Source organism: Procambarus clarkii, chromosome 3, assembly GCF_040958095.1.
Source record: "Procambarus clarkii isolate CNS0578487 chromosome 3, FALCON_Pclarkii_2.0, whole genome shotgun sequence".
NCBI lineage: Eukaryota > Metazoa > Arthropoda > Malacostraca > Decapoda > Cambaridae > Procambarus > Procambarus clarkii.
This window is the reverse complement of record NC_091152.1, coordinates 22,600,007-22,672,095: the sequence shown is the minus strand read 5'-3', so window position 1 is coordinate 22,672,095 and position 72,089 is coordinate 22,600,007. Positions and strand designations below refer to the sequence as shown.

The 72,089-nt window shown below is 39.8% G+C and overlaps 5 non-coding genes across 5 annotated transcripts; all 5 read left to right on the top strand.

The window, feature by feature from the left end:
• The first annotated feature begins 24,497 nt into the window (after positions 1 to 24,497).
• LOC138369161 (U5 spliceosomal RNA) lies at positions 24,498 to 24,614 on the top strand. Its single transcript, XR_011229771.1, has one exon. It is a non-coding gene; the product is annotated as a U5 spliceosomal RNA (small nuclear RNA).
• A 4,863-nt stretch (positions 24,615 to 29,477) lies between these two features.
• Positions 29,478 to 29,591, top strand: LOC138369255 (U5 spliceosomal RNA). The gene has a single exon (XR_011229783.1). It is a non-coding gene; the product is annotated as a U5 spliceosomal RNA (small nuclear RNA).
• A 4,880-nt stretch (positions 29,592 to 34,471) lies between these two features.
• On the top strand, positions 34,472 to 34,585 carry LOC138369248 (U5 spliceosomal RNA). Its single transcript, XR_011229782.1, has one exon. It is a non-coding gene; the product is annotated as a U5 spliceosomal RNA (small nuclear RNA).
• A 4,880-nt stretch (positions 34,586 to 39,465) lies between these two features.
• LOC138369244 (U5 spliceosomal RNA) lies at positions 39,466 to 39,579 on the top strand. The gene has a single exon (XR_011229781.1). It is a non-coding gene; the product is annotated as a U5 spliceosomal RNA (small nuclear RNA).
• Positions 39,580 to 44,469: 4,890 nt separating this feature from the next.
• On the top strand, positions 44,470 to 44,583 carry LOC138369235 (U5 spliceosomal RNA). The gene has a single exon (XR_011229780.1). It is a non-coding gene; the product is annotated as a U5 spliceosomal RNA (small nuclear RNA).
• The last annotated feature ends 27,506 nt before the right edge of the window (positions 44,584 to 72,089 follow it).

Here is a 72,089-nt window from a genome sequence, read left to right as displayed (position 1 = left end):
AAAGAATTCTGATAAAGAAAGAGATCTAGGGGTGGTTCTAGATAGAAAACTATCACCTGAGGACCACATAAAGAATATTGTGCGAGGAGCCTATGCTACGCTTTCTAACTTTAGAATTGCGTTTAAATACATGGATGGTGATATACTAAAGAAATTGTTCATGACTTTTGTTACGCCAAAGCTAGAATATGCAGCTGTTGTGTGGTGCCCAACAACAGAAGTTGGCCCATATCTTAAGAAGCACATCAACAAACTGGAAAAGGTGCAAAGACATGCTACTAAGTGGCTCCCAGAACTGAAGGGCAAGAGCTACGAGGAGACGTTAGAGGCATTAAATATGCCAAAACTAAAAGACAGAAGAGGTGATATGATCACTACATACAAAATAGTAACAGGAATTGATAAAATCGACAGGGAAGATTTCCTGAGACCTGGAACTTCAAGAACAGGAGGTCATAGATTGAAACTAGCTTAACACAGATGCTAAAGAAATATAAGAAAATTCACTTTCGCAAATAGAGTGGTAGACGGTTGGAACAAGTTAGGTGAGAAGGTGGTGGAGGCCAAGACTGTCAGTAGTTTCAAAGCGTTATATGACAAAGAGTGCTGGGAAGACGGTCTCATCCTTTAACTACACTTAGGTAATTACACACACACACACACATACATATTATATATATATATATATATATATATATATATATATATATATATATATATATATATATATATATATATGTCGTACCTAGTCGCCAGAACGCACTTTTCAGCCTACTATGCAAGGCCCGATTTGCCTAATAAGCCAAGTTTTCATGAATTAATATATTTTCTCTATTTTTTTTCTTATGAAATGATAAAGCTATCCATTTCATTATGTATGAGGTCAATTCTTTTTTTATTGGAGTTAAAATTAATAGAGATATATGACCGAACCTAACCTATCTTTATAGGTTAGGTTAGGTAGCTGAAAATGTTAGGTTAGGTAGTCGAAAAAACATTAATTCAAGAAAACTTGGCTTATTAGGCAAATCGGGCCTTGCATAGTAGGCTGAGATGTGTGTTCTGGCTACTAGGTACGACACATTATATATATATTTATATATATATATATATTTATTTAAATATATATATATATATATATATATATATATATATATATATATATATATATATATATATATATATATATATATATATATATATATGTCGTACCTAGTAGCCAGAATGCACTTCTCAGCCTATTATGCAAGGCCCGATTTGCCTAATAAGCCAAGTTTTCCTGAATTAATATATTTTCTCTAATTTTTTTCTTATGAAATGATAAAGCTACCCATTTCATTATGTATGAGGTCAATTTATTTTTATTGGAGTTAAAATTAACGTAGATATATGACCGAACCTAACCAACCCTACCTAACCTAACCTAACCTATTTTTATAGGGTAGGTTAGGTTAGGTAGCCGAAAAAGCTAGGTTAGGTTAGGTTAGGTAGGTTAGGTCGTCGAAAAACAATTAGTTCATGAAAACTTGGCTTATTAGGCAAATCGGGCCTTGCAAACTAGGCAGAGAAGTGCGTTCTGGCTACTAGGTACGACATATATATATATATATATATATATATATATATATATATATATATATATATATATATATATATATCGGACAATTAGTAAAAAAAAAAAAAATTAAATTATTTTAGCTTGTACCTAGATCCACCAGGCCTGTTTGGTGCCTGTTTCAGTACTTCAGACATCTGGAAGGTCACATCCTCCTCCTCAACTTGTGGATGTGCGTTGATAGATGATTCTGTAAAATTAAGTTATTTATATAATAATAAATTCAGTATAACAATAATATTCTGTAAAATTAAAAGTAATTTATACATCAATCAGATAAAACTCTCCAGAGATGGTGATACACAACATATAAAGGACAAGTTTCAGAACAAAATATGCATTTAGGAATAAGGTTTTGTACATGTAGGTAGCACATGAGAAAATAAGTGGAAGGTGATCAAGTTTATATTAACATGTTAATGACTTTGTTAAGGCTTTGCAAGAATGAAAAAATATTAATAATATAATATCACCTACCAATTAATTGTACATCATTTATAAGTCAATTATTTGCATTATTATTATTCAATACTAATAATATAAAAATGCATTTTGTAATCTACTATTTATGCAAGTATTAAGCACAGGATCATGAAATAAACTGCAAAATACTGTAATGGATAAACCAATTAAGTTTACATTTTCCTATAGCTAAGTCAGTCAGTTCTATTAGCAGCAGAGAACAATTATGCCCAACCTCTATTAAATGAAACAATCTTAAGAGCAAGTGATAGAAATATTATCATTTATGCTTGGGATTATGGAATGGTTCCAAATATGAAAAATATTAAGTTTTTTGGTTAAAATTTTTTAACTTAAAATTTACATTTTTAAGTGAATTTTAAACTTTAAAAAAATTATTAAATTTTTTGGTTACTTACTTAAAATAACATTATATAGTTCTTGTTTTTGTAGAAATGCCAATTTCTTCTTTTGCCCTTCCAGACTGTATAGTGACCACAGGCCGTTTGTTCATATCTTCATTATTCTTCGAACTGTGGTTGCACAATCAGACCCACGTACACTGGTTAAAAGCATCACCTAAAAGCAACAACAAAAATGTAGTACACTGACGAATTTTGAATATATATATATATATATATATATTAGTTGATTTTATACCCGCATTAGGTCAGGTGATAATACAATGAAGGTGAAAACATGGGGGGATACATAAGGGATAAACATAGGGGCTGCAGAAGGCTTATTGGCCCATACGAGGCATCTCCTATCTAAACACAAAGATTAATCCAGTGTAATTGGCCTGTTATGTTGTAACATAACATATATATATATATATATATATATATATATATATATATATATATATATATATATATATATATATATATATATATATATATATATATATATATATATATATATATATATATATATATATGTATGTGTATATATATATATATATATATATATGTATGCCATATACATATATATGCTATGTTGTATGCTACAACTTGGCTGATAATAAAGCCATTCACAACTGCAGGCCTAATAAAAAAAGGAGGTGGCATAGCAATATCTTACAAAGATACCTTCATCTGCAATAGTCTCATTAGTAATAGAGACGACTATTGTGAATATACCTTTGCCAAGTTCTCCAGTAAATCCCTTAAATCCTCCTTGACTATAAGTGCCATCTATAGATTTCCCAATACCGACATAGCTTCATTCTCAGATAACGTAAGGAATCTTATCATAAATAACAATCTCAACAAAAATCAAACCAACTTAGTGGTTTGTAATGGTGAACAAAACATGCAGATACTTATATATAACCTGTGAATAGAGTGTAATAACACCAAAACTATTTGTTTATTGTTTTATGACCATAATAATTGAATCACTAATATGATTCACTAATATATAATCCTAATAATAATCACTAATATATAATCCATTGAGCATGCTGCATCTCTTTCAGTCTCTTTGCAATTTGAACAAGAGGGCTTTTAATTGATCGAACCATATTCTTAAAGTAAAGTAAATGAGATGTATTCCATATTTTGCAAAATATACGATGAAGGCACACAAACATTCATACCAAAACTGAAGGGCAGGATTTATGAGGAGACATTAGAGGCATTAAATATTCCAAACTAGAAGACAGAAGGAAAAGAGGAGATATGATCACTACGTACAAAACAGTAACAGGAATTGATAAACTTGATAGGGAAGATTTCCCGAGACCTGGAATTTCAAGAACAAGAGGTTATAGATTTAAACGAACTAAACAAAGATGCCGAAGAAATGTAAGACAATTCACTTTTGCAAACAGAATGGTAAACGGTTGGAACATGTTAGGTGAGAAGGTGGTGGAGGCCAAATCCGTCAAAAGTTTCAAAGCATTATATGACAAAGAGTGCTGGGAAAATGGGACACCACGAGTGTAGCTCTCCATCCATCTGATTGATAACCCAAATGAATTTTTCATGGATATGATACCAACATCAAATCATAAATCAGATGTGATCCTATCCCCACTGGATTTTGAAGAAGCCATAGACAGTATGCCTATGCACTCTGCACCAGGCCCTGACTCTTGGAACTCTATATTCATCAAGAACTGTAAAAAACGTTATCGCAGGCCCTTCACATTCTTTGGAGACAAAGCCAAGATACTGGCATTGTCCCTGACATACTAAAAACAGCAGAGATAGCACCGCCCCATAAAGGAGGAAATAAGGCAGAGGCAAAAAACTACAGACCGATAGCACTAACATCGCACATCATAAAAATCTTTGAGAGAATGCTAAGAAGTAAGATCACAAAATACATGGAATCACAGCATCTCCATAACCCCAGACAACATGGTTTCAGAACAGGGCGCTCTTGCCTATCACAGTTGCTGGACCACTCTGACATGGCACTAGATGCCATGGAAGACAAACAAAACGCTTTGACAAAAAAAAGCCTTTGACAAATGTGACCATTGTGTTATTGCACATAAAATGCGTTCAAAAGGAATTACCGGAAAAATAGGCAGATGGATATACAACTTCCTGACTAATAGAACCCAATGTGTAGTAGTCAACAAAATAAAATCTGGACCATCAACCGTAAAGAGCTCAGTCCCCAAGCGTACTGTGCTTGCTCCAATACTTTTTCTCATCCTCATATCGGACATAGACAAGGACACAACCTATAGTACTTGATCATCCTTTGCAGATGACACTAGAATCTTCACGAGAGTAGGCAACATAGAGGACACGGCAAACCTCCAATCAGATGTAAATCAGGTCTTTCTATGGGCTACAGAAAATAACATGGTGATTAACGAACATAAGTTTCAGCTCATGCGCTACGGAAAAAATAAAAAATATAAAAACGGAAACCACTTACAAAACTCAGTCAAATCATAACATTGAACGGAAAAGCAACGTAAAGGATTTGGGTGTACTGATGTCAGAAGGCCTTACATTTAAAGAACACAATAAAGTAGCCGTCACAACTGCAAGAAAAATGACAGGATAGATAACAAGAACTTTTCACACTAGAGATGCTATACCGATGATGATAGTTTTCAAGACGCTAGTGCTCTCTAGAGTGGAATACTGCTGCATAATGAAAGCCCCTTTCAAAGCTGGAGAAATTACTGACCTATACTTATGCATTTATCTTCGGTTTAACACAACAGGCACCAGACACACGCTAGGCATCATACACACTAGGATAAAACAAACATTAGGCCAGAAGTCAGAAAAGAATTCAAAGAATTTTACTGGAAAGGCTTGCTGTTAGGAAAGGAAGTAATTGAGATGAATTAATGCACAGTATGTCAATTTTGTGAAATATATGATAAAGGAACAAAAACATTTATACCAAAACAAAGATGCAGAACTAGGAAACAGGATTTGTTCAACTGAAATTTCAAGACGGACAGAGACCAAAAGACACAAAAATGGAATCAATATACGAAGAGGCCAAACCCCCAAACATACCAGTAATACAAAGAGAAACAACTACACGGCAGTGAGGAGAGAGGCAGAAAGAAATTTTGAAAAAAAGGAACAAACAAATGTAAAGTAGAACAAATCATATTCTATAAATACAGCAACAACCAATTGCAGGTAAAGGATAATATTCAGAGCTTTTAAATGCATGGATGGCGAAATACTCAAGAAATTGTTCACGACTTTTGTTAGACCAAAGTTGGAATATGCAGCGGTTGTATGGTGCCCATATCTTAAGAAGCACATAAACAAACTGGAAAAGGTGCAAAGACATGCTACTAAGTGGCTCCCAGAACTGAAGGACAAGAACTATGAGGAGAGGTTAGAGGCATTAAATATACCAAATATACTACACATGCACAATAAACTACCCTACACAGGCTGAGTATGGTGTGTACAATAAATTATTAGCTAAAAGATAAGACTGAGTTTGTATAAATGGGGGTTAAGTCAGAGTGGGAAAATGTAAGTGGAGTGCCTAAAAACCCTGTCCTGGGACCTCTGTAATTCATAATATATACAAATAATTTAGACTCAGGTTTGATCAGCAATATTTGAAAATTTCCAGACGATACAAAAGGGATTTTTTTCTGGATTCAGGATTATTTTTTTATGGCTGAAAACAGGTTTTCAGCAATAAAAGAAATACAGTATTGCTGGAACAACCGTCGACATCTTCAAGAGAAAACCTGAACATCTTCAAGAAGTGAAGATGACCTTGAGAAGAAGTATAGGTTGGGAGAAGTATAGGTTAGGAATTGTCTCCAAAGAATTCTCAAAGAATTACTCGTTATTGCTATCCAAGATAATTAGACGAGCCAAAGCTAAATACTACGAAGATAAATTTACCCAAATAAAGAGTACCTTACCTAAAAATATGTATGTACCTTACGTAAATAAACATTTGATTTTGAAGTGCCGGACAAACAAGGCTGTGGTGGATATGTGGGCCTGAGGGGCCTGTCCAAGCAACAGCCTGTTGGACCAAGCTCTCACATGTCAAGCCTGGCCTTGGAAGGGCTTGGTGAGTAGAACAACTACCAGAACCCTATAATGCATGTATCAAGGTGTCCAGGCAGTGAGCACCACATAATGCAGTGCAGTCCTGTAAGAATAAGCACAGTAAGTATGGGCATGGAGGGGGTGCAGCAGTGGCTTGTGAAGGGCTGGAGAGTAAATGGACATGCTCAGGGGTAAAAAGCATTAGGGTAACAGAACATAGCCCATAAAAATAGTAATGACAATGAATGAATAATTATATGAATGCAATAATACTTCATATCTCAATAGGAATACTAAGCAGGATGCAAGACAAGGTACTGGTGGTGATAGTGGTTGGTACAAGTCCTCACATCCCCACAGACACCAGTAACAGCCCTCACCTCCCAACACAGTACCCTTGTAGCGAGTTAATCTTATACTCGCTTCATTATCTTATAGCATAACTAATTAACACTAATTACAGAAGCTACACAGGTGATACTTTGGTGTGAGTTGAGCGCACTGAGCGTCGGTATCGCTACACCCTTGTTCCTTAACAACCCTTTGGACCTTTATTACAGAAAAATAGAATCAATTAATTTAATAAAATATAAAATATAAGTGCTTACTTACGATAATACTATCGGTGGAACACAAAATCTTCTTCTTCTTGATAGTAGGTGCAGTTTGCATGAAGGGTTAGTCCTCGCCATGACTGAACTGACGACAAAATGGCCGATGTGTTGATATGGCGTCAGATGACGCTGTGACGTCACAGGTGAGGGACGCTTTGCGCATTACTCCCTCGTACTTAAAAAGTACTACAGGTACTTTTTGGTTTTATTTTTGAATATGGCAGAAGTTGGACAGCTTTTCAAATCATTATAAGGGAGTGAGTTCCATAGACTAGGTCCCTTTATTTACATAGAGTGTTTACATAGATTAAGTTTGACTCTGGGGATATCAAAGAGATATTTATGTCTGGTGGGGACGTGGCCATGTGTTCTATTACATCTGTCCAGGAAGAGTTTCAGAACAGGGTTTGCAGTTAGAAAAAGGGCTTTATAAACGTAATTTACACAGGAGAATGTATGGAGTGAATTTGTTTAGCATGTTTAAGGATTTGAACAAGGGAGCTGTGTGTTGTCTGAAGGTAGAGTTAGTTATTGTCCTGATAGCAGATTTTTACTGGATGATGATGGGCTTGAGGTAGTTTGCAGAGGTTGAACCCCAAGCACAAACGCCATAAGAATGATAGGGATAGATAAGTGCATAATAGAGTGAGAGGAGAGCAGAGTAGGGTACATAATATCTGATCTTAAACAGTATACCAACTGTTTTAGAAACCTTTTTAGTTATGTGTTGTATATGGGTGCGGAAGTTGAGTCTCTTGTCTAAGTATAGGCTAAGAAACTTTCCATCATTTTTATTGCTAATGTTTACATTATCTATCTGAAGCTGAATTGCATTTGTTGATTTGTTTCCAAATAAGATATAGTAGGTCTTTTCTATGTTTTGTGTGAGGTTTGTTGGTTGACATCCACAAGTAGACTTTTTTTAATTAATTGTTTACAACATTATTTAACAGGAGTGGGTTGGGGTCAGAGTAGATGAGTAGTATCATCAGCCAACAATATAGGTTTAAGTATGTTAGAGACATTAGGGAGATCATTGATGTATATAAGAAACAGGAGGGTCCTAGGATGCTGCTCTGTGGCACCTTTACGGTAATTAAGTGGTAGAGTGGGAGAGGTTATATCATTGATGGCTTCATATTGGTGTCTGTTACTAAGATAGGATCGGATATAGTTTAGGGCAAGGCCATGGATTCCATAATGGTGGAATTTAAGTAAGAGGTAGTTATGGTTAACAGTATCAAAGGCCTTTCTCAGGCCGATGAAGAGTTCAATTGGAAACTCACTTTTGTCAAGGGCTGAGAAGATTAAGTCAAGCAGACTAACAATAGCATCATTGGTACTCTTTTGGGAGCGGAAGCCAAACTGACAGGGACTTAGTATATTGAATTTTACAAGATTGGAGTAGAGCTGTTTGTAAAAAAAAAATAATAATTTTGATAATATAGGTAGATTCGATATGGGTCTGTAATTATTTATGTCTGCCGTGTTACCTCCTTTATGAACTGGCGTTACTCTTGCTTTTTTAAGGATATCAGGGAAGGTATGACACTCTAGGGATTTGTTGAACAGCAGTGCTATGGATGGTGCAAGGGCATGGGAGGCACGCCTGTGTACCATCGATGGTATTTCACTAATGTTCCCAGCTTTGGTTTTTAGCGAGTGAATGATGGACACAACATCTGTAGGGCTGACCGGAGAGAGGAGAAGAGAGTTTGGATAGCTGCGTGAAAGATATGTGGTAACATATGTCTGAGTCTCTGGGATTTTTCGGGCAAGGTGAGCACCAAACGATGAAAAGAAGCTATTAAATTCAGTTGCTGTTTCAAGATCTGTTGCAGGTGTATAACCATCCTTGGAGATTTTTATCTTATTATGTAAATGTTGTTTAGCTCCTAGGATGGTAGAGATGGCTCTCCATGTGCTTTTTATGTTGCCTTTTGCTTCTTTGAATCTATTCTCGTAATAGGAACGCTTTGCTCTTATTATACTGGTAAGCACTGATGAATACCTCTTAACTACTTCTTTTCCAACTAGGCCAATCCTAAGTTTTTTTTTCATATTCATGTTTCTTGTCGATTGCTTTAAGTATGCCATTAGTGAGCCAGGGATTATTTAACCTTTTTGCCAGTTACTTGCTTGGTGAGGAGAGGACAATAAGTATTGTAAAGGCTTTAAATTTTGGAAAGAGGCTAGTTAACGAATTATTATCCTGTGTATTGATAAATTTAGATTCCCAGTTTACATTGTGGAGGGCATTTGTGAGATTGCCTATTGCCGCTTCACATTGTAACCTAAAGGTAATTTTCTTGTTACCTGGTGGTGTTATGGCCATGTTCGCTACAAGGAAGGTAGGATAGTGGTCAGTTGTTCTGTCAGTGATTATACTTGATGTAAGAGGAGCTGTTATGTTGGTCCATCAGTGATCCAGGGTAGTCGCAGATGTTTGAGTGACTCGGGTGGGCCTGGTGATTGCGGGGATGAGCATACAGGAATTCATGCTGTTGAGGAAACAGTCTACTTGAGGGTTATTTTGTAGCCCTAGGTCAATATTGAAATCACCTCTGAGAACTATGTGATTTTTGTTGAGATTATTGTTTATGATAAGGTTCCTCAAGTTGTTATTGTATTTGTGTCTAGCTTCAGACACAAGCATGTTACAGTTATGTCTTAAAGAGTTGAGAGCAATTAAGGATGATAAAGAGTCACTTACAACTAATGTATCAAGTTTGGATACTTGTACACATTTCAGTGCAAGGAGCAAGGCAAATAGTTCAGTCTGAAGGGTAGAGGCCCAGTTGTTTATACGGACTCCCCACTCAAAATATAAGTCATATCCTATTGCCAGGACAACTGCACTTCCAGCTGCACCCGTTGGGCGCTGTAGGAAACCTTCAGTGTATATGATTTGAGAGAGAGAATGCTCTGTGGACAGAGCATCAATATGGCTTAAGACGTTGAGCTTTGCCTCAAGACAAAGCTGGGACTGATCTCTAATTTGCTCCTTTGATGGAAAGGGAGGGATTAAAATTGAAAAGGGTGTAATTTCCTACAGTGCAGGAAAGTGCTATTGTTGTCTCTCTTGGTACAAATTATAAATCTGATACTTTCTGAGTTCAGTTCCAATTTTATTTATCTATTTGAAACAATGTTTACATTCAATAAAGAAATTCTGGAGGGCTTCTGTGCAACGGTTAGGATGAGCTAGCCTAAGCATTTTTATACCAATTTGACAGTTATTTTCAGTAACACGATAAACAACGCTCGGAATATTAAGTTCCTTTCTCATATTAAGTATCTTTGTGGTACGAAGGCACCCAAGGATTATCCTCAAGGCTTCGTTCTGCAATTTTTCAAGCCCTCCAAGCTTTCTTTCAGGATGCCTTAAAGTTAGTTTAGTTCATTTATTATGCACCCCATACCCATCTTGTGGGCGGTAGTGGAAAGGGTTGCAGAGGCACATAATGGGCTCAGGGACTGAACCCAACAATTCATTTAGCTAAGCAAGTTACAATCTTGATGAGCTAGTTACAAAATTCAGTATAAGTCGTCACATCAACAATAGGTTCGAGATCGATCACAAGTACAGTTTCTAAATTAAGCAACTGACATATGTGGAGAGCTAGTGTCACAATTGATATGTTTGTCCTGCACACCGCTCCCCATCCAGTGGGCAGCGGTGGATAGGTTACAATCACTTAGTTACTACTTACAGTTAGCAAACTGGGGATATTTGGCTAAAATTTCTGGTACCAGATCATTTTGAATGAAATATTGACACATCGTTGGTACATTGGTTATAGAATTGTCTCTGAATTCACTATCACATAGTGACGGAGGGTGTGCAAATAATTTTGTTGACAGTTAACATTTGGTCAGGTCTACATCGGCAGATAATGAGAATTCCCAGAAATACTTGTAACCGAGTCTAAGCCGAGCAGTAGTAACATCTAGAAGTCTGCTGATTTTATTAGATGAACCATAGATGTGTGGCTCCTTTTGCATAATAGTATTGAACGAAAGTTAATCTCCCCAAACACTTTCGCGTTTTGGGCAAGTTACCCCTCCACTCTCTCCATTTTTGTTTGGACATTCCCTGGTAGTGTGCGGAAATACTGAAAAGTGTATACTCTTTTCAACTTTGTCACCTTAATTCTCGTCCTATGTCTTTCATTTTGGTATCAATGCGTTCGCAATAGAATTCCCAACAGAACTATGTGCATATAATGTCAAAGACAGCAGCGCGCTCCACCCGCCGACAAGATGAATGTAGGCCAAGGGTACCAGAAAAAGAAAGCTGAGCCACCCTCAGGCAACTCTCATTACATTAGAGAGCGTGATAATACTGAAAAGTGTATACCCTTTTCAACTTTGTTACCTCAATTCTCATCCTAGTTTTTTCAATTTGGCATCAATGTGTTCGCAATAGAATTCTCTACAGGACTAAAGGCATATAAACTCCAAAAGCCCGGCTTACCATCCGCAACAGAGTAAGCGAGAGTGTGTTACCAGGGAGCGCACAAGAGCGATAAAATGTATACACTCTTTTCATTTTGGTCACCCCAATTGTCATCCTAGGTCTTTCATTTTGGTATCAATGTGTTAGCAATAGAATTATCTACAGGTTTAAATGCATATAAACTCCAAAAGCAAGGTGTACCATCCGCACAAAACAGAGAAAGTGAGAGAAAGTAACCCGGGAGCACTCTAGTGCAATGTAATGTGAACACTCTTTTCACTTTGGTTACCTCAATTCTCGTCATATGTCTTTCATTTTGGTATCAATGTGTTCGCAATTGTATCTGCTGGCATTTTACCCTTTGCTTGGATCTGAAGGGTTTTAGGCTCACCACGATGCAATCTGATAGTACCACAGGTGTATATACCTATCTTCAAGCAGCAATTCACTCATTCAAACCGACTTATAATAGTTATCCATATATAAATGGTAATCTTTGTTCTACCTGTTAACCTGTCATATGAAGAAAGATTGTCAAAGCTTATATTACATTCTCTAGAAAAGCAAAGAATTAGGAGTGACATATGGTAGAGGTGCACAATGGGATGAATGGACATAACAAAGGGGACATTAATGGGGTATTAAAAGTAGCAACACAAGACAGAACTCGAAACAAAGTGTAAAAATTGGAAAAATTTAGATTTAGGAAAGAACTGCATGAGTAAATACACTGGGTTTGTACCTTAAGGTTCATGTATGCAATATTACAGAGTTCCAGTTAACTCCCATGCATGCAATTAATTTATGTTATGTTTATGCTTTTTATGTTAAAATGTTTTTGTTGATTTGTTTGTATATTTTCATAAGTAAAGCATGCTTACCGTCTTATTCCAAGTTTTATGATAACTTTACAAGGTTTAAAACATAAAGTTCAATATATATTCTGGTTTTCACACAGGAATTATACGTTAATATAACATCATAATAACGTAATGATGTCGTGTAAATAACGTTATACTGACGTCATATAAATGTTATATTTATGTTATAAGAACGTAAATTGGATAGCTTTACAGAAAGTAAACAAAAAAAACTAAATGTTGACTGAAAATTATTTATTCTTAAATATAAAGCATGAAAACATTATAATACCATAGCATTTACTATTATTTTTAAATTTTTACATAAATCTTAAAAAACTGTGTCTCAAGAATATATGTTTTTAGTTATATCCTTTGGTTTTAAGAACATCAGATATACGTATTTATGTCAAAAGTTACAGTATTACCTTTGTGGAACCATTTAAAAACGTCCACAAACGTTCTGTGTTTGCTGGGATGTAACATATCAAGGATCATCACCATATATTTTAGCACGTGTTGTGGGAAATTTTTACCCACCATATCTAATAATCATCTAAGAAATGTATAATATCTAAATCATATCAAAATCATATCTAATCGTATCAAAATCATTAGGATCATTAAAGATTCATTTTATAGCTTGATCCTGGATGACAATGGCACCATGAACACGTACGCAACAGGGGCCCTTTTGATGCCTACGTGACTTTGTACATGATTTCTCAAGGATCCAGAAGCTTCTAGAAGGACTTCTTAATTAAAAAACTATTGGAACATTGATTCAACATCCGGTAGGATTAAATATCGAATCCTTAATAAGAATCAGTGGTACTTACAAATACTACTTATAATCTTTAAATCTTATATCTAATTATATTATAATCACATCTTATCTTAATCATAAGTCTAGACTGTAAAAATAATCAATCAATATTCATTGAAAGTTACCTCTCAAGGGAGAGGGAGGAGCATCTCGGGGGGCGAGAAGCGCCCACGACGATGCCTCGCGGCACTCCGCGTTTGTTTACAAATGAGTGAACAAGTGACTGATCCTTAGCGAACATTACCAGCTCAAGGACACCTTATTTAACATTTTTATCGCCAGTGAATACTCTCTAGAACTGGGGGAGTACCTGGACAATATCTACAAGGAAAATCCTAGAACATTCACATAAAATAGTGTATAGTGGAGATCAGTGACACGGTTTCCTCCACCTTCATTCATAAACTTTTATCTCGAATCATTCTTCTGCAACTGCAGGATAATCACGTAGCAACGCTACCACATCATCATACAGCAACGCTGTAGCAAAATATCGTGCCTAAACTCAACAAGAGAGTTAATCAGTCTGGCAAACTTGTCAGACAGGCACCCCGACTGGCAGAGAAGTATATTGAAGGTTATTTGGTATATGATTGGCCAATTGTATGCTTGTGTAGCTTTAATATCCTATAAATCTGTCTGTTGGTTAAAAAGCGAGGCAAAGCCTCACATTTCGGTACGTTTATTAAAATTGTAGTGTAGCTGTGAATCTTATCCAAGCACTGAACCTCATGAGTGTCCATTCTGTCAGAAAAGAATTCAGCCTCAATAAGTAAAAACCTCACAAGTGTCCACAGTCTTGGAAGAGATTCAGTCAAGCTAACTGTATAAAGTGAATATGTCTGCATATATATTTGAATATATAAATTAAGTTATCAATTGCTTGCTTAGTTATTTTTAAGTTATCATATAAGTTCATTTAATTGAATATAATTTCTAGTACTAAGTTAATAGTATTAAGACTACATTTAAGGTCATTTATTTATACTTTTACAATTTAATTTGTTGTTTATAGTATAAGTACATATTGGCTGTTAAGTTATGGTACTAGGTTAGACTATGTATGTTTAAATCTCTGATTTAAACAGAGCCAGTGTTCAGTCAGATAACTGAATTTATTAAATCTTATCCTTGTATAAAATACAAGCTGATGTGAGATCCCTGTCTACAGGTGGATTGGAACTTCTATCAACAAGTCATTCACTCCACCTGTCCCTTACAGCCCACAATCTGTCATTAGGAAAAGAGGAATTAGGATTTACAACCCTAGCTAGAGATTTTAGTTGAATTAATTTGCAGACAGTTAATTTTTAATTTAGTTCAGTACAAGTCCCTGGTAGTCTCCTCTTATATCAATCCCAGCAGGTTTTTCCCACATTAATGGTCCTTCGAACCTAGATAATAATGGTCCTTTATACCTAGATATTTATGATCATTCGTTTACCGAATATTTCAATGCCAAATACATAAGAAACTTCTTGATTTTGCATTGGAATAATTCTTACATATTCTAGCCTAACCTAGCTATCAGCCAATATTTATCATAGCTATATATCTAAGTAAACAAATAGTTTGCAGTGGCTTAAGCCACCATATCCATTAACTAGTAAGCATTCATAACAAACTGATACTGTTTTGTGTTAAGAAACCACAGTACTTAAGTATATCAGTGTCAAAGACACAACTGCATCTTAATCATAAATATCAATTACCTACCTCATTGTGGTAACATTACATGTATATTTAAGTGTATTATCTAGCATTATCTCTAATCTACTGATTTTCAGAGCTGCTCATTACATAATAATCTTTAAAAAAGTGTTAGTGTTATCATCACTGTAAGAGCATCATTACAATCTAACTATAATCAACTGTATCAAACCCTATTCCAGGTAAAACCAGTAGACATTCTACTGTATTTTATCTAACAATTATTATGGTAACAGATTTTGTAATAACTTTGCAAAAATAGTGCCATTTACTATTTTTAAAAAATTATTACAGGATTTACCAACTTGGTGCATTCGTGCATTCGGGTCACAAATCAAATTATTACAGTACTTTTGATAATTGAACACCTGCTACAACCAGATTCCAGGGAGGAAATGAAGGACGATCTTTGGAATCATTACCTAAGTAGACAGGAAAGCTCATTTATCAAAATACATTAACATCATACATATTTATCAGAAAAAAGAGAAAAATCTCGGAATCTCCAAAACTCGGAAAAGGTCAAAATGGCTGACAGCGTTCCACCAGCAGCTGAAACAGGAAATAGGAGGACACTTAATGGTCTGCAAAATCACCTAACTCAACTGATTGACAAATGTCAAAAGTTGGCTAGGCAACCATCTCCTGATTTAATAATTCTGAATACCAGAGTAAAAGCAGCTGTGGATAAGTATGAACAAATCAAACGCCATGCAGAGATTTATCTAACAGAAATGGCTAATGCAGATTTAACCCGAAGGGAACTTCAGGAAATTGTCGCTGAAATGACAATGTATGAAGATAAAATCCAAGATCAACTTGATCCTTTAATCAAACAAATATCTCAAGCAGGAACCCAATCCAATGTGAGCTCATCCACTCAACAGAGCAATGCAACTATCACACATATAGCCGCAGAGCTCCCAAAGGTACAATTACCATATTTTGAGGGCAAGGATGAAGACGATTGGGATACCTTCTGGAGACACTTTGATTCTATAATAAACTCCAAGCCCTCTCTCAAAAAGGCGACAAAGTTTCAATATTTGCAAGGCCAGTTACGGGGAGAGGCAAGGCAGGTCATTGCTAATTTGTCATTAACAGATGATGATTACGACCATGCCTTACAGTTGTTACAAGATAACTACAGTGATAAGGAGACTGCAATTGCACGTCTCTCATACAAATTATTGGATTTACCCTCTCCAAATAAAAGTTATGAGTCACTACAATCATTTCGATTGTCTATAGAATCAATCATCAAAGCCCTCAGTACAAAAGTACCTGTAGGTGATGCAGAGTGGCTTATAAAGTTAATCATTCAAAGGAAACTTCCAAATGAGGTCATAGACAGCCTATGCACTCATTATAACACCAACATCTTATCACAAAGCCAAATCATTGATGGACTTCGAGCTTACGTACAAAGATTACGAAGCCGAGGAAAACTTAGATCTCAAGAAAAAATCCCCAAAGGTGAATCCACGGACAAAAGCAAAAATGTCCAGAATGGCAGTCAAAAATCAAGGCAACAAAACTCCTCTTCTGCAAAGTGGAAACAGAATAATGTTGGCTCTTATGCTATATCCCCCACAGTTAACCGAACTGTAGGAAACCAAGCTCCTAAGACAGATAAGACAAAAGGAGCTACAAGTACCCCAAAATGTTTATTCTGTCAAGAAGCACATACCATTTATCAATGCACAGTTTATGTAGGCCGTGCCAGTCGAATCGATCGACTGAAATCTCTGAACAGGTGCATCCGTTGTCTACGGAAGCACGATACTAGTGAGTGTATCACTCAATTGCAGAACTGCCAATATTGTCATAAAAGTGTACATCACACAGCACTCTGTGGTGATATTAACACTCAATCCAGATCACAGACTTCCAATAATCAACATGCATCTCAGGCAAAGCCCAAAGATGATAATACCACAACAGCCGTACAATTCTGTACAGTAATGAGCAATGTCAACGACTTGGATACAGAAATTGTTACAGCAGCCATATTGCCTACTGCACAGCTAGAACTATGCAATCAAGGAATTTGTATTCCAACTAGAGGCTTTTTTGATCAAGGGTCACAGAAAACCTTTATCAGTAAAAAGATGGCAGAAGATTTACAACTTAAATCTTCAAAGCAAGTATCTACCTCCATATCAGGGTTTTTTACTAATTCTGGTCGTAGAACCTTTCCAGTAGTAAAACTCAATGTCTGTCTAGGTACATCCCAAAGGACAGTAGAAGCCATAGTAGTTGATAAAATTCCTACTGAAATGGAAGTGACTGGTCTGACAGCAACAATTAAATTCCTAAAAGAAAAAGGAATCCAATTAGCAGATCCTCTACTTGATTCTGACTACATAGGGGATATCGGAATCCTGATTGGAGCTGACTACTATCATCGATTCATTCTGGGATCAGAAGAATCTATGGGTATGAATATACTCAAATCAGCAGGAGGCATATTGATGACAGGACCTATACTAGATCTTGAACCTTCAACTCCTGAAAAATCACATCATACAGAAACTGTAATAGTGGCATGACTAGGCAAAGAACAGTCACCACTTAAAATCCCCCACATGATTGATGATGGATTAGAATCTGTACCTCAATTGTGGGAACTTGATGCTATAGGAATAATTCCTGAACAACCAAGTCCTGATGATGTCTGTGCATATAATCAATACTTAGAAACTGTACAGTACTATGATGGACAGTACTGGGTAAGGCTACCATGGAAAATCAACCATAAAACCTTACCTACCAATTATCACATGGCTTATAGTCAATTTAAATCGCAACTAGCAAAGCTAAGAAAAAGGCCTGAGCATTTAAAACTCTATCATGAGATTATTGCGCAACAATTAAAGAATAAATTCATCGAAGTCGTGAAACATGACAATACGCAAACAGGCCATTTTTTACCTCACATGGCTGTAATGAGAGAATCAAAAACGACTCCTTTACGGATAGTTTTTAATTGTAGCTCTAAATCTGGACCCCAAGGAACCAGTCTAAATGATTGTTTGCAAACAGGTCCAAGTCTAACTCAGAAATTGTATGACATACTGTTGAAGTTTAGACTTAACAAATATGCGTATTCAGCAGATATAAGTAAGGCCTTTCTAAGAGTTGGCTTACAGGAAGAAGATAGAGACTTCACTAAGTTTCTATGGGTAGAGAACCCAGAAGATGTCAATAGTCCTGTAGTGACTTTCAGATTCTCATCAGTTCTTTTTGGCGCGACAAGCAGTCCATTTCTATTGCAAGCAACTCTAGATACTCATCTGAAGAAATCATCAAGTCCCTGTAAAACTGAAATCAGTCAAAATCTATATGTAGATAATTTTCAAGGGACAGTTAACAGTACTACTGAACTGTTACAATTATATCAAGAGGCCAACAAGGAGCTACAAGGTGCCAACATGCCACTACAATCTTGGGCCTCTAATAATGCAACATTGAATAATCAAATAGCAAGAGATTACCCTGAATATCACGTACCAGAATCACAAAAGGTGTTAGGCATGGATTGGGATTTAATCTCGGACACAATATCGATCAAATCTGTGCCAGTAAATTACAACATCACTACAAAAAGGGATTTGCTTTCACAAGTTAGCAAAGTATTTGACCCACTTGGTCTACTAAATCCTTTGACTATCAAGTGGCGTTTATTGGTGCAAGAAGCATGGAAGGCTAAGGTTGGTTGGGATGATCCACTACCAATCCAGTTACAAAAAGCTTGGATGGAAGTGGCTCAAGAACAAACGATGCACTTATTAGTATGATTAACGTAATTCACGCAGCTCTTGATAAAAAGGAGTTTCCTGTTGGGTTATTTGTGGACCTGCGTAAGGCTTTTGACACTGTCAACCATCAAAACCTTCTTCTTAAATTACATCATTATGGAGTCAGAGGACACTCCCTGCAATACCTCAAATCTTATCTTACTGAAAGGCTCCAGTATGTTTCTGTGAATAATACAATTTCTCCCACCCTACCCATCAACATTGGTGTTCCTCAGGGCAGCATACTTGGCCCACTCCTCTTTCTCATCTACATTAATGACCTTCCAAATGCCTCCCAACACCTCAAACCAATTCTATTTGCTGACGACACAACCTTCATTTACTCCAGTCCTGACCCCCTTGCTCTAAATGCCACAGTAAATACTGAGCTAGAGAAAGTCCATCTTTGGCTAACTGCCAACAAACTCACCCTTAACATTGACAAAACTTTCTATATTCTGTTTGGCAATAAATCCTCTAATCAGATAAATCTCAAAATAAACAATACCCAAATTTGTAACAAATTAGATGGCAAATTCCTTGGCGTTCTCATCGACCACAAGCTGAATTTCCAGGGTCACATTCTAAATATATCAAAAAAAGTTTCAAAAACTGTTGGCATTCTTTCTAAGATCAGATATTATGTACCCCGCCCTGCCCTGGTTACTCTCTATTACTCCCTCATCTATCCATACCTCAACTATGGTATTTGTGCTTGGGGTTCTACTACCCAAAATCATTTACGTCCTCTCATTACCCAACACAAAGCTGCTATTAGGACAATAACCAACTCTGGCCCCAGACATCACTCGGTACCCTTACTCAAATCTCTGAATATGTTAGATATTAAGTCACTGCACATTCTCTCTTGTGTATTATACATATATAAAACGCTGAACTGTAATGCCAATCCTGACCTCAAAAGCTTCATTGAAGGTTGTAACAGAACCCATGAGCACCACACCAGGAATAAATACAGTTTTGATATTCCTAGAGTACGACTTAATCAAACTAGAAATGCTCTACAAATCAAGGGACCCAGAATGTGGAATGACCTTCCCAACCATGTTAAAGACTGTACCTCTCTCAACCAGTTTAAGATAAAAACTAAACACTACCTAATAAATTCCCTGTAACCCACCTCACTCCTTTATTGTCAACCCATGTCTGTTATTTTATTTTATTATTATTATTTTTTTTTTTTTTAATCAACACTGTTTGTCAACCTATTGTATTTGTGCTGCTTTTTCAGTCATGTTTCCCCTTTTTTTTATCTTTATTTGTATTTGTTTTCAACACTTTTTATTCTTTATGCTCAATTAGTATTAAGTTCTAGATATTAATGTTTTTCTTGCCCGAAACGCATTGCGTAATAGTGGCTTTAGGCATTGTATGTACTAGCTCTATCTTTATATCAATCCATTAATGTAACATCACTTGTATGTATGTACCTTACCTGAATAAACATATTTATTTATTTATTTATTTAGTTGAAAAGATAATCTTTCCGAGACACATAGTCGAGGAAAATGAAGAAGTATCACTACATGTATTCGCAGACTCGTCAGCCAAAGCTTTTGGAGCTTGTGCTTACTTAGTGACTTCTAATCAATCATATCTTATCACCTCTAAGGCCAGAGTCGCTCCATTAAAAAAGAGGACTTTGCCTCAGATGGAACTAACAGCACTGCTAACTGGCACACGCTTAGCAGTGCATATCAAACAAGTCTTGTCTACCATGAACATCAAAGATGTCATTATATGGTCTGACAATGAAGCTGTCTTACAATGGGTACGAAACGACAACTGTCCAACTCCATATGTAAAAAATCGCGTCTCGGAAATTAAAGAAATTTCCGCAGGCTTTCAATTGTTGCATGTACCAACAAAGGATAATCCTGCTGATCTCTTATCAAGAGGTATGACATTTAAACAGTTTGCAAAGGCAGATATTTGGTTTCATGGGCCTCGATGGTTAGTGAATGGTAGTTGGCCTGAACAAAAGCCACACGTCATTACGACACAAACCATAACTACCACCAGGCAGCAAGCTCAAATATCAGTCTTGGATTGTACTCGTTACTCCTCGCTCATCAAATTAATCAATGTAACACAGAACGTGTTTCATTATCTCAGGAAAAAAGGTATAAAATACACTTTTCCTGATGCACTTATCTATTGGGTAAGACAAGCCCAGAGAGAAACTTATGGGAATAACTATGAAAATCTTCCTCATAAGTTAAAACACAATCTCGGTCTGTGGATAGACCAAGAAAATCACAACATTCTGCGTTGTGGAGGGAGACTTAAACACGCAGATATCAATCTAGATACGGTGCATCCATGGCTTTTACCAAAAAATCATTGGATCACAAGGTTGATTGTGTTGCATACACATCAACAAATCATCAAACATGGAGGAGTGTTAGACACACTCACACAAATCAGACAGCAGTACTGGATTCCTCAGGGAAGACAGTCAGTCAAATCAATCTTGAAGAATTGCATGATATGCCGAAGGTACGATGCAAGAACTTGCTCTTATCCAGGGCCACCACCCCTACCAAAGGAACGAGTGGTCCATCTACAACCTTTCGAAACGACAGGAGTAGATTATACAGGAGCAATATATCTAACAGGGACTGCAGATAAGCAACCTATCAAGGCATACATCTGTCTGTTCACCTGTGCTACCACCAGGGCAGTACATCTAGAGGTAACACCCGATATGACTGCTCAATCATTTATTCAAGCTTTCCGCAGATTCGCAGCACGCCGATCATGCCCTAAGCTGATGATTTCAGATAACGGAGCAAACTTGGTAGCTGGAGAAGCATGTCTACGGGAAATCTGTTCCCATCCTGCAGTTACTTCCACACTGGAACAGCGTCATTGCAGATGGAAATTTATCCCTCCGAGAGCCCCATGGCACGGAGGATTTTATGAACGGTTAATAGGAACTGTAAAAAGATCCTTGAGAAAATCTCTACACCGTCAGAAAATCAATCTTCAAGAGCTCCAGACAGTAATCACGGAAATAGAATCAAGGGTGAATAACCGGCCGTTGACTTACTTGTCTGAGGATCCTACTCAACATGAGCCATTAAGTCCTGCCCACCTAATGTATGGAAGACTTCTGACTCCAGTACCATCTCTAGTGGATGATGAGATCAGAGATCCCTCATATGTGGGTCAGAGCGAGTTGGTTCAGGGGTATAAGCATCTGTCCAGCATAATCCAAAAATGGAATGATGTTTGGACAAAAGAATATCTTACATCTCTACGAGAACATCACTATGGGGCCAATGTCCCCCATAATATATCTAATCTCCAACCTGGCGATATTGTCTTGGTAGACAGTGATGGCCCTAGGGCTGAATGGCCATTAGGTAAAGTTGTCTCAGTCCATCCAGATAGTCAGGGGATTTTGAGAATAGTCAAAATCCTGTCTAAAGGAACAACTTCCCTGAAGACATTGGACAAACTCATCCACATGGAATCAGTGAGCCAGCTGCAGTTAGATCCTGAGAGACCTCAAGACACTCTAACTCCACAAGACCCACAGACTCCTAACAGACACAATCGTCCACAACGGACAGCAGCACAAAAGTGCAAGCAAAATTTGCACTTGTATTATCAATCCAATGGAGAGTAAATAAATACATATGGTTACTATTGTCCTAAGTATTGGACTCTGTGCCAGTTCTCTCCCTCTGGAAGATGTGGGAAATTTTTACCCACCATATCTAATAATCATCTAAGAAATGTATAATATCTAAATCATATCAAAATCATATCTAATCGTATCAAAATCATTAGGATCATTAAAGATTCATTTTATAGCTTGATCCTGGATGACAATGGCACCATGAACACGTACGCAACAGGGGCCCTTTTGATGCCTACGTGACTTTGTACATGATTTCTCAAGGATCCAGAAGCTTCTAGAAGGACTTCTTAATTAAAAAACTATTGGAACATTGATTCAACATCCGGTAGGATTAAATATCGAATCCTTAATAAGAATCAGTGGTACTTACAAATACTACTTATAATCTTTAAATCTTATATCTAATTATATTATAATCACATCTTATCTTAATCATAAGTCTAGACTGTAAAAATAATCAATCAATATTCATTGAAAGTTACCTCTCAAGGGAGAGGGAGGAGCATCTCGGGGGGCGAGAAGCGCCCACGACGATGCCTCGCGGCACTCCGCGTTTGTTTACAAATGAGTGAACAAGTGACTGATCCTTAGCGAACATTACCAGCTCAAGGACACCTTATTTAACATTTTTATCGCCAGTGAATACTCTCTAGAACTGGGGGAGTACCTGGACAATATCTACAAGGAAAATCCTAGAACATTCACATAAAATAGTGTATAGTGGAGATCAGTGACACGGTTTCCTCCACCTTCATTCATAAACTTTTATCTCGAATCATTCTTCTGCAACTGCAGGATAATCACGTAGCAACGCTACCACATCATCATACAGCAACGCTGTAGCAAAATATCGTGCCTAAACTCAACAAGAGAGTTAATCAGTCTGGCAAACTTGTCAGACAGGCACCCCGACTGGCAGAGAAGTATATTGAAGGTTATTTGGTATATGATTGGCCAATTGTATGCTTGTGTAGCTTTAATATCCTATAAATCTGTCTGTTGGTTAAAAAGCGAGGCAAAGCCTCACATTTCGGTACGTTTATTAAAATTGTAGTGTAGCTGTGAATCTTATCCAAGCACTGAACCTCATGAGTGTCCATTCTGTCAGAAAAGAATTCAGCCTCAATAAGTAAAAACCTCACAAGTGTCCACAGTCTTGGAAGAGATTCAGTCAAGCTAACTGTATAAAGTGAATATGTCTGCATATATATTTGAATATATAAATTAAGTTATCAATTGCTTGCTTAGTTATTTTTAAGTTATCATATAAGTTCATTTAATTGAATATAATTTCTAGTACTAAGTTAATAGTATTAAGACTACATTTAAGGTCATTTATTTATACTTTTACAATTTAATTTGTTGTTTATAGTATAAGTACATATTGGCTGTTAAGTTATGGTACTAGGTTAGACTATGTATGTTTAAATCTCTGATTTAAACAGAGCCAGTGTTCAGTCAGATAACTGAATTTATTAAATCTTATCCTTGTATAAAATACAAGCTGATGTGAGATCCCTGTCTACAGGTGGATTGGAACTTCTATCAACAAGTCATTCACTCCACCTGTCCCTTACAGCCCACAATCTGTCATTAGGAAAAGAGGAATTAGGATTTACAACCCTAGCTAGAGATTTTAGTTGAATTAATTTGCAGACAGTTAATTTTTAATTTAGTTCAGTACAAGTCCCTGGTAGTCTCCTCTTATATCAATCCCAGCAGGTTTTTCCCACACGTGTCAAACAGATAACACAAATTATGTTATGAAAACAATGCACACTTATAAATATATCCAAACAGTAAAGATACAGAATGAAACTGATGATAGCACAACAATAGAGAAATATTGCAAAGAATAAAACAATTACTGTTTATTAGAGTTACCGGTCCATGCCTTTCTAGTCCCGAAATAAGTTTACGTTTTTCGCCTCAGCGCTCTGTCGGCGGTATCGCTAAATTTCTCGCATATTTAACTCTGGTTTCCCTTCAAAACGCATAAATCTTTCGCCTTTTACTAAAGATTTCCGTGGAGGGGAACAACTCAATGAGTCTTAAATAATTTTTTCTTGGCCCATTAAATTGGGCCTTATTATCCTTAATATTAGTAGTTTAAAGTAATAATACTGGGGCTACTTCGTGGCTTGGACGCCAATAGAGAATCCTGTTTGCAGGAGACTTAAGCGGACTCTCCCAAATATTACCCTAAAGCACAAACTGTAAATTATATAAATCTCCTACCTGCCAAATAAGCAGTCAAATTAGAAGATTAGATAACATAAATAAAAACCCATCCGAAATATCAGTTTCCTGGGAGCGAAAGAAAACCATTGGACCAACCAAGAGATCCTCCTGGTCTAAATAATTCACACTAAGTAACCTCATTCATCTTTACCAACAAGGTTTAAAAAGAAAACGCCGAGAAGGTGGAGAAGAAAACGCCTCCCACGCCGAAGTTCCAGCTGAAGCCTTCCAGCCGAAGTGTCTTTTTTTTTCACTCCTTTTCGTTAATGTATTTGGTTGTATTTACCTCTGCTCAAAGTGTTAATCCCGTTTCTCTAAGGAGTTATAGTCCAGCTTTATTTTGAGCATACTTTGTTTTGCAATTTAATTATTTATAATTAGTTATAATTGGTTTATAATTTTATTATTTACACCATTTATTTACGATTATTCATATAATAATTTATTACATTGTTAGGCTTTTCCAACGACGTCGTCCCAGCCGGTGTTGTTCCTGCAGAGGATGGGCCAGCTGGTGGCTCGGCCGTAGCTGTTGCAGCGGGCGCCCTCACAGATTCAGCTAGTTTCAGCAGACGATGTTACAGCTGCTAACGCCCCAGTTCCATCTTAGGCTTCCCGGCAGCCGATGCTTCAGTCATGAACCTCCAGCTGAAGCGTTCCACCCGACGTTGCGCCCATCAATTTAACACTCTTTTCAGTTTTGTAATTCTCGCTTTCCCAGCTTCATGAATTGTTCCCGTTATTTCTAGGACAGTTATATTCCAGTCTTAAGCCTAAATTGTCTTGCAGCTGGCCCTCTACTTACCACTAAGGTCTTCCCTGGTGGCCAGTTGCCGCTATTTTCCTCCCTTTATCAGATGTTGATGCTCCAGCTGTCGATGTCCAGCTGCAGGTGCCCAGCCCCGATGTTCCAGCCGCTGATGGCAGGATTTTGCAGTTCAACATTCGGCAACGGTCGTTAAGTTGATCCATTATTTTGCACAATTTTGACTATTGGTGTTTGTGTTATACACGCTACGTTAATGTGGGTTTAAGGTCCAGGTACTACCCACGTGCATAATTCTTTAACATATAAAAAATCCCGTGCTTATTGTATTTGAGTTATTAACTAAGCCAGCTAGGTTGTGCTAGTTGCCGTGTCGCAGGCCTCTTGCCTCTTGCTTCAGTTTCCCTGGCTTCGCATTTTCCACTAGCCTACTCACTTTATTCCCGCTCAGGATGCTTTGTTTTATTGCACGTGTCTTTTACTGTGTTTACAGTATGTTTGTTTAACTTTTGCTTTGCCTTAAGTTATTAAGTAAAGTCAGTTAGGACGTGCTAGTCGCGGTGTTACGGGCCCTTGTCTCCTGCTTTAAGTTTCAGGCCCTGCATTTATGTTTAGTTTCCTCTGTAAATTATTACTGTTATTACGGGTAGCCTTGCGGCATATTTGTTGTTTCTCCTGGTTACGTTATGTGGTTTATCATTTACGGCCTAAATGTTTACATTTACCCTATCACAGTTTAATTCAATTGATGCCCTCCCAACACCAGCTACAGGTTTTACTTCCCGGTGGAATTTTATGCTTGTTCGCTCGACTTTGTTTAAGTTGTTAGGTAAGGCCAGTTAGGCCGAGCGAGTGGCTACTCGCCGTCTCGGTTATCTCTACCTTAAGCTTTGACGCCCTGGCGTCGTGCGGTACGCCGTTTTGGTGATTTATAATTTATATTATTTGTGAACAATTTTAAAATATATCTTATGACTGCTAGACTTTCAGTTATGAGTTGTATTACTTCCGCAATTTATAGCATTGCTTTTGCCTCATGCCTAAAAATTCATGCCTAAAAAAAAAAAAAAAGAAAAAAAAAGCTACTGCGGCGAGGAAGAGAACGCGAGCCGGATATTCCTCTTATCACCATTACAACACACGCAGCGGTGCCGGGTTGCAGCCGTCCAGGGCCTACGTTAATACTATTATCTTCCCTTATTTGCTGGGCTATATGATAGTATTAATATTATTCCGTATCGTTACTGTCATTCCAGTATTATTTTATTAAAAATATAAATTGTTATTATGGTTTGGCGTTGCTTTCTTAATTTCTTCCATTCTGCGGCACTTGCCGTCATCGGTTATTTACGATATTACATTGTATTCTTACATTGTACGATTATTTACGACATTGTATTCTTAATATTATTCCTTATTACAGTTACTGGATGACGGTTCCCTGCCGTCGATTTCACTTTGCCCCTGTTCTAAAAGATGTAGCCGAAGTTCACGGCGTACTAGCTGCGGCTTGCAGACGCTCATTGACAACACAAGACTACACTCAGCGGCCACTTAAGGCAGACTCCTTGGCTTCTATCCAGCCCTATCACCCGTCTGGAAGCAGAGATGGGATGGAGACGAAGGGTAATGTTCCCCGCTCACATTCTACATCCGCTTAGGACACAAGCATGTTATAGATTTGGCTTTAAGAATTGGTTCTTATTCCATTTTATTGTTTATGTATATATTGCTTTGTTGTATATACCCGTTCTTGGTATATGTATTGTTTATATTCAAGATTTATAGTGTTTCGTATTATCCCTGTTTATAGTTGCTTTGTGCTTCTTTGCTGCTCTCCTACTGGCTTTCTCCCACCTTTGCTCTTAGCAAAGGTACTTCCCCCTTCCGTTTGCTGGAAGATTCTTAGAATTGTTAGCCCCCTTCATTGCTACAGTATAATTATTCGGAAAACTCTTTATTCATCCAGGATTGTTAATTAAGGAATCTCTTAATTCCTGTGCCGGGCTCCCTCCCCCCGTTTTTCGTCTCCGTATTGATTCAGCTAGGGTTTCCCTCTCGTCTGTGCCCTTGCCTGTCACGATAACACTGCATGCCGCTTCTGCCCACCCTTACTGCCTTATATCTTTCAGCCCGGGGGGAGGTGATCTACGCGACAAAAAATCGACGCACGCTCCGACTGGACCAGGTATCGCTTACATGGTCAGGAATCAACACTCTTAGGATCCTGCAAGCGCAGTGCAGGACGCACGCATACCCTAGCCCAGCGAGCGCCCCCCAGCAAGTTCTACCCGGCCCGTGCCCAGTGAACAGGCAACACTTCTTCAGGGCGATTAATTCGCGCCGCCCTCGCAGAGCTAGGCTCGCCTTCAGCCGACCACGCCCTCTTACCTTTAGAATTGACAGGGCCACTCGGCTCTCTTGACGGGCTAGCCATCGGAGTTAACGGCAGGTCCAGCAACCAGCCGGAACACCCAGCTGACTACGTCCGGGACGTTGTTGCACTGCCACTCTGAGGCCTCCTTGCGACCAGCGGGCCTCGCCCTTCGAGGGGGGGGGGGGGGGTCCGGCCAGCTGGCCGGCGGTGGGGGTGCAGCGCCGGTCCCCAAGTGTCCCGCTGTCCGCAGCTAATCCTTTGCCCAGTCTACATGCTAGTAAGAGTAAGGAACCCCTTCTCCTTAATCCTTCTCCCGCTGGCCCTCGCGGGATTGGGGGTGCTCCGCCGGAACCCCCAAAGTGATAAGCCTGCAGATAGCTAAGAAATATTCCCATGAATTGTAATTAGTCTAATTAATGCAACTTTCATTTACTACCTATGGATGTAGTTATTAATTGTAATTGATCTCTACTTTATCATTAAGGATTATTCATTATAATTATTCCTTAATACTTTATTGTTATGCACTAGTCAATAATTATTTATCATTCATCCTAATTAGCTATTTGATTCACTAAAAATAATTGCTTATCATTATACTATTTATTATTATTATTTATTATATAATAATAATTTTATTATTTATTAATTTATATAATAAATTAATTTATTATATATTAATTTATTATATATTAATTTATTATATATTAATTTATAATATATTAATTTATTATTTACCATTATAAAATAAACAAGTCCCCAATCTGAGCACGTTTTCTTCCAACCTCAGAAAGAACTTTTTCAGTGTCAGGGTAGTTAACAGGTGGAATGCATTAGGCAGTGATGTGGTGGAGGCTGACGCCATACACAATTTCAAATGTAGATATGACAGGGCTCGGGAATCTGTACAACAGTTGATTGACAGTTGAGAGGCGGGACCAAAGAGCCAGAGTTCAATCCCCGAAAACACAACTAAGTGAGTACAACTAGGACAGCAGTACATATTCAAAGATTTAAATAAGGTTACCGAGAGCTGTCTGGGGCCAAAGTTTGTTATTGTTCTATAGAAGATTTGTGTTGAGTAATTAGAAGATGTAGATGATTTTGGGTAGTAGAACCCCAAGCACCATAATTGAAATAAGGATAGATGAGAGAGTAATAGAGCGTTATTATTAAGTTAACGAGTACTACATTATTTAGATACTATCGATAACATATATCGACGCTTTTGCTGCTTATTTTCACGAGTATGAAATAAAAGTACGGTTAAGGTTTTAACTTTCAGATGGCGTATGTAACATATCAAGGATCATCACCATATATTTTAGCACGTGTCAAACAGATAACACAAATTATGTTATGAAAACAATGCACACTTATAAATACATCCAAACAGTAAAGATACAGAATGAAACTGATGATAGCACAACAATAGAGAAATATTGCAAAGAATAAAACAATTACTGTTTATTAGAGTTACCGGTCCATGCCCTTCTAGTCCCGAAATAAGTTTACGTTTTTCGCCTCAGCGCTCTGTCGGCGGTATCGCTAACTTTCTCGCATATTTAACTCTGGTTTCCCTTCAAAACGCATAAATCTTTCGCCTTTTACTAAAGATTTCCGTGGAGGGGAACAACTCAATGAGTCTTAAATAATTTTTTTTAAATAATTTTTTCTTGGCCCATTGAATTGGGCCTTATTATCCTTAATATTAGTAGTTTAAAGTAATATTACTGGGGCTACTTCGTGGCTTGGACGCCAATAGAGAATCCTGTTTGCAGGAGACTTAAGCGGACTCTCCCAAATATTACCCTAAAGCACAAACTGTAAATTATATAAATCTCCTACCTGCCAAATAAGCAGTCAAATTAGAAGATTAGATAACATAAATAAAAACCCATCCGAAATATCAGTTTCCTGGGAGCGAAAGAAAACCATTGGACCAACCAAGAGATCCTCCTGGTCTAAATAATTCACACTAAGTAACCTCATTCATCTTTACCAACAAGGTTTAAAAAGAAAACGCCGAGAAGGTGGAGAAGAAAACGCCTCCCACGCCGAAGTTCCAGCTGAAGCCTTCCAGCCGAAGTGTCTTTTTTTTTCACTCCTTTTCGTTAATGTATTTGGTTGTATTTACCTCTGCTCAAAGTGTTAATCCCGTTTCTCTAAGGAGTTATAGTCCAGCTTTATTTTGAGCATACTTTGTTTTGCAATTTAATTATTTATAATTAGTTATAATTGGTTTATAATTTTATTATTTACACCATTTATTTACGATTATTCATATAATAATTTATTACATTGTTAGGCTTTTCCAACGACGTCGTCCCAGCCGGTGTTGTTCCTGCAGAGGATGGGCCAGCTGGTGGCTCGGCCGTAGCTGTTGCAGCGGGCGCCCTCACAGATTCAGCTAGTTTCAGCAGACGATGTTACAGCTGCTAACGCCCCAGTTCCATCTTAGGCTTCCCGGCAGCCGATGCTTCAGTCATGAACCTCCAGCTGAAGCGTTCCACCCGACGTTGCGCCCATCAATTTAACACTCTTTTCAGTTTTGTAATTCTCGCTTTCCCAGCTTCATGAATTGTTCCCGTTATTTCTAGGACAGTTATATTCCAGTCTTAAGCCTAAATTGTCTTGCAGCTGGCCCTCTACTTACCACTAAGGTCTTCCCTGGTGGCCAGTTGCCGCTATTTTCCTCCCTTTATCAGATGTTGATGCTCCAGCTGTCGATGTCCAGCTGCAGGTGCCCAGCCCCGATGTTCCAGCCGCTGATGGCAGGATTTTGCAGTTCAACATTCGGCAACGGTCGTTAAGTTGATCCATTATTTTGCACAATTTTGACTATTGGTGTTTGTGTTATACACGCTACGTTAATGTGGGTTTAAGGTCCAGGTACTACCCACGTGCATAATTCTTTAACATATAAAAAATCCCGTGCTTATTGTATTTGAGTTATTAACTAAGCCAGCTAGGTTGTGCTAGTTGCCGTGTCGCAGGCCTCTTGCCTCTTGCTTCAGTTTCCCTGGCTTCGCATTTTCCACTAGCCTACTCACTTTATTCCCGCTCAGGATGCTTTGTTTTATTGCACGTGTCTTTTACTGTGTTTACAGTATGTTTGTTTAACTTTTGCTTTGCCTTAAGTTATTAAGTAAAGTCAGTTAGGACGTGCTAGTCGCGGTGTTACGGGCCCTTGTCTCCTGCTTTAAGTTTCAGGCCCTGCATTTATGTTTAGTTTCCTCTGTAAATTATTACTGTTATTACGGGTAGCCTTGCGGCATATTTGTTGTTTCTCCTGGTTACGTTATGTGGTTTATCATTTACGGCCTAAATGTTTACATTTACCCTATCACAGTTTAATTCAATTGATGCCCTCCCAACACCAGCTACAGGTTTTACTTCCCGGTGGAATTTTATGCTTGTTCGCTCGACTTTGTTTAAGTTGTTAGGTAAGGCCAGTTAGGCCGAGCGAGTGGCTTCTCGCCGTCTCGGTTATCTCTACCTTAAGCTTTGACGCCCTGGCGTCGTGCGGTACGCCGTTTTGGTGATTTATAATTTATATTATTTGTGAACAATTTTAAAATATATCTTATGACTGCTAGACTTTCAGTTATGAGTTGTATTACTTCCGCAATTTATAGCATTGCTTTTGCCTCATGCCTAAAAATTCATGCCTAAAAAAAAAAAAAAAGAAAAAAAAAGCTACTGCGGCGAGGAAGAGAACGCGAGCCGGATATTCCTCTTATCACCATTACAACACACGCAGCGGTGCCGGGTTGCAGCCGTCCAGGGCCTACGTTAATACTATTATCTTCCCTTATTTGCTGGGCTATATGATAGTATTAATATTATTCCGTATCGTTACTGTCATTCCAGTATTATTTTATTAAAAATATAAATTGTTATTATGGTTTGGCGTTGCTTTCTTAATTTCTTCCATTCTGCGGCACTTGCCGTCATCGGTTATTTACGATATTACATTGTATTCTTACATTGTACGATTATTTACGACATTGTATTCTTAATATTATTCCTTATTACAGTTACTGGATGACGGTTCCCTGCCGTCGATTTCACTTTGCCCCTGTTCTAAAAGATGTAGCCGAAGTTCACGGCGTACTAGCTGCGGCTTGCAGACGCTCATTGACAACACAAGACTACACTCAGCGGCCACTTAAGGCAGACTCCTTGGCTTCTATCCAGCCCTATCACCCGTCTGGAAGCAGAGATGGGATGGAGACGAAGGGTAATGTTCCCCGCTCACATTCTACATCCGCTTAGGACACAAGCATGTTATAGATTTGGCTTTAAGAATTGGTTCTTATTCCATTTTATTGTTTATGTATATATTGCTTTGTTGTATATACCCGTTCTTGGTATATGTATTGTTTATATTCAAGATTTATAGTGTTTCGTATTATCCCTGTTTATAGTTGCTTTGTGCTTCTTTGCTGCTCTCCTACTGGCTTTCTCCCACCTTTGCTCTTAGCAAAGGTACTTCCCCCTTCCGTTTGCTGGAAGATTCTTAGAATTGTTAGCCCCCTTCATTGCTACAGTATAATTATTCGGAAAACTCTTTATTCATCCAGGATTGTTAATTAAGGAATCTCTTAATTCCTGTGCCGGGCTCCCTCCCCCCGTTTTTCGTCTCCGTATTGATTCAGCTAGGGTTTCCCTCTCGTCTGTGCCCTTGCCTGTCACGATAACACTGCATGCCGCTTCTGCCCACCCTTACTGCCTTATATCTTTCAGCCCGGGGGGAGGTGATCTACGCGACAAAAAATCGACGCACGCTCCGACTGGACCAGGTATCGCTTACATGGTCAGGAATCAACACTCTTAGGATCCTGCAAGCGCAGTACAGGACGCACGCATACCCTAGCCCAGCGAGCGCCCCCCGGCAAGTTCTACCCGGCCCGTGCCCAGTGAACAGGCAACACTTCTTCAGGGCGATTAATTCGCGCCGCCCTCGCAGAGCTAGGCTCGCCTTCAGCCGACCACGCCCTCTTACCTTTAGAATTGACAGGGCCACTCGGCTCTCTTGACGGGCTAGCCATCGGAGTTAACGGCAGGTCCAGCAACCAGCCGGAACACCCAGCTGACTACGTCCGGGACGTTGTTGCACTGCCACTCTGAGGCCTCCTTGCGACCAGCGGGCCTCGCCCTTCGGGGGGGGGGGGGGGGTTCCGGCCAGCTGGCCTGCGGTGGGGGTGCAGCGCCGGTCCCCAAGTGTCCCGCTGTCCGCAGCTAATCCTTTGCCCAGTCTACATGCTAGTAAGAGTAAGGAACCCCTTCTCCTTAATCCTTCTCCCGCTGGCCCTCGCGGGATTGGGGGTGCTCCGCCGGAACCCCCAAAGTGATAAGCCTGCAGATAGCTAAGAAATATTCCCATGAATTGTAATTAGTCTAATTAATGCAACTTTCATTTACTACCTATGGATGTAGTTATTAATTGTAATTGATCTCTACTTTATCATTAAGGATTATTCATTATAATTATTCCTTAATACTTTATTGTTATGCACTAGTCAATAATTATTTATCATTCATCCTAATTAGCTATTTGATTCACTAAAAATAATTGCTTATCATTATACTATTTATTATTATTATTTATTATATAATAATAATTTTATTATTTATTAATTTATATAATAAATTAATTTATTATATATTAATTTATTATATATTAATTTATTATATATTAATTTATAATATATTAATTTATTATTTACCATTATAAAATAAACAAGTCCCCAATCTGAGCACGTTTTCTTCCAACCTCAGAAAGAACTTTTTCAGTGTCAGGGTAGTTAACAGGTGGAATGCATTAGGCAGTGATGTGGTGGAGGCTGACGCCATACACAATTTCAAATGTAGATATGACAGGGCTCGGGAATCTGTACAACAGTTGATTGACAGTTGAGAGGCGGGACCAAAGAGCCAGAGTTCAATCCCCGAAAACACAACTAAGTGAGTACAACTAGGACAGCAGTACATATTCAAAGATTTAAATAAGGTTACCGAGAGCTGTCTGGGGCCAAAGTTTGTTATTGTTCTATAGAAGATTTGTGTTGAGTAATTAGAAGATGTAGATGATTTTGGGTAGTAGAACCCCAAGCACCATAATTGAAATAAGGATAGATGAGAGAGTAATAGAGCGTTATTATTAAGTTAACGAGTACTACATTATTTAGATACTATCGATAACATATATCGACGCTTTTGCTGCTTATTTTCACGAGTATGAAATAAAAGTACGGTTAAGGTTTTAACTTTCAGATGGCGTATGTAACATATCAAGGATCATCACCATATATTTTAGCACGTGTCAAACAGATAACACAAATTATGTTATGAAAACAATGCACACTTATAAATACATCCAAACAGTAAAGATACAGAATGAAACTGATGATAGCACAACAATAGAGAAATATTGCAAAGAATAAAACAATTACTGTTTATTAGAGTTACCGGTCCATGCCCTTCTAGTCCCGAAATAAGTTTACGTTTTTCGCCTCAGCGCTCTGTCGGCGGTATCGCTAACTTTCTCGCATATTTAACTCTGGTTTCCCTTCAAAACGCATAAATCTTTCGCCTTTTACTAAAGATTTCCGTGGAGGGGAACAACTCAATGAGTCTTAAATAATTTTTTTTAAATAATTTTTTCTTGGCCCATTGAATTGGGCCTTATTATCCTTAATATTAGTAGTTTAAAGTAATATTACTGGGGCTACTTCGTGGCTTGGACGCCAATAGAGAATCCTGTTTGCAGGAGACTTAAGCGGACTCTCCCAAATATTACCCTAAAGCACAAACTGTAAATTATATAAATCTCCTACCTGCCAAATAAGCAGTCAAATTAGAAGATTAGATAACATAAATAAAAACCCATCCGAAATATCAGTTTCCTGGGAGCGAAAGAAAACCATTGGACCAACCAAGAGATCCTCCTGGTCTAAATAATTCACACTAAGTAACCTCATTCATCTTTACCAACAAGGTTTAAAAAGAAAACGCCGAGAAGGTGGAGAAGAAAACGCCTCCCACGCCGAAGTTCCAGCTGAAGCCTTCCAGCCGAAGTGTCTTTTTTTTTCACTCCTTTTCGTTAATGTATTTGGTTGTATTTACCTCTGCTCAAAGTGTTAATCCCGTTTCTCTAAGGAGTTATAGTCCAGCTTTATTTTGAGCATACTTTGTTTTGCAATTTAATTATTTATAATTAGTTATAATTGGTTTATAATTTTATTATTTACACCATTTATTTACGATTATTCATATAATAATTTATTACATTGTTAGGCTTTTCCAACGACGTCGTCCCAGCCGGTGTTGTTCCTGCAGAGGATGGGCCAGCTGGTGGCTCGGCCGTAGCTGTTGCAGCGGGCGCCCTCACAGATTCAGCTAGTTTCAGCAGACGATGTTACAGCTGCTAACGCCCCAGTTCCATCTTAGGCTTCCCGGCAGCCGATGCTTCAGTCATGAACCTCCAGCTGAAGCGTTCCACCCGACGTTGCGCCCATCAATTTAACACTCTTTTCAGTTTTGTAATTCTCGCTTTCCCAGCTTCATGAATTGTTCCCGTTATTTCTAGGACAGTTATATTCCAGTCTTAAGCCTAAATTGTCTTGCAGCTGGCCCTCTACTTACCACTAAGGTCTTCCCTGGTGGCCAGTTGCCGCTATTTTCCTCCCTTTATCAGATGTTGATGCTCCAGCTGTCGATGTCCAGCTGCAGGTGCCCAGCCCCGATGTTCCAGCCGCTGATGGCAGGATTTTGCAGTTCAACATTCGGCAACGGTCGTTAAGTTGATCCATTATTTTGCACAATTTTGACTATTGGTGTTTGTGTTATACACGCTACGTTAATGTGGGTTTAAGGTCCAGGTACTACCCACGTGCATAATTCTTTAACATATAAAAAATCCCGTGCTTATTGTATTTGAGTTATTAACTAAGCCAGCTAGGTTGTGCTAGTTGCCGTGTCGCAGGCCTCTTGCCTCTTGCTTCAGTTTCCCTGGCTTCGCATTTTCCACTAGCCTACTCACTTTATTCCCGCTCAGGATGCTTTGTTTTATTGCACGTGTCTTTTACTGTGTTTACAGTATGTTTGTTTAACTTTTGCTTTGCCTTAAGTTATTAAGTAAAGTCAGTTAGGACGTGCTAGTCGCGGTGTTACGGGCCCTTGTCTCCTGCTTTAAGTTTCAGGCCCTGCATTTATGTTTAGTTTCCTCTGTAAATTATTACTGTTATTACGGGTAGCCTTGCGGCATATTTGTTGTTTCTCCTGGTTACGTTATGTGGTTTATCATTTACGGCCTAAATGTTTACATTTACCCTATCACAGTTTAATTCAATTGATGCCCTCCCAACACCAGCTACAGGTTTTACTTCCCGGTGGAATTTTATGCTTGTTCGCTCGACTTTGTTTAAGTTGTTAGGTAAGGCCAGTTAGGCCGAGCGAGTGGCTACTCGCCGTCTCGGTTATCTCTACCTTAAGCTTTGACGCCCTGGCGTCGTGCGGTACGCCGTTTTGGTGATTTATAATTTATATTATTTGTGAACAATTTTAAAATATATCTTATGACTGCTAGACTTTCAGTTATGAGTTGTATTACTTCCGCAATTTATAGCATTGCTTTTGCCTCATGCCTAAAAATTCATGCCTAAAAAAAAAAAAAAAAAAAAAAAAAAGCTACTGCGGCGAGGAAGAGAACGCGAGCCGGATATTCCTCTTATCACCATTACAACACACGCAGCGGTGCCGGGTTGCAGCCGCCCAGGGCCTACGTTAATACTATTATCTTCCCTTATTTGCTGGGCTATATGATAGTATTAATATTATTCCGTATCGTTACTGTCATTCCAGTATTATTTTATTAAAAATATAAATTGTTATTATGGTTTGGCGTTGCTTTCTTAATTTCTTCCATTCTGCGGCACTTGCCGTCATCGGTTATTTACGATATTACATTGTATTCTTACATTGTACGATTATTTACGACATTGTATTCTTAATATTATTCCTTATTACAGTTACTGGATGACGGTTCCCTGCCGTCGATTTCACTTTGCCCCTGTTCTAAAAGATGTAGCCGAAGTTCACGGCGTACTAGCTGCGGCTTGCAGACGCTCATTGACAACACAAGACTACACTCAGCGGCCACTTAAGGCAGACTCCTTGGCTTCTATCCAGCCCTATCACCCGTCTGGAAGCAGAGATGGGATGGAGACGAAGGGTAATGTTCCCCGCTCACATTCTACATCCGCTTAGGACACAAGCATGTTATAGATTTGGCTTTAAGAATTGGTTCTTATTCCATTTTATTGTTTATGTATATATTGCTTTGTTGTATATACCCGTTCTTGGTATATGTATTGTTTATATTCAAGATTTATAGTGTTTCGTATTATCCCTGTTTATAGTTGCTTTGTGCTTCTTTGCTGCTCTCCTACTGGCTTTCTCCCACCTTTGCTCTTAGCAAAGGTACTTCCCCCTTCCGTTTGCTGGAAGATTCTTAGAATTGTTAGCCCCCTTCATTGCTACAGTATAATTATTCGGAAAACTCTTTATTCATCCAGGATTGTTAATTAAGGAATCTCTTAATTCCTGTGCCGGGCTCCCTCCCCCCGTTTTTCGTCTCCGTATTGATTCAGCTAGGGTTTCCCTCTCGTCTGTGCCCTTGCCTGTCACGATAACACTGCATGCCGCTTCTGCCCACCCTTACTGCCTTATATCTTTCAGCCCGGGGGGAGGTGATCTACGCGACAAAAAATCGACGCACGCTCCGACTGGACCAGGTATCGCTTACATGGTCAGGAATCAACACTCTTAGGATCCTGCAAGCGCAGTGCAGGACGCACGCATACCCTAGCCCAGCGAGCGCCCCCCAGCAAGTTCTACCCGGCCCGTGCCCAGTGAACAGGCAACACTTCTTCAGGGCGATTAATTCGCGCCGCCCTCGCAGAGCTAGGCTCGCCTTCAGCCGACCACGCCCTCTTACCTTTAGAATTGACAGGGCCACTCGGCTCTCTTGACGGGCTAGCCATCGGAGTTAACGGCAGGTCCAGCAACCAGCCGGAACACCCAGCTGACTACGTCCGGGACGTTGTTGCACTGCCACTCTGAGGCCTCCTTGCGACCAGCGGGCCTCGCCCTTCGAGGGGGGGGGGGGGGTCCGGCCAGCTGGCCGGCGGTGGGGGTGCAGCGCCGGTCCCCAAGTGTCCCGCTGTCCGCAGCTAATCCTTTGCCCAGTCTACATGCTAGTAAGAGTAAGGAACCCCTTCTCCTTAATCCTTCTCCCGCTGGCCCTCGCGGGATTGGGGGTGCTCCGCCGGAACCCCCAAAGTGATAAGCCTGCAGATAGCTAAGAAATATTCCCATGAATTGTAATTAGTCTAATTAATGCAACTTTCATTTACTACCTATGGATGTAGTTATTAATTGTAATTGATCTCTACTTTATCATTAAGGATTATTCATTATAATTATTCCTTAATACTTTATTGTTATGCACTAGTCAATAATTATTTATCATTCATCCTAATTAGCTATTTGATTCACTAAAAATAATTGCTTATCATTATACTATTTATTATTATTATTTATTATATAATAATAATTTTATTATTTATTAATTTATATAATAAATTAATTTATTATATATTAATTTATTATATATTAATTTATTATATATTAATTTATAATATATTAATTTATTATTTACCATTATAAAATAAACAAGTCCCCAATCTGAGCACGTTTTCTTCCAACCTCAGAAAGAACTTTTTCAGTGTCAGGGTAGTTAACAGGTGGAATGCATTAGGCAGTGATGTGGTGGAGGCTGACGCCATACACAATTTCAAATGTAGATATGACAGGGCTCGGGAATCTGTACAACAGTTGATTGACAGTTGAGAGGCGGGACCAAAGAGCCAGAGTTCAATCCCCGAAAACACAACTAAGTGAGTACAACTAGGACAGCAGTACATATTCAAAGATTTAAATAAGGTTACCGAGAGCTGTCTGGGGCCAAAGTTTGTTATTGTTCTATAGAAGATTTGTGTTGAGTAATTAGAAGATGTAGATGATTTTGGGTAGTAGAACCCCAAGCACCATAATTGAAATAAGGATAGATGAGAGAGTAATAGAGCGTTATTATTAAGTTAACGAGTACTACATTATTTAGATACTATCGATAACATATATCGACGCTTTTGCTGCTTATTTTCACGAGTATGAAATAAAAGTACGGTTAAGGTTTTAACTTTCAGATGGCGTATGTAACATATCAAGGATCATCACCATATATTTTAGCACGTGTCAAACAGATAACACAAATTATGTTATGAAAACAATGCACACTTATAAATACATCCAAACAGTAAAGATACAGAATGAAACTGATGATAGCACAACAATAGAGAAATATTGCAAAGAATAAAACAATTACTGTTTATTAGAGTTACCGGTCCATGCCCTTCTAGTCCCGAAATAAGTTTACGTTTTTCGCCTCAGCGCTCTGTCGGCGGTATCGCTAACTTTCTCGCATATTTAACTCTGGTTTCCCTTCAAAACGCATAAATCTTTCGCCTTTTACTAAAGATTTCCGTGGAGGGGAACAACTCAATGAGTCTTAAATAATTTTTTTTAAATAATTTTTTCTTGGCCCATTGAATTGGGCCTTATTATCCTTAATATTAGTAGTTTAAAGTAATATTACTGGGGCTACTTCGTGGCTTGGACGCCAATAGAGAATCCTGTTTGCAGGAGACTTAAGCGGACTCTCCCAAATATTACCCTAAAGCACAAACTGTAAATTATATAAATCTCCTACCTGCCAAATAAGCAGTCAAATTAGAAGATTAGATAACATAAATAAAAACCCATCCGAAATATCAGTTTCCTGGGAGCGAAAGAAAACCATTGGACCAACCAAGAGATCCTCCTGGTCTAAATAATTCACACTAAGTAACCTCATTCATCTTTACCAACAAGGTTTAAAAAGAAAACGCCGAGAAGGTGGAGAAGAAAACGCCTCCCACGCCGAAGTTCCAGCTGAAGCCTTCCAGCCGAAGTGTCTTTTTTTTTCACTCCTTTTCGTTAATGTATTTGGTTGTATTTACCTCTGCTCAAAGTGTTAATCCCGTTTCTCTAAGGAGTTATAGTCCAGCTTTATTTTGAGCATACTTTGTTTTGCAATTTAATTATTTATAATTAGTTATAATTGGTTTATAATTTTATTATTTACACCATTTATTTACGATTATTCATATAATAATTTATTACATTGTTAGGCTTTTCCAACGACGTCGTCCCAGCCGGTGTTGTTCCTGCAGAGGATGGGCCAGCTGGTGGCTCGGCCGTAGCTGTTGCAGCGGGCGCCCTCACAGATTCAGCTAGTTTCAGCAGACGATGTTACAGCTGCTAACGCCCCAGTTCCATCTTAGGCTTCCCGGCAGCCGATGCTTCAGTCATGAACCTCCAGCTGAAGCGTTCCACCCGACGTTGCGCCCATCAATTTAACACTCTTTTCAGTTTTGTAATTCTCGCTTTCCCAGCTTCATGAATTGTTCCCGTTATTTCTAGGACAGTTATATTCCAGTCTTAAGCCTAAATTGTCTTGCAGCTGGCCCTCTACTTACCACTAAGGTCTTCCCTGGTGGCCAGTTGCCGCTATTTTCCTCCCTTTATCAGATGTTGATGCTCCAGCTGTCGATGTCCAGCTGCAGGTGCCCAGCCCCGATGTTCCAGCCGCTGATGGCAGGATTTTGCAGTTCAACATTCGGCAACGGTCGTTAAGTTGATCCATTATTTTGCACAATTTTGACTATTGGTGTTTGTGTTATACACGCTACGTTAATGTGGGTTTAAGGTCCAGGTACTACCCACGTGCATAATTCTTTAACATATAAAAAATCCCGTGCATATTGTATTTGAGTTATTAACTAAGCCAGCTAGGTTGTGCTAGTTGCCGTGTCGCAGGCCTCTTGCCTCTTGCTTCAGTTTCCCTGGCTTCGCATTTTCCACTAGCCTACTCACTTTATTCCCGCTCAGGATGCTTTGTTTTATTGCACGTGTCTTTTACTGTGTTTACAGTATGTTTGTTTAACTTTTGCTTTGCCTTAAGTTATTAAGTAAAGTCAGTTAGGACGTGCTAGTCGCGGTGTTACGGGCCCTTGTCTCCTGCTTTAAGTTTCAGGCCCTGCATTTATGTTTAGTTTCCTCTGTAAATTATTACTGTTATTACGGGTAGCCTTGCGGCATATTTGTTGTTTCTCCTGGTTACGTTATGTGGTTTATCATTTACGGCCTAAATGTTTACATTTACCCTATCACAGTTTAATTCAATTGATGCCCTCCCAACACCAGCTACAGGTTTTACTTCCCGGTGGAATTTTATGCTTGTTCGCTCGACTTTGTTTAAGTTGTTAGGTAAGGCCAGTTAGGCCGAGCGAGTGGCTACTCGCCGTCTCGGTTATCTCTACCTTAAGCTTTGACGCCCTGGCGTCGTGCGGTACGCCGTTTTGGTGATTTATAATTTATATTATTTGTGAACAATTTTAAAATATATCTTATGACTGCTAGACTTTCAGTTATGAGTTGTATTACTTCCGCAATTTATAGCATTGCTTTTGCCTCATGCCTAAAAATTCATGCCTAAAAAAAAAAAAAAAAAAAAAAAATAAGCTACTGCGGCGAGGAAGAGAACGCGAGCCGGATATTCCTCTTATCACCATTACAACACACGCAGCGGTGCCGGGTTGCAGCCGCCCAGGGCCTACGTTAATACTATTATCTTCCCTTATTTGCTGGGCTATATGATAGTATTAATATTATTCCGTATCGTTACTGTCATTCCAGTATTATTTTATTAAAAATATAAATTGTTATTATGGTTTGGCGTTGCTTTCTTAATTTCTTCCATTCTGCGGCACTTGCCGTCATCGGTTATTTACGATATTACATTGTATTCTTACATTGTACGATTATTTACGACATTGTATTCTTAATATTATTCCTTATTACAGTTACTGGATGACGGTTCCCTGCCGTCGATTTCACTTTGCCCCTGTTCTAAAAGATGTAGCCGAAGTTCACGGCGTACTAGCTGCGGCTTGCAGACGCTCATTGACAACACAAGACTACACTCAGCGGCCACTTAAGGCAGACTCCTTGGCTTCTATCCAGCCCTATCACCCGTCTGGAAGCAGAGATGGGATGGAGACGAAGGGTAATGTTCCCCGCTCACATTCTACATCCGCTTAGGACACAAGCATGTTATAGATTTGGCTTTAAGAATTGGTTCTTATTCCATTTTATTGTTTATGTATATATTGCTTTGTTGTATATACCCGTTCTTGGTATATGTATTGTTTATATTCAAGATTTATAGTGTTTCGTATTATCCCTGTTTATAGTTGCTTTGTGCTTCTTTGCTGCTCTCCTACTGGCTTTCTCCCACCTTTGCTCTTAGCAAAGGTACTTCCCCCTTCCGTTTGCTGGAAGATTCTTAGAATTGTTAGCCCCCTTCATTGCTACAGTATAATTATTCGGAAAACTCTTTATTCATCCAGGATTGTTAATTAAGGAATCTCTTAATTCCTGTGCCGGGCTCCCTCCCCCCGTTTTTCGTCTCCGTATTGATTCAGCTAGGGTTTCCCTCTCGTCTGTGCCCTTGCCTGTCACGATAACACTGCATGCCGCTTCTGCCCACCCTTACTGCCTTATATCTTTCAGCCCGGGGGGAGGTGATCTACGCGACAAAAAATCGACGCACGCTCCGACTGGACCAGGTATCGCTTACATGGTCAGGAATCAACACTCTTAGGATCCTGCAAGCGCAGTGCAGGACGCACGCATACCCTAGCCCAGCGAGCGCCCCCCGGCAAGTTCTACCCGGCCCGTGCCCAGTGAACAGGCAACACTTCTTCAGGGCGATTAATTCGCGCCGCCCTCGCAGAGCTAGGCTCGCCTTCAGCCGACCACGCCCTCTTACCTTTAGAATTGACAGGGCCACTCGGCTCTCTTGACGGGCTAGCCATCGGAGTTAACGGCAGGTCCAGCAACCAGCCGGAACACCCAGCTGACTACGTCCGGGACGTTGTTGCACTGCCACTCTGAGGCCTCCTTGCGACCAGCGGGCCTCGCCCTTCGGGGGGGGGGTCCGGCCAGCTGGCCTGCGGTGGGGGTGCAGCGCCGGTCCCCAAGTGTCCCGCTGTCCGCAGCTAATCTTTTGCCCAGTCTACATGCTAGTAAGAGTAAGGAACCCCTTCTCCTTAATCCTTCTCCCGCTGGCCCTCGCGGGATTGGGGGTGCTCCGCCGGAACCCCCAAAGTGATAAGCCTGCAGATAGCTAAGAAATATTCCCATGAATTGTAATTAGTCTAATTAATGCAACTTTCATTTACTACCTATGGATGTAGTTATTAATTGTAATTGATCTCTACTTTATCATTAAGGATTATTCATTATAATTATTCCTTAATACTTTATTGTTATGCACTAGTCAATAATTATTTATCATTCATCCTAATTAGCTATTTGATTCATTAAAAATAATTGCTTATCATTATACTATTTATTATTATTATTTATTATATAATAATAATTTTATTATTTATTAATTTATTATTTATTAATTTATATAATAAATTAATTTATTATATATTAATTTATTATATATTAATTTATTATATATTAATTTATTATATATTAATTTATTATTTACCATTATAAAATAAACAAGTCCCCAATCTGAGCACGTTTTCTTCCAACCTCAGAAAGAACTTTTTCAGTGTCAGGGTAGTTAACAGGTGGAATGCATTAGGCAGTGATGTGGTGGAGGCTGACGCCATACACAATTTCAAATGTAGATATGACAGGGCTCGGGAATCTGTACAACAGTTGATTGACAGTTGAGAGGCGGGACCAAAGAGCCAGAGTTCAATCCCAGAAAACACAACTAAGTGAGTACAACTAGGACAGCAGTACATATTCAAAGATTTAAATAAGGTTACCGAGAGCTGTCTGGGGCCAAAGTTTGTTATTGTTCTATAGAAGATTTGTGTTGAGTAATTAGAAGATGTAGATGATTTTGGGTAGTAGAACCCCAAGCACCATAATTGAAATAAGGATAGATGAGAGAGTAATAGAGCGTTATTATTAAGTTAACGAGTACTACATTATTTAGATACTATCGATAACATATATCGACGCTTTTGCTGCTTATTTTCACGAGTATGAAATAAAAGTACGGTTAAGGTTTTAACTTTCAGATGGCGTATGTAACATATCAAGGATCATCACCATATATTTTAGCACGTGTCAAACAGATAACACAAATTATGTTATGAAAACAATGCACACTTATAAATATATCCAAACAGTAAAGATACAGAATGAAACTGATGATAGCACAACAATAGAGAAATATTGCAAAGAATAAAACAATTACTGTTTATTAGAGTTACCGGTCCATGCCCTTCTAGTCCCGAAATAAGTTTACGTTTTTCGCCTCAGCGCTCTGTCGGCGGTATCGCTAAATTTCTCGCATATTTAACTCTGGTTTCCCTTCAAAACGCATAAATCTTTCGCCTTTTACTAAAGATTTCCGTGGAGGGGAACAACTCAATGAGTCTTAAATAATTTTTTTTAAATAATTTTTTCTTGGCCCATTGAATTGGGCCTTATTATCCTTAATATTAGTAGTTTAAAGTAATATTACTGGGGCTACTTCGTGGCTTGGACGCCAATAGAGAATCCTGTTTGCAGGAGACTTAAGCGGACTCTCCCAAATATTACCCTAAAGCACAAACTGTAAATTATATAAATCTCCTACCTGCCAAATAAGCAGTCAAATTAGAAGATTAGATAACATAAATAAAAACCCATCCGAAATATCAGTTTCCTGGGAGCGAAAGAAAACCATTGGACCAACCAAGAGATCCTCCTGGTCTAAATAATTCACACTAAGTAACCTCATTCATCTTTACCAACAAGGTTTAAAAAGAAAACGCCGAGAAGGTGGAGAAGAAAACGCCTCCCACGCCGAAGTTCCAGCTGAAGCCTTCCAGCCGAAGTGTCTTTTTTTTTCACTCCTTTTCGTTAATGTATTTGGTTGTATTTACCTCTGCTCAAAGTGTTAATCCCGTTTCTCTAAGGAGTTATAGTCCAGCTTTATTTTGAGCATACTTTGTTTTGCAATTTAATTATTTATAATTAGTTATAATTGGTTTATAATTTTATTATTTACACCATTTATTTACGATTATTCATATAATAATTTATTACATTGTTAGGCTTTTCCAACGACGTCGTCCCAGCCGGTGTTGTTCCTGCAGAGGATGGGCCAGCTGGTGGCTCGGCCGTAGCTGTTGCAGCGGGCGCCCTCACAGATTCAGCTAGTTTCAGCAGAAGATGTTACAGCTGCTAACGCCCCAGTTCCATCTTAGGCTTCCCGGCAGCCGATGCTTCAGTCATGAACCTCCAGCTGAAGCGTTCCACCCGACGTTGCGCCCATCAATTTAACACTCTTTTCAGTTTTGTAATTCTCGCTTTCCCAGCTTCATGAATTGTTCCCGTTATTTCTAGGACAGTTATATTCCAGTCTTAAGCCTAAATTGTCTTGCAGCTGGCCCTCTACTTACCACTAAGGTCTTCCCTGGTGGCCAGTTGCCGCTATTTTCCTCCCTTTATCAGATGTTGATGCTCCAGCTGTCGATGTCCAGCTGCAGGTGCCCAGCCCCGATGTTCCAGCCGCTGATGGCAGGATTTTGCAGTTCAACATTCGGCAACGGTCGTTAAGTTGATCCATTATTTTGCACAATTTTGACTATTGGTGTTTGTGTTATACACGCTACGTTAATGTGGGTTTAAGGTCCAGGTACTACCCACGTGCATAATTCTTTAACATATAAAAAATCCCGTGCTTATTGTATTTGAGTTATTAACTAAGCCAGCTAGGTTGTGCTAGTTGCCGTGTCGCAGGCCTCTTGCCTCTTGCTTCAGTTTCCCTGGCTTCGCATTTTCCACTAGCCTACTCACTTTATTCCCGCTCAGGATGCTTTGTTTTATTGCACGTGTCTTTTACTGTGTTTACAGTATGTTTGTTTAACTTTTGCTTTGCCTTAAGTTATTAAGTAAAGTCAGTTAGGACGTGCTAGTCGCGGTGTTACGGGCCCTTGTCTCCTGCTTTAAGTTTCAGGCCCTGCATTTATGTTTAGTTTCCTCTGTAAATTATTACTGTTATTACGGGTAGCCTTGCGGCATATTTGTTGTTTCTCCTGGTTACGTTATGTGGTTTATCATTTACGGCCTAAATGTTTACATTTACCCTATCACAGTTTAATTCAATTGATGCCCTCCCAACACCAGCTACAGGTTTTACTTCCCGGTGGAATTTTATGCTTGTTCGCTCGACTTTGTTTAAGTTGTTAGGTAAGGCCAGTTAGGCCGAGCGAGTGGCTACTCGCCGTCTCGGTTATCTCTACCTTAAGCTTTGACGCCCTGGCGTCGTGCGGTACGCCGTTTTGGTGATTTATAATTTATATTATTTGTGAACAATTTTAAAATATATCTTATGACTGCTAGACTTTCAGTTATGAGTTGTATTACTTCCGCAATTTATAGCATTGCTTTTGCCTCATGCCTAAAAATTCATGCCTAAAAAAAAAAAAAAAAAAAAAAATAAGCTACTGCGGCGAGGAAGAGAACGCGAGCCGGATATTCCTCTTATCACCATTACAACACACGCAGCGGTGCCGGGTTGCAGCCGCCCAGGGCCTACGTTAATACTATTATCTTCCCTTATTTGCTGGGCTATATGATAGTATTAATATTATTCCGTATCGTTACTGTCATTCCAGTATTATTTTATTAAAAATATAAATTGTTATTATGGTTTGGCGTTGCTTTCTTAATTTCTTCCATTCTGCGGCACTTGCCGTCATCGGTTATTTACGATATTACATTGTATTCTTACATTGTACGATTATTTACGACATTGTATTCTTAATATTATTCCTTATTACAGTTACTGGATGACGGTTCCCTGCCGTCGATTTCACTTTGCCCCTGTTCTAAAAGATGTAGCCGAAGTTCACGGCGTACTAGCTGCGGCTTGCAGACGCTCATTGACAACACAAGACTACACTCAGCGGCCACTTAAGGCAGACTCCTTGGCTTCTATCCAGCCCTATCACCCGTCTGGAAGCAGAGATGGGATGGAGACGAAGGGTAATGTTCCCCGCTCACATTCTACATCCGCTTAGGACACAAGCATGTTATAGATTTGGCTTTAAGAATTGGTTCTTATTCCATTTTATTGTTTATGTATATATTGCTTTGTTGTATATACCCGTTCTTGGTATATGTATTGTTTATATTCAAGATTTATAGTGTTCCGTATTATCCCTGTTTATAGTTGCTTTGTGCTTCTTTGCTGCTCTCCTACTGGCTTTCTCCCACCTTTGCTCTTAGCAAAGGTACTTCCCCCTTCCGTTTGCTGGAAGATTCTTAGAATTGTTAGCCCCCTTCATTGCTACAGTATAATTATTCGGAAAACTCTTTATTCATCCAGGATTGTTAATTAAGGAATCTCTTAATTCCTGTGCCGGGCTCCCTCCCCCCGTTTTTCGTCTCCGTATTGATTCAGCTAGGGTTTCCCTCTCGTCTGTGCCCTTGCCTGTCACGATAACACTGCATGCCGCTTCTGCCCACCCTTACTGCCTTATATCTTTCAGCCCGGGGGGAGGTGATCTACGCGACAAAAAATCGACGCACGCTCCGACTGGACCAGGTATCGCTTACATGGTCAGGAATCAACACTCTTAGGATCCTGCAAGCGCAGTGCAGGACGCACGCATACCCTAGCCCAGCGAGCGCCCCCCGGCAAGTTCTACCCGGCCCGTGCCCAGTGAACAGGCAACACTTCTTCAGGGCGATTAATTCGCGCCGCCCTCGCAGAGCTAGGCTCGCCTTCAGCCGACCACGCCCTCTTACCTTTAGAATTGACAGGGCCACTCGGCTCTCTTGACGGGCTAGCCATCGGAGTTAACGGCAGGTCCAGCAACCAGCCGGAACACCCAGCTGACTACGTCCGGGACGTTGTTGCACTGCCACTCTGAGGCCTCCTTGCGACCAGCGGGCCTCGCCCTTCGGGGGGGGGGGGGGGGGGGTCCGGCCAGCTGGCCTGCGGTGGGGGTGCAGCGCCGGTCCCCAAGTGTCCCGCTGTCCGCAGCTAATCTTTTGCCCAGTCTACATGCTAGTAAGAGTAAGGAACCCCTTCTCCTTAATCCTTCTCCCGCTGGCCCTCGCGGGATTGGGGGTGCTCCGCCGGAACCCCCAAAGTGATAAGCCTGCAGATAGCTAAGAAATATTCCCATGAATTGTAATTAGTCTAATTAATGCAACTTTCATTTACTACCTATGGATGTAGTTATTAATTGTAATTGATCTCTACTTTATCATTAAGGATTATTCATTATAATTATTCCTTAATACTTTATTGTTATGCACTAGTCAATAATTATTTATCATTCATCCTAATTAGCTATTTGATTCATTAAAAATAATTGCTTATCATTATACTATTTATTATTATTATTTATTATATAATAATAATTTTATTATTTATTAATTTATTATTTATTAATTTATATAATAAATTAATTTATTATATATTAATTTATTATATATTAATTTATTATATATTAATTTATTATATATTAATTTATTATTTACCATTATAAAATAAACAAGTCCCCAATCTGAGCACGTTTTCTTCCAACCTCAGAAAGAACTTTTTCAGTGTCAGGGTAGTTAACAGGTGGAATGCATTAGGCAGTGATGTGGTGGAGGCTGACGCCATACACAATTTCAAATGTAGATATGACAGGGCTCGGGAATCTGTACAACAGTTGATTGACAGTTGAGAGGCGGGACCAAAGAGCCAGAGTTCAATCCCCGAAAACACAACTAAGTGAGTACAACTAGGACAGCAGTACATATTCAAAGATTTAAATAAGGTTACCGAGAGCTGTCTGGGGCCAAAGTTTGTTATTGTTCTATAGAAGATTTGTGTTGAGTAATTAGAAGATGTAGATGATTTTGGGTAGTAGAACCCCAAGCACCATAATTGAAATAAGGATAGATGAGAGAGTAATAGAGCGTTATTATTAAGTTAACGAGTACTACATTATTTAGATACTATCGATAACATATATCGACGCTTTTGCTGCTTATTTTCACGAGTATGAAATAAAAGTACGGTTAAGGTTTTAACTTTCAGATGGCGTATGTAACATATCAAGGATCATCACCATATATTTTAGCACGTGTCAAACAGATAACACAAATTATGTTATGAAAACAATGCACACTTATAAATATATCCAAACAGTAAAGATACAGAATGAAACTGATGATAGCACAACAATAGAGAAATATTGCAAAGAATAAAACAATTACTGTTTATTAGAGTTAAGGTTTAAAAAGAAAACGCCGAGAAGGTGGAGAAGAAAACGCCTCCCACGCCGAAGTTCCAGCTGAAGCCTTCCAGCCGAAGTGTCTTTTTTTTTCACTCCTTTTCGTTAATGTATTTGGTTGTATTTACCTCTGCTCAAAGTGTTAATCCCGTTTCTCTAAGGAGTTATAGTCCAGCTTTATTTTGAGCATACTTTGTTTTGCAATTTAATTATTTATAATTAGTTATAATTGGTTTATAATTTTATTATTTACACCATTTATTTACGATTATTCATATAATAATTTATTACATTGTTAGGCTTTTCCAACGACGTCGTCCCAGCCGGTGTTGTTCCTGCAGAGGATGGGCCAGCTGGTGGCTCGGCCGTAGCTGTTGCAGCGGGCGCCCTCGCAGATTCAGCTAGTTTCAGCAGACGATGTTACAGCTGCTAACGCCCCAGTTCCATCTTAGGCTTCCCGGCAGCCGATGCTTCAGTCATGAACCTCCAGCTGAAGCGTTCCACCCGACGTTGCGCCCATCAATTTAACACTCTTTTCAGTTTTGTAATTCTCGCTTTCCCAGCTTCATGAATTGTTCCCGTTATTTCTAGGACAGTTATATTCCAGTCTTAAGCCTAAATTGTCTTGCAGCTGGCCCTCTACTTACCACTAAGGTCTTCCCTGGTGGCCAGTTGCCGCTATTTTCCTCCCTTTATCAGATGTTGATGCTCCAGCTGTCGATGTCCAGCTGCAGGTGCCCAGCCCCGATGTTCCAGCCGCTGATGGCAGGATTTTGCAGTTCAACATTCGGCAACGGTCGTTAAGTTGATCCATTATTTTGCACAATTTTGACTATTGGTGTTTGTGTTATACACGCTACGTTAATGTGGGTTTAAGGTCCAGGTACTACCCACGTGCATAATTCTTTAACATATAAAAAATCCCGTGCTTATTGTATTTGAGTTATTAACTAAGCCAGCTAGGTTGTGCTAGTTGCCGTGTCGCAGGCCTCTTGCCTCTTGCTTCAGTTTCCCTGGCTTCGCATTTTCCACTAGCCTACTCACTTTATTCCCGCTCAGGATGCTTTGTTTTATTGCACGTGTCTTTTACTGTGTTTACAGTATGTTTGTTTAACTTTTGCTTTGCCTTAAGTTATTAAGTAAAGTCAGTTAGGACGTGCTAGTCGCGGTGTTACGGGCCCTTGTCTCCTGCTTTAAGTTTCAGGCCCTGCATTTATGTTTAGTTTCCTCTGTAAATTATTACTGTTATTACGGGTAGCCTTGCGGCATATTTGTTGTTTCTCCTGGTTACGTTATGTGGTTTATCATTTACGGCCTAAATGTTTACATTTACCCTATCACAGTTTAATTCAATTGATGCCCTCCCAACACCAGCTACAGGTTTTACTTCCCGGTGGAATTTTATGCTTGTTCGCTCGACTTTGTTTAAGTTGTTAGGTAAGGCCAGTTAGGCCGAGCGAGTGGCTACTCGCCGTCTCGGTTATCTCTACCTTAAGCTTTGACGCCCTGGCGTCCTGCGGTACGCCGTTTTGGTGATTTATAATTTATATTATTTGTGAACAATTTTAAAATATATCTTATGACTGCTAGACTTTCAGTTATGAGTTGTATTACTTCCGCAATTTATAGCATTGCTTTTGCCTCATGCCTAAAAATTCATGCCTAAAAAAAAAAAAAAAAAAAAAAAAGCTACTGCGGCGAGGAAGAGAACGCGAGCCGGATATTCCTCTTATCACCATTACAACACACGCAGCGGTGCCGGGTTGCAGCCGCCCAGGGCCTACGTTAATACTATTATCTTCCCTTATTTGCTGGGCTATATGATAGTATTAATATTATTCCGTATCGTTACTGTCATTCCAGTATTATTTTATTAAAAATATAAATTGTTATTATGGTTTGGCGTTGCTTTCTTAATTTCTTCCATTCTGCGGCACTTGCCGTCATCGGTTATTTACGATATTACATTGTATTCTTACATTGTACGATTATTTACGACATTGTATTCTTAATATTATTCCTTATTACAGTTACTGGATGACGGTTCTCTGCCGTCGATTTCACTTTGCCCCTGTTCTAAAAGATGTAGCCGAAGTTCACGGCGTACTAGCTGCGGCTTGCAGACGCTCATTGACAACACAAGACTACACTCAGCGGCCACTTAAGGCAGACTCCTTGGCTTCTATCCAGCCCTATCACCCGTCTGGAAGCAGAGATGGGATGGAGACGAAGGGTAATGTTCCCCGCTCACATTCTACATCCGCTTAGGACACAAGCATGTTATAGATTTGGCTTTAAGAATTGGTTCTTATTCCATTTTATTGTTTATGTATATATTGCTTTGTTGTATATACCCGTTCTTGGTATATGTATTGTTTATATTCAAGATTTATAGTGTTTCGTATTATCCCTGTTTATAGTTGCTTTGTGCTTCTTTGCTGCTCTCCTACTGGCTTTCTCCCACCTTTGCTCTTAGCAAAGGTACTTCCCCCTTCCGTTTGCTGGAAGATTCTTAGAATTGTTAGCCCCCTTCATTGCTACAGTATAATTATTCGGAAAACTCTTTATTCATCCAGGATTGTTAATTAAGGAATCTCTTAATTCCTGTGCCGGGCTCCCTCCCCCCGTTTTTCGTCTCCGTATTGATTCAGCTAGGGTTTCCCTCTCGTCTGTGCCCTTGCCTGTCACGATAACACTGCATGCCGCTTCTGCCCACCCTTACTGCCTTATATCTTTCAGCCCGGGGGGAGGTGATCTACGCGACAAAAAATCGACGCACGCTCCGACTGGACCAGGTATCGCTTACATGGTCAGGAATCAACACTCTTAGGATCCTGCAAGCGCAGTGCAGGACGCACGCATACCCTAGCCCAGCGAGCGCCCCCCGGCAAGTTCTACCCGGCCCGTGCCCAGTGAACAGGCAACACTTCTTCAGGGCGATTAATTCGCGCCGCCCTCGCAGAGCTAGGCTCGCCTTCAGCCGACCACGCCCTCTTACCTTTAGAATTGACAGGGCCACTCGGCTCTCTTGACGGGCTAGCCATCGGAGTTAACGGCAGGTCCAGCAACCAGCCGGAACACCCAGCTGACTACGTCCGGGACGTTGTTGCACTGCCACTCTGAGGCCTCCTTGCGACCAGCGGGCCTCGCCCTTCGGGGGGGGGGGGGGGGGCCGGCCAGCTGGCCTGCGGTGGGGGTGCAGCGCCGGTCCCCAAGTGTCCCGCTGTCCGCAGCTAATCCTTTGCCCAGTCTACATGCTAGTAAGAGTAAGGAACCCCTTCTCCCGCTGGCCCTCGCGGGATTGGGGGTGCTCCGCCGGAACCCCCAAAGTGATAAGCCTGCAGATAGCTAAGAAATATTCCCATGAATTGTAATTAGTCTAATTAATGCAACTTTCATTTACTACCTATGGATGTAGTTATTAATTGTAATTGATCTCTACTTTATCATTAAGGATTATTCATTATAATTATTCCTTAATACTTTATTGTTATGCACTAGTCAATAATTATTTATCATTCATCCTAATTAGCTATTTGATTCATTAAAAATAATTGCTTATCATTATACTATTTATTATTATTATTTATTATATAATAATAATTTTATTATTTATTAATTTATTATTTATTAATTTATATAATAAATTAATTTATTATATATTAATTTATTATATATTAATTTATTATATATTAATTTATTATATATTAATTTATTATTTACCATTATAAAATAAACAAGTCCCCAATCTGAGCACGTTTTCTTCCAACCTCAGAAAGAACTTTTTCAGTGTCAGGGTAGTTAACAGGTGGAATGCATTAGGCAGTGATGTGGTGGAGGCTGACGCCATACACAATTTCAAATGTAGATATGACAGGGCTCGGGAATCTGTACAACAGTTGATTGACAGTTGAGAGGCGGGACCAAAGAGCCAGAGTTCAATCCCCGAAAACACAACTAAGTGAGTACAACTAGGACAGCAGTACATATTCAAAGATTTAAATAAGGTTACCGAGAGCTGTCTGGGGCCAAAGTTTGTTATTGTTCTATAGAAGATTTGTGTTGAGTAATTAGAAGATGTAGATGATTTTGGGTAGTAGAACCCCAAGCACCATAATTGAAATAAGGATAGATGAGAGAGTAATAGAGCGTTATTATTAAGTTAACGAGTACTACATTATTTAGATACTATCGATAACATATATCGACGCTTTTGCTGCTTATTTTCACGAGTATGAAATAAAAGTACGGTTAAGGTTTTAACTTTCAGATGGCGTATGTAACATATCAAGGATCATCACCATATATTTTAGCACGTGTCAAACAGATAACACAAATTATGTTATGAAAACAATGCACACTTATAAATATATCCAAACAGTAAAGATACAGAATGAAACTGATGATAGCACAACAATAGAGAAATATTGCAAAGAATAAAACAATTACTGTTTATTAGAGTTAAGGTTTAAAAAGAAAACGCCGAGAAGGTGGAGAAGAAAACGCCTCCCACGCCGAAGTTCCAGCTGAAGCCTTCCAGCCGAAGTGTCTTTTTTTCACTCCTTTTCGTTAATGTATTTGGTTGTATTTACCTCTGCTCAAAGTGTTAATCCCGTTTCTCTAAGGAGTTATAGTCCAGCTTTATTTTGAGCATACTTTGTTTTGCAATTTAATTATTTATAATTAGTTATAATTGGTTTATAATTTTATTATTTACACCATTTATTTACGATTATTCATATAATAATTTATTACATTGTTAGGCTTTTCCAACGACGTCGTCCCAGCCGGTGTTGTTCCTGCAGAGGATGGGCCAGCTGGTGGCTCGGCCGTAGCTGTTGCAGCGGGCGCCCTCGCAGATTCAGCTAGTTTCAGCAGACGATGTTACAGCTGCTAACGCCCCAGTTCCATCTTAGGCTTCCCGGCAGCCGATGCTTCAGTCATGAACCTCCAGCTGAAGCGTTCCACCCGACGTTGCGCCCATCAATTTAACACTCTTTTCAGTTTTGTAATTCTCGCTTTCCCAGCTTCATGAATTGTTCCCGTTATTTCTAGGACAGTTATATTCCAGTCTTAAGCCTAAATTGTCTTGCAGCTGGCCCTCTACTTACCACTAAGGTCTTCCCTGGTGGCCAGTTGCCGCTATTTTCCTCCCTTTATCAGATGTTGATGCTCCAGCTGTCGATGTCCAGCTGCAGGTGCCCAGCCCCGATGTTCCAGCCGCTGATGGCAGGATTTTGCAGTTCAACATTCGGCAACGGTCGTTAAGTTGATCCATTATTTTGCACAATTTTGACTATTGGTGTTTGTGTTATACACGCTACGTTAATGTGGGTTTAAGGTCCAGGTACTACCCACGTGCATAATTCTTTAACATATAAAAAATCCCGTGCTTATTGTATTTGAGTTATTAACTAAGCCAGCTAGGTTGTGCTAGTTGCCGTGTCGCAGGCCTCTTGCCTCTTGCTTCAGTTTCCCTGGCTTCGCATTTTCCACTAGCCTACTCACTTTATTCCCGCTCAGGATGCTTTGTTTTATTGCACGTGTCTTTTACTGTGTTTACAGTATGTTTGTTTAACTTTTGCTTTGCCTTAAGTTATTAAGTAAAGTCAGTTAGGACGTGCTAGTCGCGGTGTTACGGGCCCTTGTCTCCTGCTTTAAGTTTCAGGCCCTGCATTTATGTTTAGTTTCCTCTGTAAATTATTACTGTTATTACGGGTAGCCTTGCGGCATATTTGTTGTTTCTCCTGGTTACGTTATGTGGTTTATCATTTACGGCCTAAATGTTTACATTTACCCTATCACAGTTTAATTCAATTGATGCCCTCCCAACACCAGCTACAGGTTTTACTTCCCGGTGGAATTTTATGCTTGTTCGCTCGACTTTGTTTAAGTTGTTAGGTAAGGCCAGTTAGGCCAAGCGAGTGGCTACTCGCCGTCTCGGTTATCTCTACCTTAAGCTTTGACGCCCTGGCGTCGTGCGGTACGCCGTTTTGGTGATTTATAATTTATATTATTTGTGAACAATTTTAAAATATATCTTATGACTGCTAGACTTTCAGTTATGAGTTGTATTACTTCCGCAATTTATAGCATTGCTTTTGCCTCATGCCTAAAAATTCATGCCTAAAAAAAAAAAAAAAAAAAAAAAAAAGCTACTGCGGCGAGGAAGAGAACGCGAGCCGGATATTCCTCTTATCACCATTACAACACACGCAGCGGTGCCGGGTTGCAGCCGCCCAGGGCCTACGTTAATACTATTATCTTCCCTTATTTGCTGGGCTATATGATAGTATTAATATTATTCCGTATCGTTACTGTCATTCCAGTATTATTTTATTAAAAATATAAATTGTTATTATGGTTTGGCGTTGCTTTCTTAATTTCTTCCATTCTGCGGCACTTGCCGTCATCGGTTATTTACGATATTACATTGTATTCTTACATTGTACGATTATTTACGACATTGTATTCTTAATATTATTCCTTATTACAGTTACTGGATGACGGTTCCCTGCCGTCGATTTCACTTTGCCCCTGTTCTAAAAGATGTAGCCGAAGTTCACGGCGTACTAGCTGCGGCTTGCAGACGCTCATTGACAACACAAGACTACACTCAGCGGCCACTTAAGGCAGACTCCTTGGCTTCTATCCAGCCCTATCACCCGTCTGGAAGCAGAGATGGGATGGAGACGAAGGGTAATGTTCCCCGCTCACATTCTACATCCGCTTAGGACACAAGCATGTTATAGATTTGGCTTTAAGAATTGGTTCTTATTCCATTTTATTGTTTATGTATATATTGCTTTGTTGTATATACCCGTTCTTGGTATATGTATTGTTTATATTCAAGATTTATAGTGTTTCGTATTATCCCTGTTTATAGTTGCTTTGTGCTTCTTTGCTGCTCTCCTACTGGCTTTCTCCCACCTTTGCTCTTAGCAAAGGTACTTCCCCCTTCCGTTTGCTGGAAGATTCTTAGAATTGTTAGCCCCCTTCATTGCTACAGTATAATTATTCGGAAAACTCTTTATTCATCCAGGATTGTTAATTAAGGAATCTCTTAATTCCTGTGCCGGGCTCCCTCCCCCCGTTTTTCGTCTCCGTATTGATTCAGCTAGGGTTTCCCTCTCGTCTGTGCCCTTGCCTGTCACGATAACACTGCATGCCGCTTCTGCCCACCCTTACTGCCTTATATCTTTCAGCCCGGGGGGAGGTGATCTACGCGACAAAAAATCGACGCACGCTCCGACTGGACCAGGTATCGCTTACATGGTCAGGAATCAACACTCTTAGGATCCTGCAAGCGCAGTGCAGGACGCACGCATACCCTAGCCCAGCGAGCGCCCCCCGGCAAGTTCTACCCGGCCCGTGCCCAGTGAACAGGCAACACTTCTTCAGGGCGATTAATTCGCGCCGCCCTCGCAGAGCTAGGCTCGCCTTCAGCCGACCACGCCCTCTTACCTTTAGAATTGACAGGGCCACTCGGCTCTCTTGACGGGCTAGCCATCGGAGTTAACGGCAGGTCCAGCAACCAGCCGGAACACCCAGCTGACTACGTCCGGGACGTTGTTGCACTGCCACTCTGAGGCCTCCTTGCGACCAGCGGGCCTCGCCCTTCGGGGGGGGGGGGGGGGGTCCGGCCAGCTGGCCTGCGGTGGGGGTGCAGCGCCGGTCCCCAAGTGTCCCGCTGTCCGCAGCTAATCCTTTGCCCAGTCTACATGCTAGTAAGAGTAAGGAACCCCTTCTCCTTAATCCTTCTCCCGCTGGCCCTCGCGGGATTGGGGGTGCTCCGCCGGAACCCCCAAAGTGATAAGCCTGCAGATAGCTAAGAAATATTCCCATGAATTGTAATTAGTCTAATTAATGCAACTTTCATTTACTACCTATGGATGTAGTTATTAATTGTAATTGATCTCTACTTTATCATTAAGGATTATTCATTATAATTATTCCTTAATACTTTATTGTTATGCACTAGTCAATAATTATTTATCATTCATCCTAATTAGCTATTTGATTCATTAAAAATAATTGCTTATCATTATACTATTTATTATTATTATTTATTATATAATAATAATTTTATTATTTATTAATTTATTATTTATTAATTTATATAATAAATTAATTTATTATATATTAATTTATTATATATTAATTTATTATATATTAATTTATTATATATTAATTTATTATTTACCATTATAAAATAAACAAGTCCCCAATCTGAGCACGTTTTCTTCCAACCTCAGAAAGAACTTTTTCAGTGTCAGGGTAGTTAACAGGTGGAATGCATTAGGCAGTGATGTGGTGGAGGCTGACGCCATACACAATTTCAAATGTAGATATGACAGGGCTCGGGAATCTGTACAACAGTTGATTGACAGTTGAGAGGCGGGACCAAAGAGCCAGAGTTCAATCCCCGAAAACACAACTAAGTGAGTACAACTAGGACAGCAGTACATATTCAAAGATTTAAATAAGGTTACCGAGAGCTGTCTGGGGCCAAAGTTTGTTATTGTTCTATAGAAGATTTGTGTTGAGTAATTAGAAGATGTAGATGATTTTGGGTAGTAGAACCCCAAGCACCATAATTGAAATAAGGATAGATGAGAGAGTAATAGAGCGTTATTATTAAGTTAACGAGTACTACATTATTTAGATACTATCGATAACATATATCGACGCTTTTGCTGCTTATTTTCACGAGTATGAAATAAAAGTACGGTTAAGGTTTTAACTTTCAGATGGCGTATGTAACATATCAAGGATCATCACCATATATTTTAGCTCGTGTCAAACAGATAACACAAATTATGTTATGAAAACAATGCACACTTATAAATATATCCAAACAGTAAAGATACAGAATGAAACTGATGATAGCACAACAATAGAGAAATATTGCAAAGAATAAAACAATTACTGTTTATTAGAGTTAAGGTTTAAAAAGAAAACGCCGAGAAGGTGGAGAAGAAAACGCCTCCCACGCCGAAGTTCCAGCTGAAGCCTTCCAGCCGAAGTGTCTTTTTTTCACTCCTTTTCGTTAATGTATTTGGTTGTATTTACCTCTGCTCAAAGTGTTAATCCCGTTTCTCTAAGGAGTTATAGTCCAGCTTTATTTTGAGCATACTTTGTTTTGCAATTTAATTATTTATAATTAGTTATAATTGGTTTATAATTTTATTATTTACACCATTTATTTACGATTATTCATATAATAATTTATTACATTGTTAGGCTTTTCCAACGACGTCGTCCCAGCCGGTGTTGTTCCTGCAGAGGATGGGCCAGCTGGTGGCTCGGCCGTAGCTGTTGCAGCGGGCGCCCTCGCAGATTCAGCTAGTTTCAGCAGACGATGTTACAGCTGCTAACGCCCCAGTTCCATCTTAGGCTTCCCGGCAGCCGATGCTTCAGTCATGAACCTCCAGCTGAAGCGTTCCACCCGACGTTGCGCCCATCAATTTAACACTCTTTTCAGTTTTGTAATTCTCGCTTTCCCAGCTTCATGAATTGTTCCCGTTATTTCTAGGACAGTTATATTCCAGTCTTAAGCCTAAATTGTCTTGCAGCTGGCCCTCTACTTACCACTAAGGTCTTCCCTGGTGGCCAGTTGCCGCTATTTTCCTCCCTTTATCAGATGTTGATGCTCCAGCTGTCGATGTCCAGCTGCAGGTGCCCAGCCCCGATGTTCCAGCCGCTGATGGCAGGATTTTGCAGTTCAACATTCGGCAACGGTCGTTAAGTTGATCCATTATTTTGCACAATTTTGACTATTGGTGTTTGTGTTATACACGCTACGTTAATGTGGGTTTAAGGTCCAGGTACTACCCACGTGCATAATTCTTTAACATATAAAAAATCCCGTGCTTATTGTATTTGAGTTATTAACTAAGCCAGCTAGGTTGTGCTAGTTGCCGTGTCGCAGGCCTCTTGCCTCTTGCTTCAGTTTCCCTGGCTTCGCATTTTCCACTAGCCTACTCACTTTATTCCCGCTCAGGATGCTTTGTTTTATTGCACGTGTCTTTTACTGTGTTTACAGTATGTTTGTTTAACTTTTGCTTTGCCTTAAGTTATTAAGTAAAGTCAGTTAGGACGTGCTAGTCGCGGTGTTACGGGCCCTTGTCTCCTGCTTTAAGTTTCAGGCCCTGCATTTATGTTTAGTTTCCTCTGTAAATTATTACTGTTATTACGGGTAGCCTTGCGGCATATTTGTTGTTTCTCCTGGTTACGTTATGTGGTTTATCATTTACGGCCTAAATGTTTACATTTACCCTATCACAGTTTAATTCAATTGATGCCCTCCCAACACCAGCTACAGGTTTTACTTCCCGGTGGAATTTTATGCTTGTTCGCTCGACTTTGTTTAAGTTGTTAGGTAAGGCCAGTTAGGCCAAGCGAGTGGCTACTCGCCGTCTCGGTTATCTCTACCTTAAGCTTTGACGCCCTGGCGTCGTGCGGTACGCCGTTTTGGTGATTTATAATTTATATTATTTGTGAACAATTTTAAAATATATCTTATGACTGCTAGACTTTCAGTTATGAGTTGTATTACTTCCGCAATTTATAGCATTGCTTTTGCCTCATGCCTAAAAATTCATGCCTAAAAAAAAAAAAAAAAAAAAAAAAAAAGCTACTGCGGCGAGGAAGAGAACGCGAGCCGGATTTTCCTCTTATCACCATTACAACACACGCAGCGGTGCCGGGTTGCAGCCGCCCAGGGCCTACGTTAATACTATTATCTTCCCTTATTTGCTGGGCTATATGATAGTATTAATATTATTCCGTATCGTTACTGTCATTCCAGTATTATTTTATTAAAAATATAAATTGTTATTATGGTTTGGCGTTGCTTTCTTAATTTCTTCCATTCTGCGGCACTTGCCGTCATCGGTTATTTACGATATTACATTGTATTCTTACATTGTACGATTATTTACGACATTGTATTCTTAATATTATTCCTTATTACAGTTACTGGATGACGGTTCCCTGCCGTCGATTTCACTTTGCCCCTGTTCTAAAAGATGTAGCCGAAGTTCACGGCGTACTAGCTGCGGCTTGCAGACGCTCATTGACAACACAAGACTACACTCAGCGGCCACTTAAGGCAGACTCCTTGGCTTCTATCCAGCCCTATCACCCGTCTGGAAGCAGAGATGGGATGGAGACGAAGGGTAATGTTCCCCGCTCACATTCTACATCCGCTTAGGACACAAGCATGTTATAGATTTGGCTTTAAGAATTGGTTCTTATTCCATTTTATTGTTTATGTATATATTGCTTTGTTGTATATACCCGTTCTTGGTATATGTATTGTTTATATTCAAGATTTATAGTGTTTCGTATTATCCCTGTTTATAGTTGCTTTGTGCTTCTTTGCTGCTCTCCTACTGGCTTTCTCCCACCTTTGCTCTTAGCAAAGGTACTTCCCCCTTCCGTTTGCTGGAAGATTCTTAGAATTGTTAGCCCCCTTCATTGCTACAGTATAATTATTCGGAAAACTCTTTATTCATCCAGGATTGTTAATTAAGGAATCTCTTAATTCCTGTGCCGGGCTCCCTCCCCCCGTTTTTCGTCTCCGTATTGATTCAGCTAGGGTTTCCCTCTCGTCTGTGCCCTTGCCTGTCACGATAACACTGCATGCCGCTTCTGCCCACCCTTACTGCCTTATATCTTTCAGCCCGGGGGGAGGTGATCTACGCGACAAAAAATCGACGCACGCTCCGACTGGACCAGGTATCGCTTACATGGTCAGGAATCAACACTCTTAGGATCCTGCAAGCGCAGTGCAGGACGCACGCATACCCTAGCCCAGCGAGCGCCCCCCGGCAAGTTCTACCCGGCCCGTGCCCAGTGAACAGGCAACACTTCTTCAGGGCGATTAATTCGCGCCGCCCTCGCAGAGCTAGGCTCGCCTTCAGCCGACCACGCCCTCTTACCTTTAGAATTGACAGGGCCACTCGGCTCTCTTGACGGGCTAGCCATCGGAGTTAACGGCAGGTCCAGCAACCAGCCGGAACACCCAGCTGACTACGTCCGGGACGTTGTTGCACTGCCACTCTGAGGCCTCCTTGCGACCAGCGGGCCTCGCCCTTCGGGGGGGGGGGGGGGGGGTCCGGCCAGCTGGCCTGCGGTGGGGGTGCAGCGCCGGTCCCCAAGTGTCCCGCTGTCCGCAGCTAATCCTTTGCCCAGTCTACATGCTAGTAAGAGTAAGGAACCCCTTCTCCTTAATCCTTCTCCCGCTGGCCCTCGCGGGATTGGGGGTGCTCCGCCGGAACCCCCAAAGTGATAAGCCTGCAGATAGCTAAGAAATATTCCCATGAATTGTAATTAGTCTAATTAATGCAACTTTCATTTACTACCTATGGATGTAGTTATTAATTGTAATTGATCTCTACTTTATCATTAAGGATTATTCATTATAATTATTCCTTAATACTTTATTGTTATGCACTAGTCAATAATTATTTATCATTCATCCTAATTAGCTATTTGATTCATTAAAAATAATTGCTTATCATTATACTATTTATTATTATTATTTATTATATAATAATAATTTTATTATTTATTAATTTATTATTTATTAATTTATATAATAAATTAATTTATTATATATTAATTTATTATATATTAATTTATTATATATTAATTTATTATATATTAATTTATTATTTACCATTATAAAATAAACAAGTCCCCAATCTGAGCACGTTTTCTTCCAACCTCAGAAAGAACTTTTTCAGTGTCAGGGTAGTTAACAGGTGGAATGCATTAGGCAGTGATGTGGTGGAGGCTGACGCCATACACAATTTCAAATGTAGATATGACAGGGCTCGGGAATCTGTACAACAGTTGATTGACAGTTGAGAGGCGGGACCAAAGAGCCAGAGTTCAATCCCCGAAAACACAACTAAGTGAGTACAACTAGGACAGCAGTACATATTCAAAGATTTAAATAAGGTTACCGAGAGCTGTCTGGGGCCAAAGTTTGTTATTGTTCTATAGAAGATTTGTGTTGAGTAATTAGAAGATGTAGATGATTTTGGGTAGTAGAACCCCAAGCACCATAATTGAAATAAGGATAGATGAGAGAGTAATAGAGCGTTATTATTAAGTTAACGAGTACTACATTATTTAGATACTATCGATAACATATATCGACGCTTTTGCTGCTTATTTTCACGAGTATGAAATAAAAGTACGGTTAAGGTTTTAACTTTCAGATGGCGTATGTAACATATCAAGGATCATCACCATATATTTTAGCACGTGTCAAACAGATAACACAAATTATGTTATGAAAACAATGCACACTTATAAATATATCCAAACAGTAAAGATACAGAATGAAACTGATGATAGCACAACAATAGAGAAATATTGCAAAGAATAAAACAATTACTGTTTATTAGAGTTAAGGTTTAAAAAGAAAACGCCGAGAAGGTGGAGAAGAAAACGCCTCCCACGCCGAAGTTCCAGCTGAAGCCTTCCAGCCGAAGTGTCTTTTTTTTTCACTCCTTTTCGTTAATGTATTTGGTTGTATTTACCTCTGCTCAAAGTGTTAATCCCGTTTCTCTAAGGAGTTATAGTCCAGCTTTATTTTGAGCATACTTTGTTTTGCAATTTAATTATTTATAATTAGTTATAATTGGTTTATAATTTTATTATTTACACCATTTATTTACGATTATTCATATAATAATTTATTACATTGTTAGGCTTTTCCAACGACGTCGTCCCAGCCGGTGTTGTTCCTGCAGAGGATGGGCCAGCTGGTGGCTCGGCCGTAGCTGTTGCAGCGGGCGCCCTCGCAGATTCAGCTAGTTTCAGCAGACGATGTTACAGCTGCTAACGCCCCAGTTCCATCTTAGGCTTCCCGGCAGCCGATGCTTCAGTCATGAACCTCCAGCTGAAGCGTTCCACCCGACGTTGCGCCCATCAATTTAACACTCTTTTCAGTTTTGTAATTCTCGCTTTCCCAGCTTCATGAATTGTTCCCGTTATTTCTAGGACAGTTATATTCCAGTCTTAAGCCTAAATTGTCTTGCAGCTGGCCCTCTACTTACCACTAAGGTCTTCCCTGGTGGCCAGTTGCCGCTATTTTCCTCCCTTTATCAGATGTTGATGCTCCAGCTGTCGATGTCCAGCTGCAGGTGCCCAGCCCCGATGTTCCAGCCGCTGATGGCAGGATTTTGCAGTTCAACATTCGGCAACGGTCGTTAAGTTGATCCATTATTTTGCACAATTTTGACTATTGGTGTTTGTGTTATACACGCTACGTTAATGTGGGTTTAAGGTCCAGGTACTACCCACGTGCATAATTCTTTAACATATAAAAAATCCCGTGCTTATTGTATTTGAGTTATTAACTAAGCCAGCTAGGTTGTGCTAGTTGCCGTGTCGCAGGCCTCTTGCCTCTTGCTTCAGTTTCCCTGGCTTCGCATTTTCCACTAGCCTACTCACTTTATTCCCGCTCAGGATGCTTTGTTTTATTGCACGTGTCTTTTACTGTGTTTACAGTATGTTTGTTTAACTTTTGCTTTGCCTTAAGTTATTAAGTAAAGTCAGTTAGGACGTGCTAGTCGCGGTGTTACGGGCCCTTGTCTCCTGCTTTAAGTTTCAGGCCCTGCATTTATGTTTAGTTTCCTCTGTAAATTATTACTGTTATTACGGGTAGCCTTGCGGCATATTTGTTGTTTCTCCTGGTTACGTTATGTGGTTTATCATTTACGGCCTAAATGTTTACATTTACCCTATCACAGTTTAATTCAATTGATGCCCTCCCAACACCAGCTACAGGTTTTACTTCCCGGTGGAATTTTATGCTTGTTCGCTCGACTTTGTTTAAGTTGTTAGGTAAGGCCAGTTAGGCCGAGCGAGTGGCTACTCGCCGTCTCGGTTATCTCTACCTTAAGCTTTGACGCCCTGGCGTCGTGCGGTACGCCGTTTTGGTGATTTATAATTTATATTATTTGTGAACAATTTTAAAATATATCTTATGACTGCTAGACTTTCAGTTATGAGTTGTATTACTTCCGCAATTTATAGCATTGCTTTTGCCTCATGCCTAAAAATTCATGCCTAAAAAAAAAAAAAAAAAAAAAAAAAGCTACTGCGGCGAGGAAGAGAACGCGAGCCGGATATTCCTCTTATCACCATTACAACACACGCAGCGGTGCCGGGTTGCAGCCGCCCAGGGCCTACGTTAATACTATTATCTTCCCTTATTTGCTGGGCTATATGATAGTATTAATATTATTCCGTATCGTTACTGTCATTCCAGTATTATTTTATTAAAAATATAAATTGTTATTATGGTTTGGCGTTGCTTTCTTAATTTCTTCCATTCTGCGGCACTTGCCGTCATCGGTTATTTACGATATTACATTGTATTCTTACATTGTACGATTATTTACGACATTGTATTCTTAATATTATTCCTTATTACAGTTACTGGATGACGGTTCCCTGCCGTCGATTTCACTTTGCCCCTGTTCTAAAAGATGTAGCCGAAGTTTTTTTTTTTTTTTTTGGAGATATATACAAGAGTTGTTACATTCTTGTACAGCCACTAGTACGCGTAGCGTTTCGGGCAAGTCCTTAATCCTATGGTCCCTGGAATACGATCCCCTGCCGCGAAGAATCGTTTTTTCATCCAAGTACACATTTTACTGTTGCGTTAAACAGAGGCTACAGTTAAGGAATTGCGCCCAGTAAATCCTCCCCGGCCAGGATACGAACCCATGACATAGCGCTCGCGGAACGCCAGGCGAGTGTCTTACCACTACACCACGGAGACTGCTAAAGTTCACGGCGTACTAGCTGCGGCTTGCAGACGCTCATTGACAACACAAGACTACACTCAGCGGCCACTTAAGGCAGACTCCTTGGCTTCTATCCAGCCCTATCACCCGTCTGGAAGCAGAGATGGGATGGAGACGAAGGGTAATGTTCCCCGCTCACATTCTACATCCGCTTAGGACACAAGCATGTTATAGATTTGGCTTTAAGAATTGGTTCTTATTCCATTTTATTGTTTATGTATATATTGCTTTGTTGTATATACCCGTTCTTGGTATATGTATTGTTTATATTCAAGATTTATAGTGTTTCGTATTATCCCTGTTTATAGTTGCTTTGTGCTTCTTTGCTGCTCTCCTACTGGCTTTCTCCCACCTTTGCTCTTAGCAAAGGTACTTCCCCCTTCCGTTTGCTGGAAGATTCTTAGAATTGTTAGCCCCCTTCATTGCTACAGTATAATTATTCGGAAAACTCTTTATTCATCCAGGATTGTTAATTAAGGAATCTCTTAATTCCTGTGCCGGGCTCCCTCCCCCCGTTTTTCGTCTCCGTATTGATTCAGCTAGGGTTTCCCTCTCGTCTGTGCCCTTGCCTGTCACGATAACACTGCATGCCGCTTCTGCCCACCCTTACTGCCTTATATCTTTCAGCCCGGGGGGAGGTGATCTACGCGACAAAAAATCGACGCACGCTCCGACTGGACCAGGTATCGCTTACATGGTCAGGAATCAACACTCTTAGGATCCTGCAAGCGCAGTGCAGGACGCATGCATACCCTAGCCCAGCGAGCGCCCCCCGGCAAGTTCTACCCGGCCCGTGCCCAGTGAACAGGCAACACTTCTTCAGGGCGATTAATTCGCGCCGCCCTCGCAGAGCTAGGCTCGCCTTCAGCCGACCACGCCCTCTTACCTTTAGAATTGACAGGGCCACTCGGCTCTCTTGACGGGCTAGCCATCGGAGTTAACGGCAGGTCCAGCAACCAGCCGGAACACCCAGCTGACTACGTCCGGGACGTTGTTGCACTGCCACTCTGAGGCCTCCTTGCGACCAGCGGGCCTCGCCCTTCGGGGGGGGGGGGGTCCGGCCAGCTGGCCTGCGGTGGGGGTGCAGCGCCGGTCCCCAAGTGTCCCGCTGTCCGCAGCTAATCCTTTGCCCAGTCTACATGCTAGTAAGAGTAAGGAACCCCTTCTCCTTAATCCTTCTCCCGCTGGCCCTCGCGGGATTGGGGGTGCTCCGCCGGAACCCCCAAAGTGATAAGCCTGCAGATAGCTAAGAAATATTCCCATGAATTGTAATTAGTCTAATTAATGCAACTTTCATTTACTACCTATGGATGTAGTTATTAATTGTAATTGATCTCTACTTTATCATTAAGGATTATTCATTATAATTATTCCTTAATACTTTATTGTTATGCACTAGTCAATAATTATTTATCATTCATCCTAATTAGCTATTTGATTCATTAAAAATAATTGCTTATCATTATACTATTTATTATTATTATTTATTATATAATAATAATTTTATTATTTATTAATTTATTATTTATTAATTTATATAATAAATTAATTTATTATATATTAATTTATTATATATTAATTTATTATATATTAATTTATTATATATTAATTTATTATTTACCATTATAAAATAAACAAGTCCCCAATCTGAGCACGTTTTCTTCCAACCTCAGAAAGAACTTTTTCAGTGTCAGGGTAGTTAACAGGTGGAATGCATTAGGCAGTGATGTGGTGGAGGCTGACGCCATACACAATTTCAAATGTAGATATGACAGGGCTCGGGAATCTGTACAACAGTTGATTGACAGTTGAGAGGCGGGACCAAAGAGCCAGAGTTCAATCCCCGAAAACACAACTAAGTGAGTACAACTAGGACAGCAGTACATATTCAAAGATTTAAATAAGGTTACCGAGAGCTGTCTGGGGCCAAAGTTTGTTATTGTTCTATAGAAGATTTGTGTTGAGTAATTAGAAGATGTAGATGATTTTGGGTAGTAGAACCCCAAGCACCATAATTGAAATAAGGATAGATGAGAGAGTAATAGAGCGTTATTATTAAGTTAACGAGTACTACATTATTTAGATACTATCGATAACATATATCGACGCTTTTGCTGCTTATTTTCACGAGTATGAAATAAAAATACGGTTAAGGTTTTAACTTTCAGATGGCGTATGTAACATATCAAGGATCATCACCATATATTTTAGCACGTGTCAAACAGATAACACAAATTATGTTATGAAAACAATGCACACTTATAAATATATCCAAACAGTAAAGATACAGAATGAAACTGATGATAGCACAACAATAGAGAAATATTGCAAAGAATAAAACAATTACTGTTTATTAGAGTTAAGGTTTAAAAAGAAAACGCCGAGAAGGTGGAGAAGAAAACGCCTCCCACGCCGAAGTTCCAGCTGAAGCCTTCCAGCCGAAGTGTCTTTTTTTTTCACTCCTTTTCGTTAATGTATTTGGTTGTATTTACCTCTGCTCAAAGTGCTAATCCCGTTTCTCTAAGGAGTTATAGTCCAGCTTTATTTTGAGCATACTTTGTTTTGCAATTTAATTATTTATAATTAGTTATAATTGGTTTATAATTTTATTATTTACACCATTTATTTACGATTATTCATATAATAATTTATTACATTGTTAGGCTTTTCCAACGACGTCGTCCCAGCCGGTGTTGTTCCTGCAGAGGATGGGCCAGCTGGTGGCTCGGCCGTAGCTGTTGCAGCGGGCGCCCTCGCAGATTCAGCTAGTTTCAGCAGACGATGTTACAGCTGCTAACGCCCCAGTTCCATCTTAGGCTTCCCGGCAGCCGATGCTTCAGTCATGAACCTCCAGCTGAAGCGTTCCACCCGACGTTGCGCCCATCAATTTAACACTCTTTTCAGTTTTGTAATTCTCGCTTTCCCAGCTTCATGAATTGTTCCCGTTATTTCTAGGACAGTTATATTCCAGTCTTAAGCCTAAATTGTCTTGCAGCTGGCCCTCTACTTACCACTAAGGTCTTCCCTGGTGGCCAGTTGCCGCTATTTTCCTCCCTTTATCAGATGTTGATGCTCCAGCTGTCGATGTCCAGCTGCAGGTGCCCAGCCCCGATGTTCCAGCCGCTGATGGCAGGATTTTGCAGTTCAACATTCGGCAACGGTCGTTAAGTTGATCCATTATTTTGCACAATTTTGACTATTGGTGTTTGTGTTATACACGCTACGTTAATGTGGGTTTAAGGTCCAGGTACTACCCACGTGCATAATTCTTTAACATATAAAAAATCCCGTGCTTATTGTATTTGAGTTATTAACTAAGCCAGCTAGGTTGTGCTAGTTGCCGTGTCGCAGGCCTCTTGCCTCTTGCTTCAGTTTCCCTGGCTTCGCATTTTCCACTAGCCTACTCACTTTATTCCCGCTCAGGATGCTTTGTTTTATTGCACGTGTCTTTTACTGTGTTTACAGTATGTTTGTTTAACTTTTGCTTTGCCTTAAGTTATTAAGTAAAGTCAGTTAGGACGTGCTAGTCGCGGTGTTACGGGCCCTTGTCTCCTGCTTTAAGTTTCAGGCCCTGCATTTATGTTTAGTTTCCTCTGTAAATTATTACTGTTATTACGGGTAGCCTTGCGGCATATTTGTTGTTTCTCCTGGTTATGTTATGTGGTTTATCATTTACGGCCTAAATGTTTACATTTACCCTATCACAGTTTAATTCAATTGATGCCCTCCCAACACCAGCTACAGGTTTTACTTCCCGGTGGAATTTTATGCTTGTTCGCTCGACTTTGTTTAAGTTGTTAGGTAAGGCCAGTTAGGCCGAGCGAGTGGCTACTCGCCGTCTCGGTTATCTCTACCTTAAGCTTTGACGCCCTGGCGTCGTGCGGTACGCCGTTTTGGTGATTTATAATTTATATTATTTGTGAACAATTTTAAAATATATCTTATGACTGCTAGACTTTCAGTTATGAGTTGTATTACTTCCGCAATTTATAGCATTGCTTTTGCCTCATGCCTAAAAATTCATGCCTAAAAAAAAAAAAAAAAAAAAAAAAAGCTACTGCGGCGAGGAAGAGAACGCGAGCCGGATATTCCTCTTATCACCATTACAACACACGCAGCGGTGCCGGGTTGCAGCCGCCCAGGGCCTACGTTAATACTATTATCTTCCCTTATTTGCTGGGCTATATGATAGTATTAATATTATTCCGTATCGTTACTGTCATTCCAGTATTATTTTATTAAAAATATAAATTGTTATTATGGTTTGGCGTTGCTTTCTTAATTTCTTCCATTCTGCGGCACTTGCCGTCATCGGTTATTTACGATATTACATTGTATTCTTACATTGTACGATTATTTACGACATTGTATTCTTAATATTATTCCTTATTACAGTTACTGGATGACGGTTCCCTGCCGTCGATTTCACTTTGCCCCTGTTCTAAAAGATGTAGCCGAAGTTTTTTTTTTTTTTTTTGGAGATATATACAAGAGTTGTTACATTCTTGTACAGCCACTAGTACGCGTAGCGTTTCGGGCAAGTCCTTAATCCTATGGTCCCTGGAATACGATCCCCTGCCGCGAAGAATCGTTTTTTCATCCAAGTACACATTTTACTGTTGCGTTAAACAGAGGCTACAGTTAAGGAATTGCGCCCAGTAAATCCTCCCCGGCCAGGATACGAACCCATGACATAGCGCTCGCGGAACGCCAGGCGAGTGTCTTACCACTACACCACGGAGACTGCTAAAGTTCACGGCGTACTAGCTGCGGCTTGCAGACGCTCATTGACAACACAAGACTACACTCAGCGGCCACTTAAGGCAGACTCCTTGGCTTCTATCCAGCCCTATCACCCGTCTGGAAGCAGAGATGGGATGGAGACGAAGGGTAATGTTCCCCGCTCACATTCTACATCCGCTTAGGACACAAGCATGTTATAGATTTGGCTTTAAGAATTGGTTCTTATTCCATTTTATTGTTTATGTATATATTGCTTTGTTGTATATACCCGTTCTTGGTATATGTATTGTTTATATTCAAGATTTATAGTGTTTCGTATTATCCCTGTTTATAGTTGCTTTGTGCTTCTTTGCTGCTCTCCTACTGGCTTTCTCCCACCTTTGCTCTTAGCAAAGGTACTTCCCCCTTCCGTTTGCTGGAAGATTCTTAGAATTGTTAGCCCCCTTCATTGCTACAGTATAATTATTCGGAAAACTCTTTATTCATCCAGGATTGTTAATTAAGGAATCTCTTAATTCCTGTGCCGGGCTCCCTCCCCCCGTTTTTCGTCTCCGTATTGATTCAGCTAGGGTTTCCCTCTCGTCTGTGCCCTTGCCTGTCACGATAACACTGCATGCCGCTTCTGCCCACCCTTACTGCCTTATATCTTTCAGCCCGGGGGGAGGTGATCTACGCGACAAAAAATCGACGCACGCTCCGACTGGACCAGGTATCGCTTACATGGTCAGGAATCAACACTCTTAGGATCCTGCAAGCGCAGTGCAGGACGCACGCATACCCTAGCCCAGCGAGCGCCCCCCGGCAAGTTCTATCCGGCCCGTGCCCAGTGAACAGGCAACACTTCTTCAGGGCGATTAATTCGCGCCGCCCTCGCAGAGCTAGGCTCGCCTTCAGCCGACCACGCCCTCTTACCTTTAGAATTGACAGGGCCACTCGGCTCTCTTGACGGGCTAGCCATCGGAGTTAACGGCAGGTCCAGCAACCAGCCGGAACACCCAGCTGACTACGTCCGGGACGTTGTTGCACTGCCACTCTGAGGCCTCCTTGCGACCAGCGGGCCTCGCCCTTCGGGGGGGGGGGGGGGTCCGGCCAGCTGGCCTGCGGTGGGGGTGCAGCGCCGGTCCCCAAGTGTCCCGCTGTCCGCAGCTAATCCTTTGCCCAGTCTACATGCTAGTAAGAGTAAGGAACCCCTTCTCCCGCTGGCCCTCGCGGGATTGGGGGTGCTCCGCCGGAACCCCCAAAGTGATAAGCCTGCAGATAGCTAAGAAATATTCCCATGAATTGTAATTAGTCTAATTAATGCAACTTTCATTTACTACCTATGGATGTAGTTATTAATTGTAATTGATCTCTACTTTATCATTAAGGATTATTCATTATAATTATTCCTTAATACTTTATTGTTATGCACTAGTCAATAATTATTTATCATTCATCCTAATTAGCTATTTGATTCATTAAAAATAATTGCTTATCATTATACTATTTATTATTATTATTTATTATATAATAATAATTTTATTATTTATTAATTTATTATTTATTAATTTATATAATAAATTAATTTATTATATATTAATTTATTATATATTAATTTATTATATATTAATTTATTATATATTAATTTATTATTTACCATTATAAAATAAACAAGTCCCCAATCTGAGCACGTTTTCTTCCAACCTCAGAAAGAACTTTTTCAGTGTCAGGGTAGTTAACAGGTGGAATGCATTAGGCAGTGATGTGGTGGAGGCTGACGCCATACACAATTTCAAATGTAGATATGACAGGGCTCGGAAATCTGTACAACAGTTGAGAGGCGGGACCAAAGAGCCAGAGTTCAATCCCCGAAAACACAACTAAGTGAGTACAACTAGGACAGCAGTACATATTCAAAGATTTAAATAAGGTTACCGAGAGCTGTCTGGGGCCAAAGTTTGTTATTGTTCTATAGAAGATTTGTGTTGAGTATAATTAGAAGATGTAGATGATTTTGGGTAGTAGAACCCCAAGCACCATAATTGAAATAAGGATAGATGAGAGAGTAATAGAGCGTTATTATTAAGTTAACGAGTACTACATTATTTAGATACTATCGATAACATATATCGACGCTT